This window comes from Ascaphus truei, unplaced genomic scaffold, assembly GCF_040206685.1.
Source record: "Ascaphus truei isolate aAscTru1 unplaced genomic scaffold, aAscTru1.hap1 HAP1_SCAFFOLD_612, whole genome shotgun sequence".
Classification (NCBI taxonomy): Eukaryota; Metazoa; Chordata; class Amphibia; order Anura; family Ascaphidae; genus Ascaphus; species Ascaphus truei.
Window position 1 is genome coordinate 81,985 of NW_027456945.1, and position 70,516 is coordinate 152,500.

Genomic DNA, 70,516 nt, shown 5'->3' on the forward strand with positions numbered 1-70,516 from the left:
ATATTAAAGAAAGACAAAGACCAGTTTCAGTTACAGTATTCTCCAGAGACCCACCCGCCATGAGTGTTCAAGTGCAGCCCGCTTTCCAAAAACCCGACAGAAGTTACGCGTATTTGATATGGGCCGCGATTAATGCAACAGATGATAAGATGGCAACAGTTGCTCAAATTTATCAGTATTTTATCGAAAACTATGACTTAACACATTTTCGCCAACTCCTCATACGTGGAAGCGTGCAGTAAGGAAAAGGTTATGTAGCGATCCCTGTTTTCACCGTATTGAGCCCCAATTTATTGGAGGGTATTGGTGTGTGTTACCGGATTTTTCCCGTATCTATGATCATGGAGGCGGCAAAAGGTGAAGGGTCGTGTTAAAACCAACTAAGAAGCGACAGTCGCTGCCAAGCAATGCACCAGCACCAGCACCGGCTTCCAATGACGGTCCCACCATCAGTGACAACCCTGAGCCTGAGTCGGATTTCGCGTGCAGTTTTGATGAAGCTTGCATGTACCTAAGAGATTTCCAGCCTCACCAGCTGACTACAGGTGGACTAGTCCCACTGCAAACTATCGACATGGATGATCAAGAACGCTGGACTGGCAGTGGACCGGCGCCGGCGCCAGCTGAATGGGAAATTCTATGGTGAGTACTGTATTGTTGCCGTATTATTTTGGTGGGGCTGGCTGGGTACTTCTTTAGGGGGCTGACCATTACTGTACATTAAAACTTTTCTTTTTGTTTTTCCTCAGAAAAGAAAACGGCTAATGGGGGGATTTCGATGGATAATATTGTACTGTATGCTGATGTTTTCCGGCCGTTCAGTATACTGTGTAATAAACCTGAATAAATAAAACTATGCATTTATTCTACATGTTCAGTATCGTTTCATTATGTGTCTTCTACAGTATACTGTACAGTGGTATACAGTGCCTAACATCTATGGGCAAAAATAATTTTATTTCTAGGTGCCCTAGAACAGAAGTTCCCACGCCAATTGGCCGTGAACTTGACCGAGGCCCTAAGTAGTTCCCACGCCAATTGCGCGAATATAATTTAAAATAACCCGTTCTGTGGGTCTGAGCGGGTTGAAATTCGCCTGGTCCTCATGCGGAAGGACCCTTGCCATAGTGGCAAAATATCAGCCTTGCACGACCCCCGGAACCGGAGATACCAAAAGACAGTTTAAAAGCACATTACCAAAGTGGCTTTTTTTTCTGCCATGCAAGTCAATGGCAGAAACCTGAACTTTAACATTACCCTGACTCCGTTCTGTTGCCACGAGAGGGTCGCAATTTGCCATGCAATCCTGCCGCAACTAGGACTACATGGTGACCGAACCTGAGCCCTCTAGGATGAACAGAACGGAGTTGTGGGTTCCAGGTTTCTGCTCATTCTGACTTAGCCATTTCAAAGCTTTCTCCGCCATTACACTCAATGGTAGGACCCTCCTCGCCGGCGTGACCCTTTCCCGTCACCATTACTGTTCGGACCCTGTTGGGGTGAAGTGACGGAGATCCTAACATCTGGGGGCAAAATGAATTTTATTTCTAGGTGCCCTAGAATAGAAGTTCCCACGCCAAATGACCTAGTTCCCATGCCAATTGCGCGCTCATTGCTCTTTTTTTATAATGTTGCCGATCTTGCGGCTTTGCGGTCAAGCAGTAAAAAAACAGTGCAGTAAGCCTCGACATTTGTTACACTGTCAAAGGAGCAAATGGAAACAATGTGAGGCAATTCAACATGTCCTTTTATTGGTGGAGTCAGTACAAAAACATTTATTTACAAATACTGTACAATGTTGAAACATTTAAAGTGCACAGCAATTCTAACCATCAACACACAATAATACATACTGCAGCCTTTATTAAATTCTTCTGGCAGATTGAAATCGGAGAAACATTTACAAAACATTTGTAAAACATGGAGATACATGAAAAATGGACGTTTATACTGTATGAATATTAATTTATAATACAGTATATATGCAGTATATATATATACTGTATATAAAATTACTGTTTGTTTTTGGTGCATGGGGCACAGGGAGTAAAAGTGACTTGCTTTTTATGTACTGTATTTGGGGGTTGTCTTTGGGGGTTTATTCATCAAATTATTATGATGAACTGCCTTTTGAAATTACAGTGCTGTTAACTATTTCAGCCACACCCCTCCAGAGTTTTTAATCCCTCCCTAGCCAAGCGTCAATCGGCAGAGTCACCCTATCCTACCAACCCCCTCTCTCCACTGGGTCGTTAATCTTCTGCATATTGCCATTGTGTTCTTAATCCGCCCATAGCCGAGCTACAAAGACTCAGTACGCCTGCGTCTAATCACACCATCCCCCTCCCCCAACCCTTAGAGGCCTGTTTTGTTAACGGTAATGCTTTGGAAAATCCCCTCTCGAATTTGAAATGTAAATCTGATGTGCACAGCACTGTGAGAATTGAGAGTAAACTTATACTGTATTTCATCAGGGTGTGAAAACATTTGTCAGTCAGTATGGTTTACAGTCACATGTTTTAAATACAATACAGTACATTCTTTAATATCTTTAAAATAAAAATATATAAATATATAAATATAATTTAAAATAATCCGTTCTGTGGGTCTGAACGGGTTCAAATTCGCCTGTTCCTCATGCGGAAGAACCCTTGCCATAGTGGCAAAATATTAGCCTTGCACGACCCCCGGAGCCGGAGATACCAAAAGACAGTTTAAAAGCACATTACCAAAGTGGCTTTTTTTCTGCCATGCAAGTCAATGGCAGAAACCTGAACTTTTACATTACCCTGACTCCGTTCTGTTGCCACGAGCGGGTCGCAATTTGCCATGCAATCCTGCCGCAACTAGGACTACATGGTGACCGAATCTCAGCCCTCTAGGTTGAACAGAACCGGAGTTGTGGGTTCCAGGTTTCTGCTCATTCTGACTTAGCCGGTTCAAAGCTTTCTCCGCCATTACGCTCAATGGTAGGACCCTCCTCGCCGGCGTGACCCTTTCTCGTCGCCATTACTGCTCGAACCCTGTTGGGGTCAAGTGAGGGGGTTCCTAACATCTGGGGGCAAAATGAATTTTATTTCTAGGTGCCCTAGAACAGAAGTTCCCACGCCAATTGACCTAGTTCCCACACCAATTGCGCGCTCATTGCTCTTTTTTTACAATGTTGCCGATCTTGCGGCTTTGCGGTCAGGCAGTAGAAAAACAGTGCAGCAAGCCTCGACATTTGTTACACTGTCAAAGGAGCAAATGGAAACAATGTGAATTGCCTCACATTGTTTCCATTTGCTCCTTTGACAGTGTAACAAATGTCGAGGCTTGCTGCACTGTTTTTTACTGCCTGACCGCAAAGCCGCAAGATCTGCAACATTGTAAAGGCGAGGAGGGTCCTACCATTGAGCGTAATGGCGGAGAAAGCTTTGAACCGGCTAAGTCAGAATGAGCAGAATCCTGGAACCCACAACTCCGGTTCTGTTCAACCAAGAGGGCTCAGATTCGGTCACCAAGTAGTTCTAGTTGCGGCAGGATTGCATGGCAAATTGCGACCCTCTCGTGGCAACAGAACGGAGTCAGGGTAATGTTAAAGTTCAGGTTTCTGCCATTGACTTGCATGGCAGAAAAAAAGCCACTTTGGTAATGTGCTTTTAAACTGTCTTTTGGTATCTCCGGTTCCGGGGGTCGTGCAAGGCTGATATTTTGCCACTATGGCAAGGGTCCTTCTGCATGAGGATCAGGCAAATTTCAACCCACTCAGACCCAAAGAACGGGTTATTTTAAATTATATTCGCGCAATTGGCGTGGGAACTACTTAGGGCCTCGGTCAAGTTCACCGCCAATTGGCGTGGGAACTTCTGTTCTAGGGCACCTAGAAATAAATTTCATTTTGCCCCCAGATGTTAGGAACCCCCTCACTTCACCCCAACAGGGCCCGAGCATGTACAGTACTGTACTTTAAAATAAATTAAATATGCAATTTTACTAGTACTGCACGCGCACGCACAGACTGTGTAGGTTGAACCGCAAAGGTATTAGACTTCAAAGACAACAGCTCGCAGACAGCGGGAATAAAATGCTTAAATCACGGCGCGAAAATAACGCAATACACTCCAGGCGAAAACGACACAAAACCGCACATAACCAGGATAATCTTAAATTCGCGGAGCTAGCCGAGTTAGAATAAAGTTGGTCGCCACTGTACCATGAGGCAAAATTATTACATTTGGTTATGAGTGACTCACAAGCCATTCTGTTTATCAAACCCACTCTGCTATATTGGGGTCCTTGAAGATTTATGCTTTATGGATTAAGTCTGTTGTAGTGGAGCACCCCTTGACCTCCTATTCCTTGGCTGTAAAGATACCCTTATGTGCCCTTATGTGCCCTCAGTGGCAGTACAGAGTGTGAGTACGCCCTCAGGTGGCTTTTTTATGTGCTATTTATTAAAGGTGTTTTATATTACTACACCATCAGCCCCTTCTTTGTCTCCTTCCCCCCCCTTCCCGTTTTTCTTCCCCACCAGCTCTAGCTTGGCTACCAGGCAGTTAATCATCTGAAGCTGCTGCAGAACACCATTGGTCAAATCTAGGACACACTCCCTCATCTCTTACATTTTCTGTTCTCTAGAGGATTGTGGCTTTTCCCTCTTAAGGTTGAGTGGTCCTTTGATTTTATATTTTATTGTCGTTACCTTTATATTGCATATTTTCCCTTTCTTGCATTTGCTTGTTATATTTTTTCACCACTGGGTGGTGCTGTGGCACTGTATTAAGGAACCGCCGGCCAGTTTATTTCTGTTTCCTGATCTCTAATGGCGCCCGTCACTATAATGTACCTCCCATCTTTGTCTCTAAACATCCCGTCCATTACTAGTGGGATTTTGTTGTGTAATAGAATAGCCACTCCCCTTTTCTTGATCGATGCTGAGGCTAGAAAGCTCAGTCTTAAATTTTTATCAAAATTTTTTGGGTAGCTATCCCTGGAAAAATGCGTCTCCTGCAGGAATAAAATCTCTGCGCCTTTACGCCTATAATCTTTAAACGCCAGTTTCTTTTTTGTTGGACTGGTAAACCCCTTTACATTTTGTGAAATTAATACTATTTCGTTACTCATCTGTGGTCCTGGGCGCTTCTATCCGTGCTGTTTTAAAGGTGACTTGGCTGCCTTCCGATTTGTTGGGTGTGGCAAAAATGGGGGTAATCAGCGCATTAATAAAGGCAGTGGGCTCGGCTGGTTACCCCTATTTCGTATTGGGGATGAAGGGGTTAATATTATATGCTGTTCCCCTTGTAAGACTGCTAATTTAGGAACGGAGTGAGTCAGCACCCTGATTTTTGGTGTGCAGCCTCAGTGTAACACCCCAAGAACACACATATTAAAAATATAACTTTGTCATAAGTGAAAAATATATTTTTGATAAAGTGCCTTTCTGTTGCAGTTTTAAAATGTACAGGCAGGATGCTATTGTTTCTGCCTGCCTTTGTAATGCATTAAGGAACAAATGTTTTGCATACCAGAACCAAATGTTTTGACACCTATGAGCTGGGTCACTTGCCTATGCAAGCTTCAAAGCTAGCCTGCTAGGCCCACAGCTGTAAGTCTCTCTGGAAGTTGCATATCAAAAGACCCAGAGTAAGGGGGGTATGAATTGGCCAGATGGATGCTAAATAGGACATCCTGGTGACCATTTGTGCTAGCTCACACCCTGAGTTTCCCCCTTCCAGCCTGAGAGGGGCGGTGCAGAGAGGGGAGTGCACCTATGCTAAGTAGCCAAGGTGGCGTTGTCACACATGCTCTGTGTGAACAGGAAATCCCTAGTGCCCACTCTCCAAACTGTGGGCAAGTAGGTGATTGGGGAATGATTACTTTCCCACGAGGGGGATTGGGTGGATATGTTAGCAATAGGCATCCAAATCCGATATACATCCCCCCCAGGCTATCCCCATTGGTTTTCATCTTTCGTTTTTTTCATTCTACCATGTGAGCAGAGAAGAGCAGCAGCACATTCCTGGAAAACAAAAAGTCTTATTACATTGTTACCAAGGACAAAACTCTGCGTTAGGACATTGTGATTGCTGGGGGTTATTTGATTAACCCCAACGGACCAGAAAAGACTTTGCACATTCACAGAAGGATTGGGGGCTGGCAATTTGTGCCCTTGCAAAAGGACTACATTTTAAAAGACAATCTTCTGGTGCTTTGCACCTTTCTGGACATTATCCTCTGTTTCTCTACCCGCAAGTGTAATTATTAAGTTTATTCTGCAATTGTCGCATGTTTGCCTATCCAGGGAATAAATCTCAGTTTATTTTGCTCAACCTGTTCTGCTCAATCAGGATCCACGAAATATAAATGTGTTATTAAATGCGTCTCCTGTCACAGGCGTTTAAAACTGGTGGCAGGGGTGGGATACTGATTGAGCCTATATTCCAGTTTCCATCAAGCTCCTCAGACAAGTGGCAACTTACACACACTTTCAAAGAAGCACGAGATAATTCACTGGTCTCTGGACCCATAACCCGGTGGCACCATGATTCTGCGCTCAGGGAGGTTCCGTTCCTGGGACAGAGAGCAAGTCGTGGAGAGATGTGCGGGATATGGCTTAACGACAGATGGTCGTTCCAAGAGTCAGCTGGAGGAGGATTTAGAAGAATATGAGGCCAGAGCGGCCCAATTAGCTGCAGTTGCAGCAGATGGTACCCAGCCCGGAGTTGAGGCGGTCCCTCCAACTCTGGAGCTGCAAGGACAGGGGGAGGGTGATGCTGACCACCCGGTCATGGGTGGCTTGGTGCCAGGGAGTGCGGAGGGGTTCGCGGCTGCAGACGACGGACTGCTGGCAACTGGACTCAGCGCCCTGCTCTCCACCTGGGGAGAGGGAATCAGCTACGAGCAGCGGTTAAAGCTCCTCACGGTAGCACTTGGAAAAGGTTCCCCATCCCACCTTGTAAACGGGGAACAAGAGCTTTCCTGGCCAGATCACCACAGTTTTAGCAAGTTCATTGATGGCACGAATGACCTGGACTCATTTCTAAATGATTTTGAGAATCAGTGTGGCCGGTTCCGAATACCAAGGAGGGACTGGGTGGTCAAACTACGAGCACTATTATCCGGCAAAGCCAAAAGAACTGTGCAGGAGCTTCCCGGTGCGGATGCTGATGACTATGGGTATGTGAAGCGCAAGCTGCTGGTCCAGTATGATATAAAACACGGGGAATCATTTGCGGACTATGCCAACAGAATGGTCAGGCATGGAACCCAGTGGGTCACAGGGTATGGGGCTACCAAATACCACACCTTACTGGACCTTGTGTTCAAGGAGCAGCTGATGCAGCGGTTTCCCCCCACTGTGCGGGCTTGGATCTATGACCGCAAACCTAAGACATGTGAGGACGCTGCCCGGATGGCCGACGAGTATGTGGCCAGCAGGATTGCTTTGGATGAGCCAGCAGTTCCTCAAGGAGGGGCCCGAGCTGCCCAGGGAACTAGAGCTACCCCTCAATGGACACTGAAAGCTGCAGCAGCAAGCAAAGCGCCAAAGGCTGCAGAATTCAAACATGAGAGGCGGTGTTTTACCTGCAACAAGGTCGGGCACCTTAGACCAGATTGTCCGGACCGGGACCGGTCCACAGGACCCCATCAGGGGCACCGCTGCCAAGCAGCAAAACCAGTTGCCCGTGTGACTGGCACCATCGGAGGGGACAAGCGCAGCCGTGACGCCAGCCGACAGAGGGATGACCACGGAGGCACCAACCCTTGCCAACCCAGGACCTGCAGTGGAGTGCGGAGGGCATCAGGTTGCACCAATCGGGTTGCAACGCAACGATGCCAGGCAGAAGCATCTGCAGAGGGTGACCGGCAAGCAGACGGGTTGGAGACCGGCAAGCAGACGGGTTGCTGGACTCCGATGCCACCGTGACTCTGGTGCGCCCTGATATGGTGCGGCCAGAGGATTTGCTCCCAGGCACCGGGATGCAAGTGACCATGCCAGACGGAGGACCTCGGTCACTCCAAGTTGCCCGGGTCTTTTTGGACTGGGGGGCGGGTCGTGGCATGAGGGAGGTGGGGGTATTGCTCGGATTGGCTGCTGAGGTGCTCCTTGGCAATGATCTGGGGCACGTTACCTGTGTTTTTACTGCGGAGCTGACACCTGCTGCACTGGTTGCAGCGATTACTACACTGGCGACACATTTAATTGCACTGCGGCCAGATCCGCAAGCCGGGAGATTTCCCGGCTTGCTAGTGGCCGCCCCTCGGCGTGCCGCGCGTCATAGACGCGCGGTCACGCGTCTTCGGGAGCGTGCGCCCCCTGCACGCACGTCCAGGGGCTCCCCGAGGGAGCCCTGGTGTCCCGCGATCGCGGGACAGCGGCAGGGGGTTCCGGGGGACCCGGCAGACCCGGCAGCGGGAGGGAGAGCGCCCCGATCGGAGGGCGCCCTTCCGCTGCTTCGGCGCGCGCCCGTCACACTCGGGCGCGCGCCAGGCTACTGCTGCGGCACAGAACGGGCAAATGCTCGAATAAACTGTGCCGCAGCAGTAGGAGCCAGGCAGCAAAGATCACAGCAGCAGCCCCTGTCCCCCTGCATTTGGGACCTACAGTTCCAGCAGTCTCTGAGGAGACCAGACAGGTAAGCCAGACTCTGTCCGCTTCTGACACTGACTTACTGTACCCTGTCCCTGTTCCCTGTCCCCCTGACTCAGGTATGACCGGGGGGTGGCCAGAATTAGGCACTCAGTTCAGGGAAGCGGTGCAATCTGATCCCACCTTAAAGGGCATGAGACTTCGGGCGTCTGTGTCTAAGCCAAGTGAGGGATCTGATTACTACTTGTGGCACCGCGGGCTTTTGTATAGAGAGCAGGGGGCTACAGGGTTAGATGAGGTTTGGACTGGCAAGCGACAGTTAGTGGTACCCACGGGGTATAGGCAACAATTATTATAGGTTGCCCACTCCATCCCGCTTGCGGGGCATCGGGGGGTCACACGCACAAGAGCCCAGCTCTTGCAGTGTTACTACTGGCCGGGGGCCTCCAGCGAGGTGGCAGATTTCTGCCGCTCCTGTGATGCCTGCCAGCGAGTAGGTAAGGCGGGTGATCGTGTGAAGGCACCCCTGAGACTGCTAACGGTGATAGGGGAACCCTTTCAGTGGGTAGCAATGGACCTGGTGGGGCCCCTTATGATTCCTAGCTGGACAGGGAAGCGCTACATCCTCACGGTGGTGGATTTTGCTACCCGGTACCCTGAGGCTGTAGCGCTGGCTACTATAGATGCTAAGGCAGTGGCTAATGCTTTGCTCACCATTTTCACTGGGGTAGGTTTCCCTAGCGAGGTCCTAACTGATCAAGGGTCGCAATTCATGAGTGAATTGCTACAGTGTCTCTGGGATGCGTGCGGGTTGAAGCACCAGCGCACGACCCCTTACCACCCCCAAACCAACGGACTATGCGAGAGGTTCAATGGTACCCTGAAGCAGATGCTTAGGACATTTATAGAGGCAGAGGGAAAAGACTGGGAGATTCACCTCCAGCATTTGCTGTTTGCGTACCGAGAGGTACCGCATGAATCGACCGGCTTTTCTCCCTTTGAGCTGCTATATGGTCGCAGGGTACGGGGACCTCTGGACCTATTCCGTGGGGGATGGGAAGGGGAAGCTACCAATACTGATGCGTCTGTGCTTCAGTATGTGGTAGATCTTAGAGACCGGTTAGAGATGCTCATGGGGTTGGCACAGGACTACTTTAAGGCTGCTCAGACCAAGCAGAAGACATGGTATGACCAGAATGCCCGTAGCAGAGAGTTCATCCCAGGACAGCAGGTGCTTGTTCTGAAACCCATTCGGGAGAACAAATTAATGGCTGTCTTGTCGGGACCGTATTCGGTACTGCGAAAGATGAACGAGTGCAACTATGTTGTACAGTTAGATGCTGAGACAGGGAGAACCAAAGTCTATCACATCAATATGCTCAAGGAGTACATAGCACCGAGTGTGGCATCGGTGCTGGCCATTTGCAGCCCACCGATGGGGGATCCAGCGAGCAATGCTCTGCCTGATCTCCTGGGGGAGGCTAGGCAGGGAGGTACCCTAGAGCAGGTGGAGATCGAGGCTCAGCTGAGTGTCAGGCAGAGAGCAGATGCCAGGGCTATGCTAGAGCAGTATAGGGCTCTGTTCACGGACAAGCCACAGAGGACACACATCACTGAGCACCCAGTGCTTACAGGGGATCTGAGACCTCTGCATAAGCACACTTATAGAGTGTCAGCAGAGGTGAAGGGCAGTATAGAGAGGGAGGTGGAGGAGATGCTAGCCCTTTGGGTAATTGTACCATCCCAGAACCCTTGGGCTTGTCCGGTAGTCCTAGTACCTAAGAAGGATGGGACCACCCGGTTCTGTGTGGACTACCGGCAGCTCAATGCAGGGACGGTTTCAGATGCCTACCCCATGCCCCGCATGGATGAGTTGCTGGATGAACTCGCGGGGGCAAGGTATCTGACCACCATGGATCTCAGTAAAGGGTACTGGCAGATCCCTTTGACCCAGGAGGCTAGGGAGAAGTCGGCAATCATCACCCCAAGTGGCCTCTATGAGTTCTTTGTGATGCCATTTGGGATGAAGAATGCACTGGCTACCTTCCAACGCCTGGTCAATCGTTTGCTAGAGGGCATGCAAGGGTTTTCAAGGGCCTATCTGGATGATATTGCTGTGTTCAGTAACTCCTGGGAATCACACTTAATTCATGTAGCTGCTAGCCAGGATTAGGGAGGCAGGTCTCACCTTAAAACCCACCAAGTGCTTAGTAGGGATGGCTGAAGTCTTATACCTAGGGTATAGAGTGGGTGGAGGGCACCTCAAGCCAGAACCAGCTAAGGTAGAGGCAGTAGTGCAGTGGCCCACTCCCAAAACCAAAAAGCAGGTCATGGCGTTTCTAGGCACTGCAGGCTACTATAGGAAGTTTGTTCCCCAGTATAGTGCCATTGCAAAACCCCTGACTGACTTGACCCAGAAGCGACAGTCTGTGCTGGTAGTCTGGTCTCCTGCCTGTGAAGCTGCATTTCAGGCTTTGAAGACTGCACTAGCCAGCGCTCCTACTGCACCGACACACTTTATTCGAGCAAATACCCAGTATGTACCTGGCAGATACCTGGAATGCGCCGCTCCTCACCTCTGACAAGCCCCGTTGTGTTTGCCTTCCCAGCCTGGGTTCATGCCTGGCTGACGGGCGGCTGATCTGTTAAATGATAATGATTAGGATTTAATAGGCTGCAAAGCTTCGCGTGTCTACCAGATGGCATAAATTCATGAATTGTAATGCAGTATATATATATATACTGTGCAGTATTGCAGCCAGCGGGAATAAAATGCTTCAATCCCTGCATGGAAAATACCTCAATGCACTCGGACAGAAAACAGTCACAAACCTCAATACACCCGGGTATACCCGAATTCGTGGGACTAGCCGAGCTCGAATAAAGTGTGTCGCCAGTGTATACTGGCCGCTCCAGATTATTCCAAAAAGTTTCTGGTGCAGACTTTTGCCTCAGACTTTGGTATTGGTGCTGTGCTCAGCCAGGTGGGGGACGGGGGTAGTGAGCATCCCGTGGTTTACCTGAGCCGCAAGCTGCTGCCCAGAGAAGTAGCCTATGCCACTATTGAGAAGGAGTGTCTGGCCATAGTATGGGCTCTCAAGAAGTTACAGCTTTATCTTTATGGCAGACACTTCACTGTTATAGACAGGGAAAGAAAAAAAGAAAAAAGCGCAAGGCCCATAGGGTAATATTGTCAGATTTATGGTAAATTAAAACGGTTATAAAAACTCACAGAATAAGAAATGGTATAAGCATCTCGGTGTAAATAAAAACCGCAGGAACAGTGGTGTGTGGACGTTTTCCGCTTCTTGCGATGCGTTGATGCACAGCCCTCCTCGTTGTCCCGATCTGTAGCCGTTCAGCTTCCGCGTCAGCTGACTGGCGACGTCGGCGCGTGACGTCGATCGGGGGGTTGGATTATGGGTGGTCACCTGCTTCTTCTCCGAAGACGGAACTCCAAGATCCCTGCTCACTGTGTTCTCTTAGTGCCGAGTGCCAGCCACAGCAGCAACCTTTGCAATGTCCGCCCTACGCGTTTCAAGGACGCTTGTCCTCTTCCTCTTCCTCAGGGGCACAAAGAGATTGATAGGTAAGAGCGCTGGTGGACACATTTGGAGGCAGAGGGGCCCATACCCACCTGCTTCCAATTGTGTTATACTTATTTCACATCACTTCACTGTTATCACTGACCATAACCTCCTAAGTTGGTTGCAGAGGGTGTCGGGAGAGAAAGCCAAGCTCTTGCGCTGGAGCCTGGCCTTGCAAGAATGTGACTTCACCATTCAGCACAAGAAAGGCAGTGAGCATGGGAATGCTGATGGCCTCTCCCGGCAGGACAATCCCAAAGACCTAATGACTTCAAAAACCCTCCGGTCAGCCCAACCACCAGAGGAGATGGCCAGGGCAAACCTTGGGCTTTGAGTGTGGGAGGTGTGGCGAAAATGGGGGTAATCAGCGCATTAATAAAGGCAGTGGGCTCGGCTGGTTACCCCTATTTCATATTGGGGATGAAGGGGTTAATATTATATGCTGTTCCCCTTTTAAGACTGCTACTTTAGGAACGGAGTGAGCTAGCACCCTGATTTTTGGTGTGCAGCCTCAGTGTAACACCCCAAGAACACACATATTAAAAATATAACTTTGTCATAAGGGAAACATATATTTTTGATAAAGTGCCTTTCTGTTGCAGTTTTAAAATGTACAGGCAGGATGCTATTGTTTCTGCCTGCCTTTGTAATGCATTAAGGAACAAATGTTTTGCATACCAGAACCAAATGTTTTGACACCTATGAGCTGGGTCACTTGCCTATGCAAGCTTCAAAGCTAGCCTGCTAGGCCCACAGCTGTAAGTCTCTCTGGAAGTTGCATATCAAAAGACCCAGAGTAAGGGGGGTGTGAATTGGCCAGATGGATGCTAAATAGGACATCCTGGTGACCATTTGTGCTAGCTCACACCCTGAGTTTCCCCCTTCCAGCCTGAGAGGGGCGGTGTAGAGAGGGGAGTGCACCTATTCTAAGTAGCCAATGTGGCGTTGTCGCACATGCTCTGTGTGAACAGGAAATCCCTAGTGCCCACTCTCCAAACTGTGGGCAAGTAGGTGATTGGGGAATGATTACTTTCCCACGAGGGGGATTGGGTGGGTATGTTGGCAATAGGCTTCCAAATCCTATATACATCCCCCCCAGGCTATCCCCATTGGTTTTCATTCTACCATGTGAGCAGAGAAGAGCAGCAGCACATTCCCGGAACGCAAAGAGTCTTATTACATTGGAACCAAGGTCAAATCTCTGCGTTAGGACACTGTGATTGCTGGGGGTTATTTGATTAACCCCAACGGACCAGAAAAGACTTTGCACATTCACAGAAGGATTGGGGGCTGGAAATTTGTGCCCTTGCAAAAGGACTACATTTTAAAAGACAATCTTCTGGTGCTTTGCACCTTTCTGGAAATTATCCTCTGTTTCTCTACCTGCAAGTGTAATTATAAAGTTTATTCTGCAGTTGTCGTGTGTTTGCCTATCAAGGGAATAAGTCTCAGTTGATTTTGCTCAACCTGTTCTGCTCAATCAGGATCCACGAAATATAAATGTGTTATTAAATGCGTCTCCCGTCACATTGGGATCCCGATGAAGCCGGCTTTTCATCTCCGCTGGCCCGGTGGTAGGTGGCTGGAAGGGGGATGGTTAAAACAGAGGGTAGGAAACAAAGGGAAAAATAAACACAGAACAACACTTAACACATAACATCTGAGCTCGACGCCAGGTCATATCCCCCCTGGCCTCAAGTCCATTGCCTCGGTGCTCTCCCCGCTCGTGGCGATCTTCTGAGTTGATGCCCCGAGGACTTCACCGGAAATCAGAGAGACCCCTCTCTCCAAACCCAGCCTGCGGTCCATACGAACTGACAAGTAGGGTCGCACCCCTCCTCTCCTGCCCCGCTCCTAATTACCTTGTATTTAAAACCTTCTCTTAACTTCTATGAACCTATAGTTAACCTTTTACTTACCTCTGAACTGCTTCTACAAGCCTTCTTGTCCTAAGCCCTGACTAATTCCTCGAATGTCTACTTTCTCTACTAGAAGGTGCCCCTGTCCTTATTTATATTACTTCCTCAACCTCCCCTTTCTATCTTCACCTGTCTCCCCCTATGATCTCTCTGCCACCGTCTTGCTCACCTTCACTTCATCAATCCTCTACCCCTCTTTTTGTCCCCCCGTCTTTCTACCTGTCCACCATCTTCTGACTGTCTTCACTTCCTTAACCCCTTCTCTCAACGTTCTCCCCTGCTTCATATCCTCTACCTGCCCTTCCATAGATCCCTCTCTCTCTCCCATTACTACCTTCAACCTCCCATTACTACCTTCCACCTCCCTTTCCCTGTCTCCTAATCCCTCCCTGCTCCTCCTCTCCCTTCCAGCCCATCCTCTCCCTACCTGCCCTACCTCTCTTGCTCCTGCTCCACCATTGTTGGCCTTGTGCCTCCCCCGCTCTGCCTGAACACTCCCCTGCAACTCTCTCATGCCACTCCTCCTTCCGGTACTATTGCGTAACCACCTCCTGCCTCTGCATCCCCACTCGATCCCCTTTCGGATCCTACTTTGCCCCTCCTTGGCCCCATTCCCTCATCTTCCTCCATCCCCCCTTCCATCTTAATGACACTTGCGCCATCATCCAGCGCCGTCTCCGCCTCTTTAGGCTGCTTCCGGCATCCACTTCCGTTTTTCGTGTCACCTCCAAGATGGCGCCCGTCAACTTGACACTCGGCGATGACATAATTCCGCCCCGTCGTCATCTTGGATTCCTCTGTGCAACCTGATGGACGTTCGTGCTCTTTTCCCCAGCTTCCCGCCAGCCTGCATCTGCGTTTCAGCATGGAGCCCTGGATACTAGATAGTTGCCGCCATCTTCTTGCACCCTCGTGGCCCGCAATCCCAGGTAAAGTTATTTTTGCAGGTTTTTCCCTTTTATCTTCAGCCTGCAATTTCCAGGGGCCCCTTCTTTAGTAGAAAGCTTCAGCTCAGGGATGCCAGCGTTGTCATCTGTGTGCACCCCCCCGTCAGCAACACCAGGTAAACTTATATATTGCCATAACTTGTGGGTGCAAAAACTTGTGAAACAAAACTTGTAACTTTTGCCTACTGAGGCTTATGTCCAGGTTTAATTTTTCCCTCCTTTGTCCTTAGCAGCTTTTGCACTGCTTGTCCACGTGGGGTCCAGGGGAGCCTCTTCTGGTCCCTCGGCTGTGATAGCTTCCCCTAGTCCTAATTTGTTGAGAAAGGCAGGCCCTTCCTCTAGTTCCCTCATGGTAAAGGACCGGCCATTCCGGATCACCATGATGCCGAAAGGGAAGGTCCAGCGATACCTTATTGCCTTGTCCCTTAGTTGCTTTGTTATGGGAAGCAGACTCCTCCGCCTTGCTAGCGTGGTTGGTGCCAGGTCTTGAAAAATCATAAGCCGGGTACCCTCAAATTCCACCGCTGGTAGGGGACGTGTTTTTTGTAAGACAGCCTCCCTGGATCTAAAGTGGTGCATCCGCACAATGATGTCCCTAGGCTGTTCCGTTTGCAGTGGCTTCGCCCACAGGGCTCTGTGGCATCTGTCTAGAGCCAAGTACTCTTTCGGTGTATCCGGGAGTATACTCTCTAGCCACCGGCTCATGAACTCCTCGCAGTTCTGCACTGACTCTGGTACCCCCCGGATCCACAGATTGTTTCTATGGTCGCGGTTTTCTGCGTCCTCTTGTCTGTCTTTAATCTCGTTGATTTGACTCTGCAGGTCCGCTGTCTTTTTATCATTTTTTTTTATAGACTTTATTATCTGATCCACTTTAGTTTCTAATGCTCCGGCTCTCTCCCCAAGCCCTGTAACTTCTCTTTTCAAATCTTTTATCTCTGCTTGCAGCATAGATTTCAAGTACTTGTAAAGCTTATTAAAGTCACATTGCCTCACTGGCCTCTGTGCAGCGTTATCCATTTCTTCTTAATCTCCCTCCAGCTCTGTTTCAGAGTCTGTGTTTGAAATGGGTGCCATTTCTGCATCAGCACAGGCTGCCCGGGCTTTCCCAAAATACTCAGGCATCCCCCTCTGACTTGGTGTTTTCACTCCTCTCTTTGACATCCTGAGACCTTTATGTATCTTTTATGATATTTGGCGACGAAATCCGTATATTTTTATAGGTTTTGAGTGCTTATATTGTTCAGCGGGGCTCAGAGCAGCTAGGTTATGCTATTATGCTCTTTGCCGTCGTAGCTCCGCCTCTCCAACTTGGATGATTTGAATCAAATGATAACAAATGATTTTTGGAGTCTGGTAAATAAAGTCTGCTTTTAGACATAATTTAACTAAAGTGGAAAGAGAAGCAATAAAGGAAATCATAGTAGATCAGAAGCTAGTAATTAAACTGGTTAAGGGAGGGGCTGTAGTCGTTATGGATAGAGAGAACTATCTGAAGGAATCATATCGATTACTTAATGATGAGACAACATATTTGAAACTAAGAAAGGGCCCCTCCATAGAATATACAGCTGACTTAAAAGTTTTACTAGAGAAAGGGAAGGACGTTGGTATCCTTAACTCAGATACTCAGATACCCATCTTCTACTTTCTACCGAAAGTTCATAAAAGCTTAGACAACCCCCCAAGAAGGCCAATAATATCGGGGATTGACTCATTAACATCTAATTTGTCAGCGTATATTGACTAATTTCTGCAGGTGTATGTGAAGGGACACAGATCGTATGTTATTGACACTACAGCCATTATTAATATGCCTAGTTAAATAGCATGGAGAGAAGTACAGTATATACATTGGCAGAAGTGGATGTGTAAGGAATCCGCTCCTGGCTTTCATTCTACCCTTGCAGACCTCTGCAGTTACAAAGGCTTCCTCTGGCAATCAATGGCACATGTGCTTCCTCTCATTGCAGCTTCTGCCCTGTGCCCCATCATTGGAGGAATACTCACACACCCTCCTGCTGTGATTGGATCTCCGCCCTTTATATGTTGGGCTTTGGCTCTGAATCAGAGCCGAGCATAATTTCCTTCCCTGGACGTTACGTGTTCTGCCACAAGCCCTAGGTTTGTCTCCTTGTGTATTAACTTCTCTGTTTTTTGTTAGTAGTTCCTGAGTATCCTGAGGCCTGCTGCTATGCTTCTACGCAGAGGCCTGACTTCTGGAGTATCCTGAGGCCTGCTGCTACGCTTCTATGCAGAGGCCTGACTTCCTGAGTATCCTGAGGCCTGCTGCTATGCTTCTACGCAGAGGCCTGACTTCCTGAGTATCCTGAGGCCTGCTGCGTTTCTCCACGCACAGGCCTTTCCTTGGTCATCGGTGTTGAAGCGTTGATTTTCCACGACGCTGCCCTGCGGTGTACTTCGGCCAGCCTGCTGTCTCCCCCTGCTGAGACCGGAGTCATGGGCCGAGGCCGCTCCTCACACAGAGGCCACTCCCGCACTCACGCTCCTTAGCTGAAGCGGGGATCTCCTGTCTACCTGTTGCCGAACTCCTGCTTGAATCACGACGATGCTGCCTTCTCCAATCCTGACCCTGCTACGTACGACGACGAACTGCGCATTCTGGATCAGTCTGCGCGGACTAAGGTCGGTGATTATACAACCCCACCTCAGCCCCGCGGTCCGGTCCTGGTTTGTGGCGAGCACAAGCGTGACAGTATTCTCAGCCCCACAAACTCGGACCGCCCTGTGGTGAGGGTTGGTATGTTTCTATCTGAAATCCTGTCCCGGCCTGCGGACCAGTCCCAGTTTGAAAACCAGTATCTGTGCGAAATAATACTACCCCTTCTTGAAGATCAGTTTATGTTTGAAGCATTAACCCCTTTGCAAAGACAATGTCGTAATGATCTCATTATTAAGGCTTACTGTCTGAAGGAGTTAAAACAGTCTTTGGCCGCTTGTGTTTGCTCCCCTGGTTCCCCTTTAACCTGGGATAATGTGAACCCTATGGAACTGGCCGACGCCCAAGATGCACTCTATGCCCTGGCCTTATCATTGGACATTCACATAGTACAACATGACCGCCTCTTCATGTTGTTTCAGGCTCAGGCTCAAGACACGCTCAGTGTACTTTCCTTAACATTGGACATTTACATAAAAGAACAGGACCCCCGCCTTGCCAGCTATGCTGCTGCTTGGCAGTTCCCCTGTACTGCCAGTCCTGTTGCTAAACCTGTGGGGGTACCTCCCTCTCCAGGAAATGACCAAACTGTCCCACTATCACAGCCCCCTAAGGTAGAAGCTGCCACGGTCCCTAGTCCTGACTTAACCTCCCTGGGTTCTGTCCCAGAGGTTATTCCTGTCTTAACCCTTGCTAGTCAGGCCTATGAGTCCCCCACTGTAAATCCCTGCAGTCCCCAGGTCAATGTGTCTTCCCTAGCACCAAGGAAAGAACCCTGTTTACCCTCTCTTTCTAACCCAGAATTTCTAAGCTCTGTCCCGAGGTTATTTCTGTTTTAACCCCTGCTAGTCTGCTTTGTAAGGTCCCCATTGTTCACCCTTGTATTCCGCAGACTAATGTTAGGTTCCTAGGGCAAGAGGCTGAACCCCCTATGACCCCACTTTCGGAAGTTAGCTTCTCTTTTCCTGATTCTCAGACACAGCCAGACAAAACCCTTGATTTTTTTCTGTATTCCCTGCGGGTCAGCCCTATGAACCCCCCTTGGTAAATCCCTGTAGTCCGCCAGTCAAGGACACCTCCTTAGCTTTAGAGGATGAACCCTGTATGTCCCCTGGCTCAGCTAAAATTCTCGGGGCTACGCCCCCTGAACATTCGGCAATAATACTGGCTCCAGTTAAAAGTATTCTGGAACTACTTGTTTCCCTAAACCTGTTCGCAAAATTCCCACTCCTAGGTATTTTGCTGACCCCGCCTGTAACTCTGAGAGCTGAAATCCCTGCTTCTGAGCATAGACCTCTTTTCATGGAATCTATAGTCGTTTCTGATGTCCCAGACACTCCTTCCCAAATACCCACTTCAGAGACCAGCACAGTTGTGGTTGCCCCCCTTGTACTGCCTGTGTTCTCCTCTTCTCAAATCCTAGGGTTAAATGCAAACAATGCACATTATGCCCCTTCCCAAGTGACCCCTTCTGAGATCAGTGTATCTGTTGTTGCTCCCTTAGTACAATTACAGTCAGGCCCCTCCTTTTTGGAGGATCAGGTTTTCAAATCTAAAACTCCCTTTACCCCTGATTTTGTAAACCTGCAGTCCCCTCTCACTGTAGTTAAAAGTTCTCCAGCAGCTGCTGAGTTAAGCTCTGCCGCTACTAAATCTTCTGTTGTCGAAGCAGCCTTCCTTAGCTCACTTCCGTTTGTCCTATCTGTTATGCCTGTTCCCAATGCTTTCTCTCCTCTGTCTCTGAGTGTTGCTAAGATTCCTGTTTTGCAAGGTATTTCTCCTATTAAGTCTGTGATACCTGCAATTCCTTTATTTGATTTCCAAGACCCCTGTCACTGAGTCTCCCATGCAGTCTGATGCCCTCACTTGGGATTCTCAGGGACCCAATTCAGAAACAAGCACAATGTTCTCTGATCTTATTACAGTAGCTAGTTCAGTTTCTGCTGCATCTCAATCACCCACTTCAGTGACAGTCATATTCCGCATTGCTTCTCCCACAGTATCATGCAAGACCCTCTTACCTGGGACCTCCACGGCTAACTCAAGTTCATGTTCTCCATTTGCTGTCTCTCTGTTGGAGGTACCCAGCTTTAACCCCAAGACTTCTATTCCTAAGGCTGTTGCACCGTTTACCCGGCTTCCTGCTTTATCGGATAAGATCTGTTTTCTTACCTTTCAAACAGAGTCTTTACTCGCAGGTTTCTGTGCGGTGTCTAAAGTGCCCTTTCTGGATTGCCTTTGATCTTTCCCTAAGACGAAGACACCCATACTGGACCTCGTTGCCTTACCTGAGGCGTCCGTCCCTGTTCTTGATAGCCCCACTATGGGTATGGACATGTTCTCCCCTACTATCTCCCTGCTGCTTACTATGCCCTTCGCTAAGGCCATAACCTCGGATTTGATTCTCCCCAAATATCAGAGGCCAAAGGAGGCGGATTCTTCCTCAACTGCCTGTACTACAACCAAGAAGTATGTAATCACTGCGACCGGCTCTCTCGAATTGCTTGGGATTACAAGGCTGGTTCTTATCATGAATATTGCTTCAATATCTTGCAGTGAACCCTCCCGCCCTAATACCCTCACTAACCACCACCCAGAATTCATTGGGAGCTAAAGACTCTCGCAAGTTCTTACGTGCTGATTTCGCCAAAGCCATTGTCTGCCCTGCAGTCCCTAATGTCTTTCATGTCCGACAATCAGTGTCCTATGTCCCGTACTCTTGGACTATTACTATGCACCTGACACCTGGCTGCTGCCCTTCTGATTTCCTTATTCTGGAGTCCCCTGTCCTTTCTCTGCTTTGGATTTCCAAGTTCCCTGGTCCCATTGCCCATGTACCGAGAACCGCAGTGCCACCGCTCTCCTTTGTGGTACTCGCCAATGTACACCTGGATTTTGGACCTAATTCTCGCCTGAGACACTTTAGGAACAACTCAATGTCTCCCAGACCTATGAATGGTCCTGTCCACCCAGGCTTCTCACCCAGAGGTGGGGGTACTGTAAGGAATCCCAGCAAACCGTGGGCTTTCAATGCCACCTCTCGCCTAAGGAAGTTTAGGAACAACTCCATGTCCCCCAGATCTGTGAATTTTCCTGTTCATCCGGAGGTCTCACCTGAAAAGGTGAGGGGGGTACTGTAAGGAATCCGCTCCTGGCTTTCATTCTAGCCTTGCAGACCTCTGCAGTTACAAAGGCTTCCTCTGGCAATCAATGTCACATGTACAGTACTGCCTCTCATTGCAGCTTCTGCCCTGTGCCCCATCATTGGAGGAATACTCACATATCCTCCTCCTGTGATTGGATCTCTGCCCTTTATATGTTGGGCTTTGGCTCTGAATCAGAGCCGAGCATAATTTCCTTCCCTGGTGTGAGGATTCGGGGATTGCATCCCTTGCAGCGCGGTTCCTCCTCTTTACATAAAAGTACTGCAGCGGCTGCTGCCTCCGATCTTCCCCCCGCTGGTGCGCGCACCCCCGCTCTGTTTACAGAGCGCGTGCGCACCCGCTCCTCTTCTACCAGGTCACAGACCTTAGCTCCGCCTCCTCAGTCACACTGCACCTCCGCTGCGCGCGGCGTGCACGCGTGACGTCGCGCAATGAGCCCCAGCTGCGAGTCAAGATTGCTGTGAGCCCTTGTCTCCTGCAGCCTATCCTTTGCATCTGCAGAGGCTCCGCCTCCACTCCGCCCCCTCTCCTACTGGTTCCTGTCTCCTATAAGAAACTTCCTCTTCCTGTCATACCTTGCTGAACATAACCTTGTGTAGCCTTTGCGTGTGCCTGTCTTGTCCAGCCCAGTCTTGTCTTGTTCTCTGCAGTTAACCTCTCGTGTACCGACCTGGCTTTGCATTTGGATTCTCTCTGGCTCTGGACCCCTGGCTTACGGATAACGACGACGAATGCCTCTCCAACCCCAGACCACAGGCTTACGGACTCCAACTACGTGTACCTCTCCAACCCACGGACCCCGGCAAGTATTGGATTAACCCTTTCTACATACCCAGACCCAGCAACGCTACAAAACACCTTCTGGGCTCGCCCCCGCTACTGTGGGTGTGTGGCACAGTCCTTCCCACCTCAGTGCCGGGGTCAGGTCTTGTTTGTGGGCTCGCGCAAACGTTACAGTATGTTCAGCCCAATAAAATTGACCCCCCTGAGGTGGGCCAAACCACAACTGTTGCTACTCTAGTGGGAAACATACCCCAGGAACCAAGTCTTCCGTCACCCAATCAGTATGCGGGTGAACCCCTAGGATGCCGAGGCTTTCTAAACCAATGTGATGTCCACTTTGAATTAACCCCTTCTCGCTTCTCTACTGATAGGTTTAAAGTGGCTTATATCTATTCATTGTTAACCGGAGATGCACTGGCCTGGGCAAATCCTATCTGGGAGTTAATGCCTGAACTCACGCAGAACTTTATTTCTTTCAAAAAAAGGTTTCAGCAGGTTTTTGACAACCCTGGCCGCAAGGCGACTGGGGCCTCTTCTCTTTTTCATATCACCCAGGGCCACTGGACCGTCGCGAAGTACGCTCTTGAATTTCGAATTATTGCAGCGGAAACCGGTTGGAACAACGAGGCTTTAACTGCAGCCTTCTGGCATGGCCTCTCTGACTCCGTGAAAGATCAATTGGCTGCATGTGAAAGACCCACTGCCCTGGAGGATCTGATCTCTACATGTATACGGGTGGATCAACGCCTCCAAGAGAGACGAAGTGAACGCCGGATTACACGTATGCCGGTACCTATACCTATCTCTCCTACTCTCTCTCCTTCTTTTGTTCCAGTTCCTGAAGCACCAGACCCCATGCTGCTGGGTACTCACCATTTGTCCTTTACAGAAAAACAGCGCCGGAGAAGCGAGGGGCTATGTCTTTATTGTGGCCTAGCTGGTCATTTGGCGTACCGCTGTCCTACGCGTCCAGGGGAACGACAGCGGCCTATAAGGTATGATGGAGTTGCTTTGGATACCATATCTTCTTGTTCCTCTTCCAAGGAAAGTATGCCAAAATGGATCCTTCTACCTATCATAATGGAGGGTACGGACTTTCATATTTCTGCACTTGCCTTCATCGACTCTGGGTCTGGAGGAAATTTCGTGGACCAGAATTTTGCAATAAAACACCGGATCCCACTGCTTAGGAAGTCCACTCCCATAGGACTCGAAGCGATAGACGGTCGTCCACTCCAGCCTGCCTTTATCACCCTGGAGACCGTGATCTTCACCCTTTCCACCAAGGACGGACACAAGGAACAAATCTCGTTGGACGTCATTCATTCACCATCTGTACAGGTAATCTTGGGTCTCCCCTGGTTACAACTGCACAATCCCGTGATTGACTGGACTGATAAACAACCCATACGATGGTCTACCCCATGTGCCATTCCTTGTGCTCTCACTTCACTCTCTCTTGCCGACTTAGAGACTGCGGATCCTTCCAAGGGGTCCCTTCCAGAAGTCTACCATGAATTTATTGATGTTTTCGACAAGGTCCGTTCAGAGACTCTTCCTCCACATCGTCCCTTCGATTGTCCCATTGATCTGATTCCTGGTGCCGTTCTGCCTAAAGGCAAGTCCTACCCCCTGTCCCTTCCTGAGTCCCGAGCAATGTCCGAGTATATCCAGGAGAACTTAAAAAAAGGTTTTATTAAGAACTCCACCTCTCCTGCTGGGGCAGGGTTCTTCTTTGTAAAGAAAAAGGACGGATCTCTTCGCCCCTGCATAGATTATAGAGGCTTGAATAAGATAACACAGAAGAACCGTTGCCCATTACCACTCATATCTGAATTGTTTGACCGTCTACAAGGTGCCTCCATTTTCTCCAAACTTGATCTCCGTGGTGCCTACAACCTGATACGCATAAGGGAGGGAGACAAATGGAAAACGGCTTTTAAAACCCGCGACGGCCATTATGAGTACCTAGTAATGCCATTTGGACTCTGTAACGCCCCTGCTGTTTTTCAGGAGTTTGTTAATGAGGTTTTCCGTGATGTTCTCAATTTATTCGTCATTGTATACCTTGATGATATACTAATTTTTTCTAAATCCTTGCCTGAACATATCCAGCATACCAAGCTAGTACTCTCTCGGCTTCGTCAGAATCGTCTGTATGCTAAGATGGAGAAGTGTATGTTTCACCAAAATTCTACTTCCTTCCTGGGTTATATAATCTCCGAGAAGGGATTTTCCATGGATCCTGAGAAACTAAAGGCGGTATTAGATTGGCCCCAGCCCACGTCGCTTAAAGCCATCCAGCGATTCCTTGGATTTGCCAATTATTATCATAGGTTCATCCACAAATTCTCCACACTGGTTGCTCCTATTACCGCTTTGACCAAGAAAGATGCTGATCCTTCCTCCTGGCCACCGGAGGCTGATCTTGCTTTCGAGTCTTTAAAGAAGGCCTTCACCACCGCTCCCATTTTGCATCACCCCGACCCCTCCCTTCCCTTCACGTTGGAGGTCGATGCTTCGGATATTGGAGCCGGGGCAGTGCTCTCCCAAAGACGTTCTCCTCAAGATCACCTGCATCCATGCGGCTACTTTTCCAAGAAATTCTCCCCCGCGGAGATCAACTATGATGTAGGTAATAGAGAACTTTTGGCTATCAAACTTGCACTCCAAGAGTGGAGACACCTTCTTGAAGGTACCGAGAAACCGATCCTTATTCTTACTGACCACAAGAATTTATTGTATATTGAAGGTGCTCGACGCCTTGGTTCCCGTCAAGCTCGCTGGGCTCTTTTTTTCTCAAGATTCAACTATGTAATCTCTTACATTCCTGGTACAAAGAATTTGAAGGCCGATGCTTTATCCCGTCAATTCATTTCCGGAGACCGATCCGACGACCTTCCTGAGACTATTCTTCCTTCAAGATTGATCATTGCAGCAAATTCCTTCGATATTTTGGACAAGATTCTGGACTCTCAAACCCGGATTCCAGAGGGCCTGGAGGTACCTGAGGGCTGCCTATATGCGGCAACCAAATTCCGTCAAAAAATTCTGGAGTGGGGTCATGCTTCCAGGTCGGCAGGTCACCCTGGGATCAGAAGAACCACCGATTTAATCAGACGTACTTTCTGGTGGCCAGAGATGTTGAACGACATTAAGGAATTTGTTTCATCTTGTTCCATCTGTGCTCGTAATAAGTCCGTCCGAAAAAAGCCTTCTGGTCTGCTACGCCCGCTCCCCATTCCTGAACGTCCCTGGTCCCATTTATCAATGGATTTTATTGTGGAGCTGCCCATTTCCAATGGCATGAATACCATCTTGGTCATCGTGGATAGGTTCTCCAAGCAGGCCCATTTCATACCCCTCAAGGGCCTCCCTAACTTTGCAACTCTAGCTGATATCTACGTCAAAGAAGTCTTTCGTATACATGGGGTTCCTGTTTCAATTGTGTCCGACCGTGGATCCCAATTTGTATCCAAGTTTTGGCGAGCTTTTTCTCAAAGACTCAATATCTCGCTCCTTTTTTCTTCCGGGTATCACCTGCAAACCAATGGACAGACTGAAAGGGTAAATCAATCATTAGAACAATATCTAAGATGTTTTGTTTCGGATACACAAGATAATTGGGCTGATCTCTTACCGTGGGCTGAGTTCGCACATAACTCCCTTAGAAACGAATCCACCCAAGAGTCGCCCTTCTTCGTCAATTACGGCTACCACCCTAACTCTCTTCCCATTTCTTCTAATACCTCTGGAGTCCCTTCTGCTGATGCCAGAATCAATGCTCTTCAAGAGTCATGGAATAAGATTCGGAGAAATCTCCAGGAATCCGTTCGGAGACAAAAGACCCAGGCAGATCGATTTCTTCTAGAGGCGCCCAGGTTTAAGACAGGAGACAAGGTATGGCTCTCATCAAGGAACATCATATTAAAGACACCTACCTTAAAATTGGCTCCCAGATTCTTGGGACCATTCAAGATCATGGAACAGGTTAATCCTGTGGCGTACCGCCTGGACTTACCTCCCTCTATGAAGATACCATCGGTATTCCATGTCTCTTTTCTGAAACCTGTCAAACAGAGTTCCAGGTATCCTGATGTTGTTTCCCCTCCTCCTCCTGTGTTGGTGCATGGTCAACAGGAATTTGAAATCCGCTCTGTCATTGACTCAAGAATCTCCAGAGGGAAGGTGCAGTTCCTTGTACACTGGAAGGGTTTCGGTCCTGAAGAACGTTCTTGGGTCTCCTGTGACCAGATTCACACTCCCGGCTTGCTCAGACGCTTTCACGCCAGGTACCCAGACAAGCCATTTATGGATTGTCCGGAGTTCGATCCTCAAGGGGGGGGTACTGTGAGGATTCGGGGATTGCGTCCCTTGCGGCGCGGTTCCTCCTCTTTACATAAAAGTACTGCAGCGGCTGCTGCCTCCAATCTGCCCCCAGCTGGTGCGCGCACCCCCACTCTGTTTACAGAGCGCGTGCATACCCTCTCCTCTTCTACCAGGTCACAGACCTTAGCTCCGCCTCCTCAGTCACACCGCACCTCCGCTGCGCTCGGCGTGCACGCGTGACGTCGCGCAACGAGCCCCAGCTGCGAGTCAAGATTGCTGTGAGCCCGTCTCCTGCAGCCTATCCTTTGCATCTGCAGAGGCTCCGCCTCCACTCCACCCCCTCTCCTACTTGTTCCTGTTTCCTATAAGAAACTTCCTCTTCCTGTCATACCTTGCTGAACATAACCTTGTGTAGCCTTTGCGTGTGCATGTCTTGTCCAGCCCAGTCTTGTTCTCTGCAGTTAACCTCTCGTGTACCGACCTGGCTTTGCATTTAGATTCTCTCTGGCTCTGGACCCCTGGCTTACGGATAACGACGACGAATACCTCTCCAACCCCAGACCACAGGCTTACGGACTCCAACTACGAGTACCTCTCCAACCCACGGACCCCGGCAAGTATTGGATTAACCCTTTCTACATACCCAGACCCAGCAACGCTACAAAACACCTTCTGGGCTCGCCCCCGCTACTGTGGGTGTGTGGCACAGTCCTTCCCACCTCAGTGCCGGGGTCAGGTCTTGTTTGTGGGCTCGCGCAAACGTTACACCTGGACATTACGTGTTCTGCCACAAGCCCTAGGCTTGTCTCCTTGTGTACTAACTTCTCTGGTTTTGTTAGTAGTTCCTGAGTATCCTGCTTCTATGCTTCTACGCAGAAGCCTGACTTCCTGAGTATCCTGAGGCCTGCTGCTACACTTCTACGCAGAGGCCTGACTTCCTGAGTATCCTGAGGCCTGCTGCGTTTCTCCATGCACAAGCCTGCTTTTGTCATCGGTGCTGAAGCATTGGTTTCACCCGACGCTGCCCTGCGGTGTACTTCGGCCAGCCTGCTGTCTCCCCCTGCTGAGACCGGCGTCATGGGCCGAGGCTGCTCCTCGCACAGAGGCCACTCCCACACTCAAGCTCCTAAGCTGAAGCGGGGAACTACTGTCTACCTGTTGCTGAACACCTGCTTGAAAAACGACGATGCTGCCTTCTCCAATCCTGACCCTGCTACGTACGACGATGAACTACGCATTCTGGATCAGTCTGCGCGGACTAAGGTCGGTGATTATACAACCCCACCTCAGCCCCGCGGTCCGGTCCTGGTATGTGGCGAGCACAACCGTGACAGGATGTGACTTCATTATACATTTTTATCACAAGGGTGTGACTCTGTGACATCCACTCTTCTGAAAGATGCAAAGTAGGATGGACTACAGATTGATTTTTTGATTGAATGTATGGAATTCATACTACATAAGAATTATTTCTGGTTTGAAAGTGACTTCTACCTGCAGAGATGTGGAACTGCCATGGGGCCCAGGTTTGCACCGAGCTATGCCAATCTCTTTATGGGAGATTGGGAAGACTGTTACATTTGGTCTGAGGTTGGGCCTGGTGCAGATCTGGTCCTTTGGCAGAGATATATTGATGACATTATCTTAGTGTGGAAAGGGGACCATGACAGTCTGGTTAAGTTTATAGAGGATTTGAATATCAATGATAGGAATCTGCAGCTCACATCTTCTATTAGTGTTAAGGAAGTAGACTATTTAGATCTGACCAGCTATGGATAAGGTGATCAACTAAAGGCCAGATCCATCTTTAAGGCAATGGACACGAACAATTATATTGTTCGAACAAGTTGTCACCATCCTAAATGGATGGATAATGTGCCATGCGGACAATTTCGCAGAATAAACAGGGATTGTACTGATGAGGGAGTCTTCACTAGCCAAGTAGAAGTCCTAAATGAGATTTCTTGAGAAGAATTACAGCGAGGTCCTTAATGACTCCCTTGAGAACAAGAAAATTAGCAAGGAAAGATCTAATTAAAGTAAAAGAAAATTCAAGGTATTATTAAACAAAATATTGATATTTGCTTTTGAATGACCCTCTATTGAAGAGTGAAATCCCTTTAGTACCGAATGTGATTTTTAGGAAAACTAACAACCTGAAAAACAAGTTGGCTCCTAGTGTTATAAGAAAAATGAAGACAGATAAAAATGAGGATAGAAATTTTTCTAATAATGCGGTTAGTTTCTTAAAGAATGCTAAAGGTTTTTTTGGTTGTACATCCAATAAAGCTTGTAAGTTTAAATCTAAAGAAAGATTATTTTTTTAAAGTCAAATTTGAGACAAGAGACTTTCAAAATAGATAGATTTATATGCTGCAGGTCAGAATATGTAATATACATTTTGGAATAACCTTGCGGGCTCCAACATATTGGTAAAACCACTAGACCTATTAGGACCCGCATATTGGAACATCTGAGCGCCATTCGCAGAGGGATTTTAACTCCCAGTGTGTCACAACTCTGATCCCACGGATTTGACTCTTATAGGAATAGAGTTGGTGCAACAGCATTGGAGAGGCAGAAACAGGGGATTTGATTAAAGTAAAGGAGAGATGTTTTGGATCCATAAACTCAAAACACTCATTCCACATGGTTTGAACGTAAAATTCGAGATACCATTTTTATAATAAATATTAGTTGTCACTTATTTATACATTTTATGGGTTTTTACATGAATTTAATTGGTATATTTCTCAGTACCTCTGCTCATATACATCTCCTGGTTTTTTTAACACCAACTCAGTACTCTGGTTTTAATATTGTGTTAACATGAATGTTTTTATATGTTTTATTGATCCATTGTTCTCTTGTTCATTTCTCCCCCTTTTGCCCCCTTTATGCTGTTATTGGGATATTTGAGATTGCATAGTTGTTATAGAGTGAGTCTGTTTCATCTGGATATTTTATCTGTTTATATTGATATATGAATTTTAGTGTACTTTACTAATATGGTTTGTTGTTTTTATCTTCATTTGTATAAGCTATGTCTTTTGTAGTGCATTTTGAACACTGCTGTGTTTTTAATATTAATTAATAAAGTGTACTAGACGTTATATTTATATGAAGCACCTTTTAGGCAATATATGCCCATCTGCACACAATTGCTTAATTAAGATAGCCTTTAAATAGACTGACGGTGTGGGAGGGGTTAACTCCTGACGAAGCGGCGTAAGCTGAGAAACGCGCTGAGTGACCAACATGGAGGGAAGACGTGCGGTAGCAGAGTCACAGGAACAGCCTTCACTTACCGTTACCCGACGATACCGGAGGCAGGAGTGCACTGGGTAAAGACGTCGCACGCTCAGGAGGTCAGGGAGATAAGCAAGTGAAGCGGGGGGTTCCTGGCAGGACCCAGAGAGCTGGAGGCTAACAGCAAAGCAGCATCTGAGTGCCCCAGATCGATACCGTGGACTCTTATACCTACAACGCCCTGTTTACCATTCCCTTTGTTCTTTACGCAAATTGTGAGTATTCTGTGTAATAGCCACTAAAACGTTGTGTTTTTTGGAATACACTACGTCTCTCTTTTTTTTGTCTTGACGATACATCCACATGCAGCACCTGGGGAATAGCTATACCTGATCATATACAGACCTGGGATCTTACAGACATATCAGCAGCAAGAAGACACATTACAACCTTTGATTTGATAAGCCTTATTTGATCTTTTCTCTAGTAAGAGGGCTGGCATATTGGCCAAGTTCAGTGTCATATCGTCATCATTTATATACACAGTGTACACTATATTATGTTTTTCTCTATTCTGGGGTGATTCTGCTACTCATGGCTTCTTTTAACAGGTCGTGTAAAATCGCTGGTAATTCACTCCTCCCGCTGGCCGAGCATGGGTTAACACTTTCCCATCCTCTGCGTAGCATTGAAAGCCTCCTTGGCAGTGACAGGGTTAAGCAGGGCTATAGCTGCACAAGCTAATGCCCAGCATGATATAATGTCGTGAATATACAGTCTGGGTGCCTGAGCAGGTTATCAATTCCCAGCTTCTGCTGAAATGCACCTTAAGGCCAAGTGCCTTTTCCCCTATGAAATATATGGGGTGCTGGTTCTAAGTTTCCCCGCTCCAAGATTGGAAGACAAAACAGCACCAGGATTATGATGGGAAATCCCCATGTATTTGCGTTGGATGCTTTCTGTTATCTATCAATGACTTGCAGCAGCATACAATGCATTGTTAAGCTTTATTACCGGAAACATTACACGTTTAGACAGACAGTAACATAAGCGATTTAAGAAGCATATAACTGTTAGTGTCCATGGCAGGTCTGTGCGCGCGACCGTGCTAGGGGCTTCACGCTTGGCTGGAGCGATGTGTGCCCTGTAGTTGGACCCGACGAGGGGGCATGGCGTGGCCGTGACGGACTTGATTCACTCTCATTGGGCGAACTGCTCACATGGCCCAGCCGTCATGCGAGGTAACAAATTTATTTGGTTCCTTGTGCATAGGGTGACCAGATGTCCCAGTTTTTAATGTCTGTCCCGGCTGCCCGACATAATTTAAAATGTCCTGTTTTTTGTGACTGTCCTGGTTTTGGCCATCAGAGCAGGGGGGCTGCAGAGAGCAGAGAATTCTGGCAGGGAGGATGAGAGCGGAGGCCGGGGCTGCAGAGGGTGGGGGCGGTGTTACCTTCTGCAGAACCCCAGCAGTGAGACCCAGAGTTGTCAGTGAGAACTTCTGGTGTCTGCTGCCAGGGCTCAAGATGGCTTCCCTCCCCACCCATGCAGGTAGGGTCCAGAATGGGGGATGACAACACACTCACTCTTTCTAAAGGGAGACAGACACAGAAAGGGGGGCGAGGGGGAGGGAGTCAGACACAGAATGGGGGGGGGGGGAGAGACAGACACAGAATGGGGAGAGAGGCACACACAGCATGGGGAGAGAGACATGCACACAGCATAGGGAGACACGCACACAGCATGGGGAGAGAGACACACAGCAGCATGGGGAGAGACACAGAATGGGGGGGTGGAGGGAGAGACACAGAATGGGGGGTGGAGGGAGAGACAGAGAATGGAGGGGGAGAGACACAGAATGGGTGGAGAGACACAGAGAATGGGGGGAAGATAGAGAGAATGGGGGGAGAGACACAGTGAATGGGGGGAGAGAGACACAGAATGACAGGCACTCTGACCATAGGTTTTGGCATCAGATTCCCATATGAACACCTTCCTCAGCCTTGCAATGTGTTTGTGGGGAGGTAACGCCAGCGCATGTGTAACAGGAATCTCTGCCACAGAGGTGTACAAGTGTCACCATCAATGGGAAAGGTCCTTGTGTGAGGTGGCACCTCTTGTTACATCATTACTGCATGTCATTAATAAAGGGACACTCAACCCCCTCAGGTGCATTTTCAGGTCTACGTGTAACCTGTGAAATAGATGGTCAGCCCTTGCTGCTCTCTAGAGATATTAAAGGAACATGACATACAGCATATAAAGGCGGCTGCATTAATGTCCCTCACTTGGGACGTTAGTCTGTGTGTCTGTCCTCCACCTCAGTATTCAAATGACGTTCTTGGACATTTGGTCGCGGCCGTTTCGCCGCGACTCACCCCACCGCCGGCCACTTTGCTGCTAAGGTTTGTGCCTAAACCCCTACCATAAAACCCATATATCATAAGTTCCCCTTACCCTAATACCCCCCACCCTAACTGCTAAAACCATTTAAATGAACCCCCTAAACAGTAATAATATTAACATTAGAAGCGGCTGGTGGCGGAGGGTCCGTCTGCAGCCTAAAGCCGGCGGCCAGCTGGTCGCGGCAAAACTATTCTGATACAAAGTTAAGTGTGACTACATACCGCTTCAGCTTAATGGGAAAGGTACATTTTATTAGAACCAACAGCATAGAAATATAAAACATTATTAAGAACAACATTTTTCTTTAAATAAAACTACAATAAGAATGATACAAATAACCTGCATTTAAAACATAACTTTTTATCCTTTTAAAATGCTTGTTTTATGCATCATAAACTAGTCGCTTCTCATTGTGATTTAGCGTAACACAGATACACGTGCGCACTTATATGTGAGCGTCTTAGTCGCTGGTTATCCCTAAACATGCCTGGCTTTAGAGATAGGTCTCTCACTTGTGTGTGTCCTCTTGTGTTTCCTCAGGCTGGATAAGTCACTAAATCCCTTCCCACATTCCCCACATACATGCGGTCTCTCCCCTGTGTGTGTCCTCTTGTGTTTCCTCAGGCTGGGTAAGTCACTAAAACCCTTCCCACAATCCCAACATACACACGGTCTCTTCCCTGTGTGTGTCTTCTTGTGTGTGTTCAGGTTGTATAAGACACTAAATCCCTTCCCACATTCCCCACATACATGCGGTCTCTCCCCTGTGTGTGTCCTCTTGTGTCTGATCAGAGGGGATAAGTCACTAAATCCCTTCCCACATTCCCCACATACATGCGGTCTCTCCCCTGTGTGTGTCCTCTTGTGTATGTCCAAGTGGGATAACTGTCTAAATCCCTTCCCACATTCCAAACATACATGCGGTCTCTCCCCTGTGTGTATGTTCCTGTGTATGTCTAGTTGGGATAACCGAATAAATCCCTTCCCACATTCCCCACATACATGCGGTCTCTCCCCTGTGTGTGTCCTCTTGTGTCTGTTCAGGCTGGATAAGTCACTAAATCCCTTCCCACATTCCCCACATACACACGGTCTCTCCCCTGTGTGTGTCTTCTTGTGTGTGTTCAGGTTGTATAAGACACTAAATCCCTTCCCACATTCCCCACATACATACGGTCTCTCTCCTGTGTGTGTCCTCTTGTGTGTGTTCAGGTTGTATAAGACACTAAATCCCTTCCCACATTCCCCACATACACACGGTCTCTCCCCTGTGTGCTTCTTCTTGTGTGTATTCAGGTTGTATAAGACACTAAATCCCTTCCCACATTCCCCACATACATACGGTCTCTCTCCTGTGTGTGTCCTCATGTGTCTGATCAGAGGGGATAAGTCACTAAATCCCTTCCCACATTCCCCACATACATGCGGTCTCTCCCCTGTGTGTGTCCTCTTGTGTATGTCCAAGTGGGATAACTGTCTAAATCCCTTCCCACATTCCCCACATACATGCGGTCTCTCCCCTGTGTGTGTCCTCTTGTGTATATTCAGGTGGGATAATTCACTAAATCCCTTCCCACATTCCCCACATACATGCGGTTTCTCCCCTGTGTGTGTCCTCGTGTGTGTGTTCAGGGTGGATAACAAACTGAATCCCTTCCCACACTCCCCACATACATGAGATCTCTCCCCAGTGTATGTCCTCTTGTGTCTCCTCAGGCTGGATAAATGACTAAATCCCTTCCCACATAAATGTGGTCTCTCCCCTGTGTGTGTACTCTTGTGTATGTTCAGGCTGGATAAGTCACTAAATCCCTTCCCACATTCCTCACAAATATGCGGTTTCTCCCCTGTGTGTGTCCTCTTGTGTTTCCTCAGGCTGGATAAGTCACTAAATCCCTTCCCACATTCATAAGGTCTCTCCCCTGTGTGTGTCCTCTTGTGTGTGTTCAGGTTGTATAAGAAACTAAATCCCTTCCCACATTCCCCACATACATGCGGTCTCTCCCCTGTGTGTGTCCTCTTGTGTTTCCTCAGGCTAGATAAATGACTAAATCTCTTCCCACATTCCCCACATACATGCGGTCTCTCTCTGGTCTCTGTTCTCTTCTGTGCGTTCTGGTCTGATAACCATGTCAGACTCTTCCTACTTTCTCCAAGATCTTTTCCTGAGGCAGCTGCTAATATATATATTTTGGAATGAGAAGAAGTTACATTGTTTATTAATTGACTTGACTGGTTGAAAGATGCATTTTCTGCCATATTTATTGGAATGTTGCAAGATTGTTCTGTCCTCATCTTTTCCATATACTCATTTGGGTGTTTGAACTTCAGATGTTTGAGGAGGTAATCCTGAGTGCTAAAAGCAACCTTCCAGTGTTGGCATGGGTGGATTATTGGAGCGTGTCTTTGTACTAGACGAGACAAAAAAAATACATCATTTGAAAATTGGGTGAAATTAGGCATTAGTTATCAAAAAAATTGTGTGCGCGCGCCAAGCACACACATTTTAAGTGAAACTTCGGTGTCCTTTTTACAGAAATTGTATTTGTGATGGGGATGTTTTTATTTAAAATCCATACACAATTTCAGTGAGAAAATGCATTATTTTTGGCGCAGAAAAGCTGATTCATTGCATGGTAATAAGGTACTTCTTTTATGGGCGGTAATATGGCATTTTTGGTTACTGTATTAGAATACAGGAAGTAAAGATATTTTGAAGGAACTCAAAGATGTTAGAATAGAATGAAATCTGTTACTTACCTCCCAGGCTGAAAAGTCATTAAGTTGGTCAAAGAGGACATTTTATGAGAAAGCAAACAAGCCAGATACCTTATCAGCAAATAAATTGAGGAACAAACGGTCAAATTATGGTATACAGGCTATCAAATTGAAGTCACGCACAGTGACTTCGAACCCCAAATTAACTGTGGAGGAATTCAAACAATATTATGAGGGTCTATATTAGCGGTGCGCAAACTGTAAGGCGCGCCCCCTTGGGGGGTGCAAGATTATGTAGGGGGGGCGCGGGCTGCTTGCAGGGAAACCTGGGGGCAGGCAGAGCTGTGCATGGGCGGCCAGAAGCTCTGTGCTGCTGCTTCTATGTGTCTGTGTCTTGCAGAGGGGGTGGGGCTTCTCTCTGCACACAGACAGCCCCTCCTTCTCTTCCTGTCTGCTTCCCGCACCAGTTTTCAGCAGCATGGGGGGTTGGGGGATCGGAGCATGTCGCCCCCCCCAGGTGAAAGGAAAGTGTGTGTTGGGGGGGGGGGGATTGTGTGTGTGTGTGTGTGTGTATGTGGGGGGGGAATTTTGTGTTTGTGTGGGGGGATTGTGTGTATGTGTGAGGGGGGGGTTGTGTGTGTGTGTGTGGGGGGGGGGGATTGTGTGTGTGTGGGGGGGATTGTGTGTGTGTGTGGGGGGGTGGGGGGGATTGAGTGTGTGTGGGGGAGGTGGGGGGGATTGAGTGTGTGTGGGGGGTGGGGGGGATTGAGTGTGTGTGTGGGGGGGATTGAGTGTGTGTGTGGAGGGGGGATTGAATGTATGTGTGTGGGGGGGATTGAGTGTGTGTGGGGGTGGGGAGGGGATTGTGTGTGTGTGTGTGGGGGGATTGTGTGTGTGTGTGGGGGGGGGTTGAGTGTTTGTGTGTGTGGGGGGGATTGAGTGTGGGGGGGGGATTGAGTGTGTGTGTGGGGGATTGAGTGTGTGTGTGGGGGGGATTGAGTGTGTGTGTGGGGATTGAGTGTGTGGGGGGATTGTGTGTGTGTGTGGGGGGGGATTGAGTGTGTGTGTGTGGGAATTGAGTGTGTGTGTGTGTGTGTGTGGGGTATGAGTGTATGTGTGTGGTGGGGGGAATTGAGTGTATGTGGTGAGTGTGAGTGTGTGGGGGGATTGTGTGTGTGTGTGGATTGAGTGTGTGTGGATTGAGTGTGTGTGTGTGTGGGGGGATTGAGTGTGTGTGGGGATTGTGTGTGTGGGGGGGGATTGAGTGTGTGTGGGGGGGGGGGACCGAGTGTGTGTGTGTGTGGGATTGAGTGTGTGTGTGTGGGGGGGGATTGAGTGTGTGTGTGTGTGTGTGTGTGGGGGGGGGGTGTTGCATGTGTGTGGGGGGGTTGAGTGTGTGTGTGTGGGGATTGAGTGTGTGTGTGGGGGGGGGGGTTTGAGTGTGTGTGTGTGGTGGGGGGGATTGAGTGTGTGTGGTGAGTGTGAGTGTGTGTGGGGGGGAGTGTGTGTGTGTGTGGCTTGAGTGTGTGTGTGTGTGGGGATTGTGTGTGGGGATTGTGTGTGTGGGGGGATTGAGTGTGTGTGTGTGTGGGGGGGAATTGAGTGTGTGTGTGTGGGGGGGATTGAGTGTGTGTGTGTGTGTGTGTGTGGGGGGGGGGGGGGATTGTGTGTGTGTGGGGGGGGGATTGAGTGTTTGTGTGTGTGTGGGGGATTGAGTGTGGGGGGGGGATTGAGTGTGTGTGTGTGGGGGATTGAGTGTGTGTGTGTGGCGGCCACGTGATGGTGTGTGCGCGCACGCGCAGGGGCTTCAGAGATACTGGGAGGAGCACGCCCGAGCACGGTGAAGTCAAACGCCACTCCATCCGGTGTCTGCCCTGCAATAGTGCTGTGGTCCTGCTCTCCTCTGCTTGCAACCTGCTTCACTGAGATCCTCTGCAAATGATAGGGTCGGCTGCCACTATATCACTCATACTATGAATGTACAGAAATAATAAAAAATAAGTGAAAACACAACATTGAAAACGGAAAAAAATAAATAATACTGTAGGTAGGAGTGTGGATGACAATGGGGATAGCAAGACAAAGAGCAGGGAGGGGAAGGAAAACAAAAAAGTGGGGGGTAGAGGGAAGGGAGGTAGCAAAGAGGTGGATGAATGCCCCCCAAAAGTATTGCCTTTGTGCACGTACGCTCTCCCAAGCTTGGCGCTTGGGGAGACAAACAAAATTGACTTTGAAGTGTGCTCAGCAGCAGTCAATGCGCACACACACACAGCCACACATAAACACACACAAAAATAGCCCCGATCCACGCTTGCAAAATGATGCAGGACACCCTGTGCTCATGCTTGGAGAGTTGGTGATGTCACCGCTCTCAGCGGCAGCGTGGACGCAGCCTAATTTTGCAAGTGCGAGCTGTTGAAATATGTAAATATTTAGACATATTTGGATTTATATTGTATACCGTTTAATAAAGGTTTTTTTTTTTTTTTTCAATGTGATTTTGATTACATCAGGCAGGGGGGGGCCCCGAGAAATTGTATGGATGAAAAGGGGGGCTCGGCATAAAAAGTTTGCTCACCCCTGGTCTATATAATGGGGAAAAGGTGAGCCGTAATAACAGCAAAAGTCAAGCTCTGAAAGAGTTTCTAGCAGACTAACATTTAGTAAACTAGGAAAGAAAGGATCCCTTTGTGTGGCACTAGAGAGACACCTTAAATTAAAATATTACATCTTTATTAGGATTAACTAAAAATATAACTGTTTGGACACCACAAATATTGAACAAAACACAGATAAAAACAATTAAAAATAAACCGAAGAGGTGTGGGTAAGTGTAGCTAATCTAACTAGTTGTGCAATGGTTTATAATATAACAGACAACTAGATAATCTGTACACTTAATATCAAGATGGTATTTGACAATGTAACCATCCACTATCCTTAAGTAAATGACTCGCAGGATATTGCAGCAATACCTGATAGCTAGTAGGTAAATGAAGCTCGTTAATTGATGTCTAGGGTGTAGCCCGTGATGTAAGGAGGAACCCTGTAGAGCAGGCCTGCACAATTTGTAAAGCGAGAAGGGCCGAACTACTCCAAGGAAAACAGATTTGGGCCGCACGGGTAAAATCATCATCATCATCATCATCATTTATTATATCTCCCCCAGCACCTCTCATCATCATCATCCTCATATCTCCTCCAGCACCCCTCATCAACCTCCCCCAGCACCCCTCATCATCCTCATATATCTGCCCCAGCACCCCTCATCTTCATATATCTTCCCCAGCACCCGTCATCATCCTCATATATATCCCCCAGCACCCCTCATCCTCATATTTCCCCCTGCACCCCTCATCATCAACCTTTGTGAGACTCACCCTCTCTCACACCACATCTCTCTCCCCCTCACCCATACACAATACTCCCCCTCCACATGACACAATACCCCCCTGCAGACCACAAACATCCCACCCCCCTGCAGACCACACAGATCCCACCCCCTGCACATCAACCCCCCTGCACCTCACCTTCCCCCCATCCACTGCACCTCACCTTCCCCCCCACCTCACCTTCCCTCCCCCTCCACTGCACCTCACTCCCTCTCCCCTGCATCTCATTTTTGCAACCATTTTTGGTTACTGTATTAGAATACAGGAAGTAAAGATATTTTGAAGGAACTCAAAGATGTTAGAATAGAATGAAATCTGTTTCTTACCTCCCAGGCTGAAAAGTCATTAAGTTGGTCAAAAAGGACATTTTATGAGAAAGCAAACAAGCCAGATACCTTATCAGCAAATAAATTGAGGAACAAACGGTCGAATTATGGTATACAGGCTATCAAATTGAAGTCACGCACAGTGACTTCGAACCCCAAATTAACTGTGGAGGAATTCAAACAATATTATGAGGGTCTATATTAGCGGTGCGCAAACTGTAAGGCGTGCCCCCTTGGGGGGGTGCAAGATTATGTAGGGGGGGCGCGGGCTGCTTGCAGGGAAACCTGGGGGCAGGCAGAGCTGTGCATGGGCGGGCAGAGCTTTGCATGGGCGGCCAGAAGCTCTGTGCTGCTGCTTCTATGTGTCTGTGTCTTGCAGAGGGGGTGGGGTTTCTCTCTGCACACAGACAGCCCCTCCTTCTCTTCCTGTCTGCTTCCCGCACCAGTTTTCAGCAGCATGGGGGGTTGGGGGATCGAAGCATGTCGCCCCCCCCCAGGTGAAAGGAAAGTGTGTGTGTGTGTTGGGGGGGGGGGGGGGATTGTGTGTGTGTGTGTTGGGGGGGGGGGGGGGGGGATTGTGTGTGTGTGTGTTGGGGGGGGGGGGATTGTGTGTGTGTGTGTGGGGGGGGGGGGGGAATTTTGTGTTTGTGTGGGGGGATTGTGTGTATGTGTGAGGGGGGGGGGTTGTGTGTGTGTGTGTGGGGGGGTGGGGGGGATTGAGTGTGTGTGTGGGGTGGGGTGGGGAGGGGGGATTGAGTGTGTGTGGGGGAGGTGGGGGGGATTGAGTGTGTGTGGGGGGTGGGGGGGATTGAGTGTGTGTGTGTGGGGGATTGAGTGTGTGTGTGGAGGGGGGATTGAATGTATGTGTGTGGGGGGGGATTGAGTGTGTGTGGGGGTGGGGAGGGGATTGTGTGTGTGTGTGGGGGGGGATTGAGTGTGGGGGGGGGATTGAGTGTGTGTGTGGGGGATTGAGTGTGTGTGGGGGGGGGATTGAGTGTGTGTGTGGGGATTGAGTGTGTGGGGGGATTGTGTGTGTGTGTGGGGGGGGATTGAGTGTGTGTGTGTGTGGGGATTGAGTGTGTGTGTGTGGGGGGGTTTGAGTGTATGTGTGTGGTGGGGGGGATTGAGTGTATATGGTGATTGTGAGTGTGTGGGGGGATTGTGTGTGTGTGTGTGTGGATTGAGTGTGTGTGGATTGAGTGTGTGTGTGTGGGGGGGGATTGAGTGTGTGTGTGGGGATTGTGTGTGGGGATTGTGTGTGTGTGGGGGGATTGAGTGTGTGTGTGTGGGGGGATTGAGTGTGTGTGTGGGGGGGGATCGAGTGTGTGTGTGGGGGGGGATCAAGTGTGTGTGTGTGTGGGATTGAGTGTGTGTGTGGGGGGGGGATTGAGTGTGTGTGTGTGTGTGGGGGGGTTGCGTGTGTGTGGGGGGAGGGGTTGAGTGTGTGTGTGTGGGGATTGAGTGTGTGTGTGTGGGGGGGGGGGTTTGAGTGTGTGTGTGTGGTGGGGGGGATTGAGTTTATGTGGTGAGTGTGAGTGTGTGTGGGGGGGAGTGTGTGTGTGTGTGGCTTGAGTGTGTGTGTGTGTGGGGATTGAGTGTGTGTGTGGGGATTGTGTGTGTGGGGGGATTGAGTGTGTGTGTGTGTGTGGGGGGGAATTGAGTGTGTGTGTGGGGGGGATTGAGTGTGTGTGGGGGTGGGGAGGGGATTGTGTGTGTGTGTGTGTGTGGGGGGGGGGGATTGTGTGTGTGTGTGGGGGGGGATTGAGTGTTTGTGTGTGTGTTGGGGATTGAGTGTGGGGGGGGGGGGGATTGAGTGTGTGTGTGTGGGGGATTGAGTGTGTGTGTGTGGCGGCCACGTGATGGTGTGTGCGCGCACGCGCAGGGGCTTCAGAGATACTGGGAGGAGCACGCCCGAGCACGGTGAAGTCAAACGCCACTCCATCCGGTGTCTGCCCTGCAATAGTGCTGTGGTCCTGCTCTCCTCTGCTTGCAACCTGCTTCACTGAGATCCTCTGCAAATGATAGGGTCGGCTGCCACTATATCACTCATACTATGAATGTACAGAAATAATAAAAAAATAAGTGAAAACACAACATTGAAAACGGAAAAAAATAAATAATACTGTAGGTAGGAGTGTGGATGACAATGGGGATAGCAAGACAAAGAGCAGGGAGGGGAAGGAAAACAAAAAAGTGGGGGGTAGAGGGAAGGGAGGTAGCAAAGAGGTGGATGAATGCCCCCCAAAAGTATTGCCTTTGTGCACGTACGCTCTCCCAAGCTTGGCGCTTGGGGAGACAAACAAAATTGACTTTGAAGTGTGCTCAGCAGCAGTCAATGCGCACACACACACAGCCACACATAAACACACACAAAAATAGCCCCGATCCACGCTTGCAAAATGATGCAGGACACCCTGTGCTCATGCTTGGAGAGTTGGTGATGTCACCGCTCTCAGCGGCAGCGTGGATGCAGCCTAATTTTGCAAGTGCGAGCTGTTGAAATATGTAAATATTTAGACATATTTGGATTTATATTGTATACCGTTTAATAAAGGTTTTTTTTTTTTTTTTCAATGTGATTTTGATTACATCAGGCAGGGGGGGGCCCCGAGAAATTGTATGGATGAAAAGGGGGGCTCGGCATAAAAAGTTTGCTCACCCCTGGTCTATATAATGGGGAAAAGGTGAGCCGTAATAACAGCAAAAGTCAAGCTCTGAAAGAGTTTCTAGCAGACTAACATTTAGTAAACTAGGAAAGAAAGGATCCCTTTGTGTGGCACTAGAGAGACACCTTAAATTAAAATATTACATCTTTATTAGGATTAACTAAAAATATAACTGTTTGGACACCACAAATATTGAACAAAACACAGATAAAAACAATTAAAAATAAACCGAAGAGGTGTGGGTAAGTGTAGCTAATCTAACTAGTTGTGCAATGGTTTATAATATAACAGACAACTAGATAATCTGTACACTTAATATCAAGATGGTATTTGACAATGTAACCATCCACTATCCTTAAGTAAATGACTCGCAGGATATTGCAGCAATACCTGATAGCTAGTAGGTAAATGAAGCTCGTTAATTGATGTCTAGGGTGTAGCCCGTGATGTAAGGAGGAACCCTGTAGAGCAGGCCTGCACAATTTGTAAAGCGAGAAGGGCCGAACTACTCCAAGGAAAACAGATTTGGGCCGCACGGGTAAAATCATCATCATCATCATCATCATTTATTATATCTCCCCCAGCACCTCTCATCATCATCATCCTCATATCTCCTCCAGCACCCCTCATCAACCTCCCCCAGCACCCCTCATCATCCTCATATATCTGCCCCAGCACCCCTCATCTTCATATATCTTCCCCAGCACCCGTCATCATCCTCATATATATCCCCCAGCACCCCTCATCCTCATATTTCCCCCTGCACCCCTCATCATCAACCTTTGTGAGACTCACCCTCTCTCACACCACATCTCTCTCCCCCTCACCCATACACAATACTCCCCCTCCACATGACACAATACCCCCCTGCAGACCACAAACATCCCACCCCCCTGCAGACCACACAGATCCCACCCCCTGCACATCAACCCCCCTGCACCTCACCTTCCCCCCATCCACTGCACCTCACCTTCCCCCCCACCTCACCTTCCCTCCCCCTCCCCTGCACCTCACTCCCTCTCCCCTGCATCTCATTTTTGCAACCATTTTTGGTTACTGTATTAGAATACAGGAAGTAAAGATATTTTGAAGGAACTCAAAGATGTTAGAATAGAATGAAATCTGTTTCTTACCTCCCAGGCTGAAAAGTCATTAAGTTGGTCAAAAAGGACATTTTATGAGAAAGCAAACAAGCCAGATACCTTATCAGCAAATAAATTGAGGAACAAACGGTCGAATTATGGTATACAGGCTATCAAATTGAAGTCACGCACAGTGACTTCGAACCCCAAATTAACTGTGGAGGAATTCAAACAATATTATGAGGGTCTATATTAGCGGTGCGCAAACTGTAAGGCGTGCCCCCTTGGGGGGGTGCAAGATTATGTAGGGGGGGCGCGGGCTGCTTGCAGGGAAACCTGGGGCAGGCAGAGCTGTGCATGGGCGGGCAGAGCTTTGCATGGGCGGCCAGAAGCTCTGTGCTGCTGCTTCTATGTGTCTGTGTCTTGCAGAGGGGGTGGGGCTTCTCTCTGCACACAGACAGCCCCTCCTTCTCTTCCTGTCTGCTTCCCGCACCAGTTTTCAGCAGCATGGGGGGTTGGGGGATCGAAGCATGTCGCCCCCCCCCAGGTGAAAGGAAAGTGTGTGTGTGTGTTGGGGGGGGGGGGATTGTGTGTGTGTGTGTGTGGGGGGGGGGGGGAATTTTGTGTTTGTGTGGGGGGATTGTGTGTATGTGTGAGGGGGGGGGGTTGTGTGTGTGTGTGTGGGGGGGGGGGATTGTGTGTGTGTGGGGGGGATTGTGTGTATGTGTGGGGGGTGTGGGGGGGATTGAGTGTGTGTGTGGGGTGGGGTGGGGAGGGGGGATTGAGTGTGTGTGGGGGAGGTGGGGGGGATTGAGTGTGTGTGGGGGGTGGGGGGGATTGAGTGTTTGTGTGTGGGGGATTGAGTGTGTGTGTGGAAGGGGGATTGAATGTATGTGTGTGGGGGGGGATTGAGTGTGTGTGGGGGTGGGGAGGGGATTGTGTGTGGGGGTGGGGGGGGATTGTGTGTGTGTGTGGGGGGGATTGAGTGTGGGGGGGGGGATTGAGTGTGTGTGGGGGGGATTGAGTGTGTGTGGGGGGGGATTGAGTGTGTGTGTGGGGATTGAGTGTGTGGGGGGATTGTGTGTGTGTGTGGGGGGGGATTGAGTGTGTGTGTGTGTGGGGATTGAGTGTGTGTGTGTGGGGGGGTTTGAGTGTATGTGTGTGGTGGGGGGGATTGAGTGTATATGGTGATTGTGAGTGTGTGGGGGGATTGTGTGTGTGTGTGTGTGTGTGGATTGAGTGTGTGTGGATTGAGTGTGTGTGTGTGGGGGGGGATTGAGTGTGTGTGTGGGGATTGTGTGTGGGGATTGTGTGTGTGTGGGGGGATTGAGTGTGTGTGTGTGGGGGGATTGAGTGTGTGTGTGGGGGGGGATCGAGTGTGTGTGTGGGGGGGGATCAAGTGTGTGTGTGTGTGTGGGATTGAGTGTGTGTGTGTGGGGGGGGATTGAGTGTGTGTGTGTGTGTGGGGGGGGTTGCGTGTGTGTGGGGGGAGGGGTTGAGTGTGTGTGTGTGGGGATTGAGTGTGTGTGTGTGGGGGGGGGGTTTGAGTGTGTGTGTGTGGTGGGGGGGATTGAGTGTATGTGGTGAGTGTGAGTGTGTGTGGGGGGGAGTGTGTGTGTGTGTGGCTTGAGTGTGTGTGTGTGTGGGGATTGAGTGTGTGTGTGGGGATTGTGTGTGTGGGGGGATTGAGTGTGTGTGTGTGTGTGGGGGGGAATTGAGTGTGTGTGTGGGGGGGATTGAGTGTGTGTGGGGGTGGGGAGGGGATTGTGTGTGTGTGTGTGTGTGGGGGGGGGGGGGATTGTGTGTGTGTGTGTGTGGGGGATTGAGTGTGGGGGGGGGATTGAGTGTGTGTGTGTGGGGGATTGAGTGTGTGTGTGTGGCGGCCACGTGATGGTGTGTGCGCGCACGCGCAGGGGCTTCAGAGATACTGGGAGGAGCACGCCCGAGCACGGTGAAGTCAAACGCCACTCCATCCGGTGTCTGCCCTGCAATAGCGCTGTGGTCCTGCTCTCCTCTGCTTGCAACCTGCTTCACTGAGATCCTCTGCAAGTGAAAGGTTAGGCTGCCACTATATCACTCATACTATGAATGTACAGAAATAATAAAAAAAATAAGTGAAAACACAACATTGAAAACGGAAAAAAATAAATAATACTGTAGGTAGGAGTGTGGATGACAATGGGGATAGCAAGACAAAGAGCAGGGAGGGGAAGGAAAACAAAAAAGTGGGGGGTAGAGGGAAGGGAGGTAGCAAAGAGGTGGATGAATGCCCCCCAAAAGTATTGCCTTTGTGCACGTACGCTCTCCCAAGCTTGGCGCTTGGGGAGACAAACAAAATTGACTTTGAAGTGTGCTCAGCAGCAGTCAATGCGCACACACACACAGCCACACATAAACACACACAAAAATAGCCCCGATCCACGCTTGCAAAATGATGCAGGACACCCTGTGCTCATGCTTGGAGAGTTGGTGATGTCACCGCTCTCAGCGGCAGCGTGGACGCAGCCTAATTTTGCAAGCGCGAGCTGTTGAAATATGTAAATATTTAGACATATTTGGATTTATATTGTATACCGTTTAATAAAGGTTTTTTTTTTTTTTTTTCAATGTGATTTTGATTACATCAGGCAGGGGGGGCCCCGAGAAATTGTATGGATGAAAAGGGGGGCTCGGCATAAAAAGTTTGCTCACCCCTGGTCTATATAATGGGGAAAAGGTGAGCCGTAATAACAGCAAAAGTCAAGCTCTGAAAGAGTTTCTAGCAGACTAACATTTAGTAAACTAGGAAAGAAAGGATCCCTTTGTGTGGTACTAGAGAGACACCTTAAATTAAAATATTACATCTTTATTAGGATTAACTAAAAATATAACTGTTTGGACACCACAAATATTGAACAAAACACAGATAAAAACAATTAAAAATAAACCGAAGAGGTGTGGGTAAGTGTAGCTAATCTAACTAGTTGTGCAATGGTTTATAATATAACAGACAACTAGATAATCTGTACACTTAATATCAAGATGGTATTTGACAATGTAACCATCCACTATCCTTAAGTAAATGACTCGCAGGATATTGCAGCAATACCTGATAGCTAGTAGGTAAATGAAGCTCGTTAATTGATGTCTAGGGTGTAGCCCGTGATGTAAGGAGGAACCCTGTAGAGCAGGCCTGCACAATTTGTAAAGCGAGAAGGGCCGAACTACTCCAAGGAAAACAGATTTGGGCCACACGGGTAAAATCATCATCATCATCATCATCATCATCATTTATTATATCTCCCCCAGCACCTCTCATCATCATCATCCTCATATCTCCTCCAGCACCCCTCATCAACCTCCCCCAGCACCCCTCATCATCCTCATATATCTGCCCCAGCACCCCTCATCTTCATATATCTTCCCCAGCACCCGTCATCATCCTCATATATATCCCCCAGCACCCCTCATCATCAACCTTTGTGAGACTCACCCTCTCTCACACCACATCTCTCTCCCCCTCACCCATACACAATACTCCCCCTCCACATGACACAATACCCCCCTGCAGACCACAAACATCCCACCCCCCTGAAGACCACACAGATCCCACCCCCTGCACATCAACACCCCTGCACCTCACCTTCCCCCCATCCACTGCACCTCACCTTCCCCCCCACCTCACCTTCCCTCCCCCTCCCCTGCACCTCACCCCCTCCCCTGCATCTCACCTTACTCTCCCCCTCCCCTGCATCTCACCTTACTCTCCCGCCTCACGTGCATCTCACCTTCCCCCTCTCCTGCATCCCACCCCCCCCTCCCCTGCATCTCACCTTACTCTCCCTCCCCTGCATCTCAACTTCCCCCCTCCCCTGCATCTCACCTTCCCCCCCTCCCCTGCATCTCACCTTTCCCCCCTCACCTGCATCACACCTTCCCCCTCCCCTTCATCACAGCTTTCCCCCCTCCCCTTCATCACAGCTTCCCCCCCTCCCTGCATCACAGCTTCCCCCTCTCCCCTGCATCTCACTTTACTCTCCCCTCTCACCTGCATCTCACCTTCCCCCAATCCCATGCATCTCACCTTACTCTCCCCCCTCACCTCACGGCGGCAGAGCAGGCAGGACAAGCATGCTCGCAAGCAGCGGGCACAGGAAGTGCCACACGCATAAAGCGTGCAGTCCTGAGAGCAGGCTCGAGGAGGAGGTGGAGAGTGGGCTCGCGGGCGGGGTGAAAGCGGGCTCACGGGGGGGTGAAAGCGGGGGAGGGGGAATGTGTGCTCGTGGGGGGGAGATCAGGCTTGTGAGGGAGGACGGGAAAAGCCACCGCGGGCCGCACAATGAGTGCAGGCAGGCCGCATGCGGCCCGCGTGTTGTGCAGGCCTGCTGTAGAGGGACCCCTTACCACCAAACTGCTTGTATTTACAGCTGTTTGGTCAGACTAAGTACACAGTGTGCTGCCCTGCAAAAAGCAACAGAGCAGCCACATAGGTACTACTGAGGTACTACGCTAGAATGAGATGACATTGAGAGCTAAACTAATCAGGTATAGCATAACCTGGGGTCAGAGTGCTGTTGCTGCCCACGGAGCCAGTCTACGAAGCACTTGGACCAGGAGCGAGCCCACACCTCTCCGATGAGCCGACGTCACGAAGGAGGTGACGTCAGACGTTCCCTACGTACGTTTCACCGTTCGTGGCTTCATCGGGGACGGGTTCCAAGGGCCCGCTCCAGTATGACGCGCTAACGCGCTCCCCTCCCTTGAGGTGCTGACGCTCTCCCCCTCTCACTCCCCCCCCCCCGAGCCCGCTCCTGAGACGCAAACGTGCTTCCCTCTCCGAGCCCACTCAACCACCAGTAGTTACAGCACTAAGGCACTAATGCGCTCCCCCCCATCATCAAAGCTGAGGCCTGCCGCCGTCGCTTCTTCCCCCGACGCCGCTTCTTTCGCCGCCGCAGCCGCCACAAGGGAGCTGGGGGACATGAAGGGAGCTGGGGGACATGAAGGGTGCTGGGGGACATGAAGGGTGCTGGGGGATATGAAGGGTGCTGGGGGACATGAAGGGTGCTGGGGGAGATGAAGGGAGCTGGGGGACATGAAGGCAGATGAGGGGAGATGAAGGCAGATGAAGGGTGCTGGGCGAGATGAAGGATGCTGGGCGAGATGAAGGGTGCTGGGTGAGATGAAGGTTGCTGGGGGAGATGAAGGGTGCTGGGGGAGATCACAGTGTATCACTACTGACAGCCCTACCTATATTTTTAACGTTTGAATGATCACATGATGAGGTCACATGAACATTCACAGAAGTACATTTACGGTGCTCCAACATCGCTCTCAACACGTGATGTTGGAGCTGTGTTGTTTGGAAGCAAGCAACGTTCATATGAGTTTAGAAACAGGGAATCCCCCATTCACTCGGCAATTCAGCCCATATCACTGATTATAGGGATATTGATTCTCTGTTCCACTGTTATCTCATTACTACTGTCACTAGTCACAGGGACTCCCAGTACTTGTTGAGAGCGATGTTGGAGCTCTGCTACTTGCAAGCAAGTGGCGTTTATATGATAGCCTTATATTAAGGGAATCCCACAATGAAATGGCAATTCAATGTTAAACGCTTCTGCTTGCTCTCATGGTCTGCAGTAACATACAGTGCCTTACACAATTTGTGTGTGTTGTCATTCCTCCTTGGTGCTATATATATGAACTACAATTTGCTAACTGTTTGAACCTGTCATCACTATAATTAGGCAGGAGGTACATCTAGCGATTAACGCTCACAGTTCAGGCAGCTAGTGATTTTGTGCACTATAAGATTAGTCTTGCTTGGGTCTAAACCATCTGCTCAACGTGTTTTAATATTTTACTCACTTTTTATTTTTCACTTTTCACCTTGGTTTTCACTATAGCATGTTAGAAAATTAAAAATGTTTATTGTGATGTGCACCGTAAATGTACTTCTGTGAATGTTCATGTGACCTCATCATGTGATCATTCAAACGTTAAAAATATTGACTTCAGTACATAGGTAGCACTCACTTAGTGTTATTTAACACTAGTTATTTGTACTCAATTGTGGAATTGATAGTGAGCAGTGTGCAATACCTTGTGTTGCAGCCCTACCTATATACTAAACAAATCGGAACATTAGATGAGACAAATCGGAACATTATATAGAAATAACTATAAATATAAAAATAAATATTTATAGTTATTTCTATATAATGTTCCGATTTGTTTTAGCTAATGTTCCGATTTGTTTAGTATATAAGTAGGACTGTCAGTAGTGATACACTGAGCCCGTTAGACTCATTTTCGTGCCGTGACGTTATTGATCCCCTCCCCTTTTAGGGACTATTTAAGTTAGAGTCACTGCCATGTATCCCAACACCCCTGAAGAAGTCCATACCTTGGATGAAACGCGTAGGGTTATCTACTTGCGCTTAGACCTTGTGTAGCAGTCAGTGCCTCTTACGGACTCTCTGCTGTGACACCAGCTGCTTTGCTATAACGCTCTCCTGCTTGGATATCTTCCGCTGTGCTGATCTTCACGGAGCCAGATGATCCTCCCCTTACTGTTGGAGATTGAGGGAGCCGGTTTGTGACGTCAGACGCCGATCGAATGCGGAAGTGGAGAGCGTGGAACAGCTGGCTGGAGTCTTTCACACAGCGTTTGAACCCAGAGTGGTTAAATTGCTTTTGTTTGTCCTGGAGGATGTGAGTGTGTTGGAGCCTCCTTGCTCGAATATATTTTATAATTAAACTGTGTTGCACTATATTCTTTCTTTTTTTCTTTACATATGCTGCCCATTTGAGATTCCTTGTGATTTTTCCACCTTAGAGAGGAAGTCTTGTGCTTTGTGTCCTCCCCCAGACGTTACTTTGAGTGATTGTGAAATCTCTCACACCAGCTGCATCTCCTCTTGGTGATATTTATTTGTTTTGTTTTATTTTATGTATTTTTAAGGTTTGCGCTTACTTTCCTTGCACCATAGATCTATCACTATTTGCAATTTAACACCAGAAATAAGACAATAGAGATTTAAAAACTACGTAACACACATATTCCTGATTACCTTGTGCTGGCGCGTTACTTTTCCATAGCGCACCCCCTTGATACCAAGCTGTTTCCCATATTCATCACCAAACCAGGAGCTCTATGTGTAGGGGGAGGTCTGTGCAGGTTCTGTAGTAGATTTTCCTGTGGTACTGCAACGCCACAAGGTTCTGTTCTTTCTCGTTTCTCACACAATTTACAAACCTAAAATTGGGAAAGTTAGTGAGGTCTCAAAGTAATGTATATTTTATAAAGGAAGAGCTGAAAAAAGATACAAGTTGTTAATAATGTGACTTGTCTTTTCTTTCTTCTCTACAGTTTTGAGAACAGAAGTTAATGGAGAGCAATGTATATACGATGGCTCACATGTATGTACCCACAGTTTGATTGGAATGGGAGCCACAGGACACACCAGTGACTACACTGGCGACACACTTTATTCGAGCTTGGCTAGTCCCACGAATTCGGGTATACCCGGGTGTATTGAGGTTTGTGACTGTTTTCTGCCCGAGTGCATTGAGGTATTTTCCAGCCAGGGATTGAAGCATTTTATTCCCGCTGGCTGCAATACTGCACAGTATATATATATATACTGCATTACAATTCATGAATTTATGCCATCTGGTAGACACGCGAAGCATTGCAGCCTATTAAATCCTAATCATTATCATTTAACAGATCAGCCGCCCGTCAGCCAGGCATGAACCCAGGCTGGGAAGGCAAACGCAACGGGGCTTGTCAGAGGTGAGGAGCGGCGCATTCCAGGTATCTGCCAGGTACATACTGGGTATTTGCTCGAATAAAGTGTGTCGGTGCAGTACTTTCTTATTACTTAAAAAATAAATAAAAACACAGTTTTAATTAAAAAGTCCCCGACAAGATGAAACAAGTGACACAAAGGTGAGTTTTCTTCCGGTGCAACTAAACAGAAAGTGGGGTTGATGTAACAAGGTGTTGTAGCAGGAATATGTTCCATTAGCAACCTGAGCGTATAACATGCCCTGGACTGATTTGGAAACTGGACTATAGAAAAAGCCTTGAGCCTCAGTCTAATGCGGTAACAATGTCGGTTTGGGTTTGAACCCCCCCCCCCCCCCCCATGCACATCCCATCGCTCCACATAAACCACAGATCGCGGACCCATGCATGCGCCCCCAGGCAGTCAGACAAGCCTGCAGCAGTGACCACTGGGGCCGTAGCCTAAGGCTGAGCTCACACTGCCTGCTACGGCCGCGCTCTCCCATGCGCGCCTCTGCCGCGGGTTCCTGCAGCCCAGAAATCTGTGCTCAAGCTGCAGGAGTAGAGTCATGGCAGATAGTTGCGGGTGCCGTGCCCCGTTCCCCCCCATTTTTATTATTATACTCTGTTGACCTGTGTGCGGAGAGCGGGGACCGGAGGGGGGGGGGGGGGAGGGGGTGTAAACAAACATAAAAGAAAAGCATAATTGTGTGTGTGTGTGTGTGTGTGTGTGTGGCTGGAGCAGGGAGCTGCCGAGTCTCTGTTCACTTTCAGCAGCCAATGCATTGATTGGCTGCTGAAACTGACGTCACGCTGCTGCAGCCAGAGATCAGTTTCAAAAGACTCCTGCGACTGCAGCAGCGTTGATGCCGTACTTTGCAGCCAATGGTAGTTTCAATACTGAACATTACCATTGGCCTCCAGGAGTCTGTGACGAACGCGCAAGCGTGCGCACGTCGTGTAGTGTGCTGTGTGAGCGGGGCCTAAGGCTACATACGGGAAGCAATGGTGCTGAACAAGGCTGTGAGCAGAAGACAGGAGTGAGGGGAGAGGTGCAAAGAGCTGCTGTGATCACATGCTCATTCCCATTTACTTGAGTGGTTGTTAAAGTGCAATTGAGGCTATTGCACTTTAGTGAATCTAGTGTTTGGGAAACAGAGGAGGCAAAGTGGATAAGGAAAAATAACCCCCTGCAGATCAGTACCTGGGAGGCAAATAAAGGGTGTGGGAGGAAGGGGGATACAGAACACAAACAGCAATAGATACACAGTAAGAGAAACCATGTGAGACGGGTAACTCTTCTCTTGAGGGGTATTGAGGAAATAATTTGACAAGCTGTTTGGGGGATAAATAAAATGAATATTTCTCTTCAGTAGTTTCGGGAGGTTTTGCAAGGGTTTGGAAAGACAATAAGTGATGGTAATGGTCACAGAGTAATAGTCTGGAGAATATAGATGTGACATTAGCTGCCCAGTAAACTAGGTAAAGTAGTGTAGGTGACAGCAACCAAAGTTATCCATAATGTCAACAGCTGCCTCTGGTTAAATAAGGCTTTGAAAAGTGTGGCTCTGCATTCCTAAGGCCCAGGCCATGGTTAGTGCTTGCTTAAGCGTGCTCTCGCTTGCTGATGCTTGCCACTGAGCCCCTACAGCCGCAATTAAAGCGGCTTTAGTAGGGGCTCGCGCATGCTTTCCGTTGCTTGCTGAGGCGCGCTTGAACAGAGCTAACAGTGAAATTTTAAATTCACGCGCTGACTCCACTCACGTGACACCTCAGCATCTAATGAAAGGACGAGCAGGGAAATGTGAACGGGGTACTTATTGTCTGGCGCCAGCGGAGTGAGTGAGTGTGTGTGTGTGTGGATGTGCGGTGATGTGCCCCCTTCTGCCCGATCCCTGTGGCTGTCATCCTGCGGGAGATGAAAGGGCTTGCGCCGCTGGGGGGAGGGGGGAGTGGGTGATGTGTCCCCCTTCTGCCCCAATCACCGTAGCTGCCTCCCTGCCCGCACGGGAGATGGAGGGGGGTTGCGCGGCCACCAGGGGGGGGGGGGGGTGAGGAAGGGGTTGTGTCCCGGAGCAGTGGTGGCAGCAAGGTGGTGTGTGTGTGTGCATGTGTGTGCATTTGTGTATGTGTGCATGTGTGTGTGTGTGTGTGTGTGTGTGTGCGTGTGCATGTGTGTGTGTATGTGTGCGTGTGTGTGTGTATGTGTCTGTGTGGTGTGTGCATGTGTGCATGTATGTGTGTGTGTGTGTGTATGTGTACCAGTGTGTATGTGTCTGTGTGGTGTGTGCGTGTGTGTGCATGTGTGCATGTATGTGTGTGTGTACCAGTGTGTATGTGTCTGTGGGTGTGTGATGTGTGTGCATGTATGTGTGTGTACCAGTGTGTATGTGTCTGTGTGGTGTGTGATGTTTGTACGTGTGCGTGTGTGCGCGAATATATTTATCAAAGTTGCACAATGTTAATAAATAATTTATTCTCACATGTCTTTTTTTTAATTTTTAAAATATTATTTAATACACACACACACACACACACACACGCACGCACGCACGCACGCACACACACACACACACGTTCCCCAGTGACACAAAAAACAGACCACTTCAAAGTGACACACAAACACACTGACGGCTACCAAGTGACACACACACAGTGATACCCACCTCCCGAGCGCGCTTGCTGTCTCCTCTGCCAGGACAGCAAAAAGCTCCTGGTAGAGCGAGTGGCAGCAAGCAAGAGCGAGCAGCAGCACCTAAGCGCTTACTATGTCCGAGGCCTAAGACGGGGAAAGACTTGTGTGGGGTGGGAGGAAAAGGAGCGCTTAGGATAGCTAGCAAGGAGAAAAGGCTGATTGTACAATCTCTTATGGGTTTGTAATCTCAGGATTTATTTAGACTGAAGCAGAGTAGGAAAATGGTATTTAAAGGGGCAGTCCCTCCTAGGAATAACGTGACCCAACAACAATGGCATATTTAATAGGTTAAATGTAGAGATTTCTTGTCCAGGGTAGGAAGGGAGCGACGATATCAGGGATACACCGAAAAAATAAAAAATATATAATAGTGCAGTATATCAAAACAGCTTGGATAGCAGGAAAACTTGGCTCTTTAGAAATGACTACTTACAGCAGGTCAGATAAAAAACAGCATTGTCTACACCACTGGTAGAGATGGGTCGTAATCTTCTAAACCAGGACAGGTTTTCAGCAGGGCGTATATTCAGATCAGCTCTCAGACAGGAGATGGTGTATGATGAATGTCATGCAAAACAAGGGCAGACCATGGTACAGATCGATATAAAATTTATATTGGGAAAAACAATAAAAGGCATAGGAATCGTACTCACAATAAGTACATTAGACATGTACACATAACATTTTCTTTGAGGCAGGGAGGTGCCGGACCCGTGTGGTACAACTCAGCTGCTCTTCTCCACTACTCGCATCAGACCGTGTGGAAGCTGGCGTCTGACGTCACATCTGGTACGGGGGTGACGACGTCCGGTCCGGTCGAGGAGCTCTGGAGGCGGGCAGTGAGGGAACTCGGCACTTCAGGAGCCTTCAGTTCAAAGGCAGCTGCAACTGTGACTGGCTCTACGCGTTTCGCTGTCAATGACAGCTTCCTCAGGAGCACAAATGAATACCCCTAGTGGGTTCTTGGACAATATATATAGGGTGTACCCTTAATTAGTTCAATCAATCAATTAATTAAATACATACCGGTTCTCCGAATTTTAACGGACATAACTCAGTGGTCAAAAAAACGACGCAACATGATATTTATTTATTACATTAGTAAAAAAACTTAATATTCAAAAGTAAAAATGTATAAGAAAATATATAAAATGAGACAAAACTTTTAAGATCATGTAGCTCATGATAAAACGGGAGAGAGAAAAAAAGAAGAATAAAAATGTGCATTAGTATTAGCACGTTTAAAATAATAAATACAAACACAATCTGCTAATACAATAAATTAAAAGACTTAAATATACAAATATCTCAGTATATAAAAGAAATCAACAAGAACCTTATCCTATTGGAGTGGCATAGTAAGGAGACCAATCTGAGCAAGGATAGTTATGAAAGAAAAGGTGCCAACTCAAAGTCAGCATTGAGACCATTGGGTATTAAGGTGTTAAGTCTGTGTATCCAATACATCTCACGCTTACTCAGATCTATATCCCTACTACGGCCTCTCCAATGTTGCAACACATTTTCTATAACAGTAAATTTTAAACCTTTGATGTTTGAATTATGACACTTGGCAAAATGTTTAGAAACACTTTGTGTCAGTATGCCTCTTCTAATATTACTTAAGTGTTCTAAAATACGTGTTCGGATTGCTCTTTTTGTTTTTCCCACGTATTGTAGTCCACACGGGCACTCTAATAGGTATATAACATATTCTGTATAGCAGTTAGTATATTGTTTAATTTGAAAATTTTCTTTACTCTTATTACACACAAAATTCTTTTTATCTGTTTGTTTGTGTTCACATGCCTTGCATGTTGAACAACCAAAAAAAACCACAATGTTTTGAAGCCATCCTTTATTTTTTATATTTACTTTTTTCAAAGCACTGGGAGCAACAATGTTTTTTAAATTTGGGGCTTTTTTAAAGATTATTTTAGGATGTTCTGGAAGAGAGCTATGTAGAATTGGGTCTCTTTTTAAAACATGCCAGTGCTTTCGAATGATTTTTGTAATATTATTAGATTCTTTATTAAAAGTAGTCAAAAAAGCTGGATCAAATTAATTTTTGCTGTTTTTTATTAGTGTTGCATCCTTAGGTTCCAAGAGATCTTCTCTATTTAGTATTTTAGCTTTATTAAATGCTAAGTCTAGGATTTCTTTCTTGTAATTTTTTTGAATAAAACGTGACTCAAGTGTTTTACACTGTTCCTTAAAGACTGTTTCTTCTGTACAGTTTCTCCGCATTCTTCTATATTGGCTATAGGGCACATTATCCATCCACTGATGGTGATGGCAACTAGAACGTAGGATATAATTATTGCTATCCACATTTTTAAAATAAGATTTTGTTTTAAGATGCCCCTCTTCAACATATATCACTAGATCTAAGTAATTTATAGATGTTTTACTTGTATTTGAAGTGAATTTCAGGTTCATCATATTATTGTTTAGATCCGCAATATATTGTTCACCTTGCCAAATCATAATGATATCATCAATGTAGCGCCGCCATAGGACAACAACCCCCCCCCCCCCCCAGCATGCCATTGGGCCAGATGTTCTTTTCCTCCCAAAAACCCATAAAAAGGTTTGCATAACTGGGGGCGAATCTCGTTCCCATGGCGGTGCCACATTTCTGAATATAAAAGGTGTCCTCAAATAGGAAATAATTTTTGTCCAAAATAAATGCTATGCTATCCAGGATAAATTCTGCCTGTGAAACATGTAAATCTGTATCATTATCTAAGTAATATTTTATAGCTTCACATCCTAATTTGTGTACAATGGATGTATACAGAGAAGATACATCTATAGTGGTTAGAATATAGTCTTCTTTCCATATAATTTTATCCAGTATTTGGAGTACTTCAGTAGTATCTTTTAGATAAGATTTGAGGGTCTTAACATAGCCTTGTAGAAAGGAGTCGATGTAAGCAGATAGGTTTGAAGTGAGGGAGTTGATACCGGAGATGATTGGTCTTCCGGGAGGGTTTTCTAAACACTTATGGATTTTTGGTAATATATAAAAAATAGGAATTTGTGATGTTTTGTTACATAAAAATTTATACTCTTGTTCTGTTAATATACCTAAATTTTTTCCTTTATCCAATAGTATTTCTAATTCTTCTGTAAATAATTTTGTAGGGTTTTTCTTCAAAATACCATAGGTTATTGGGTCTCCTAACAGACGATTAGCTTCTTTTAAATAATCTTCTCTATTCATGATAACAACTCCCGCTCCCTTATCTGCTTGTTTTATGATGATGTTAGTATTCTCTGTTATCTCATCTAATGCTAATTTCTCTTCTTTGGTTATGTTGTTTCTAATTTTAGATTTGTTCTTTTTAGTTAAGTCCTCAAAATCTTTTACAATTAAATTATAAAATACTTCTAAATAATTTCCTTTAGAGTACGTAGGGTAGAAAGTAGACTTATTTCTAAGGGTAGTGTGCTTGAATTTTTCTGGTTCTTTAGGAACAGGTGGATTAATTAGTCTTGAGTCAGCATCTTTACTTAAAAAGAACCGTTTAACGGTTAGTTTTCTGAGATATTTGTTGGCATCTAAAAAGAGCTCAAAATTATTTGGCCCTGTTGTCGGCGCAAAGGATAAGCCTTTGGAGATCACATTTAATTGTGATGCAGAAAGTGTAGTTGAACTTAGATTAAAAATACTTTTATTCTCTTTTAGAATTGGCTGTTTTATTCTTTCTTTTTTCGTTCCTCTCCCCCGTTTCCCTCTTTGCTTCTTTCCCCTTTGGGCTGAGAGATTCGCTCTTCTATCTCTTGGAGTGGGGTAAATGAGTTTGGGGTCTCCCAAGTTTTGAGAGAGTCTTCTAACTCTAAAAAATCACTTGGACCAGTGGCTCCAATAGGGGAGCGTGATCTACTAGTTGTCTACTGGAGTGATTTCTTTCTCTTTCTTTTTTCCTTTCCTCTCTTTCTCTTCTTAGTTCACTTTCTCTTTTTTGTTATTTCTCTTTAAGATATTCTCTTTCTCTTATTTCTTTATATCTTTGTTCTCTCTCTTTACGAGAAAGAGAACAAAGAGAAAAGGCTAATAGAGAAAGAGACACTATGAGAGAAAGGGAATATCAAAGATCTACTGTAAAGAGGTTAATAAAGACCGTAAAGAGAGAGAACAAAGAGATAAAGAAATATGAGAAAGAGAATATCTTAAAGAGAAAGAACAAAAAAGAGAAAGAGAACTAAGAAGAGAAAGAGAGGAAAGGAAAAAAGAACGAGAAAGAAATCACTCCAGTAGACAACTAGTAGATCACGCTCCCCTATTGGAGCCACTAGTCCAAGTGATTTTTTAGAGTTAGAAGACTCTCTCAAAACTTGGGAGACCCCAAACTCATTTACCCCACTCCAAGAGATAGAAGAGCGAATCTCTCAGCCCAAAGGGGAAAGAAGCAAAGAGGGAAACGGGGGAGAGGAACGAAAAAAGAAAGAGTAAAACAGCCAATTCTAAAAGAGAATAAAAGTATTTTTAATCTAAGTTCAACTACACTTTCTGCATCACAATTAAATGTGATCTCCAAAGGCTTATCCTTTGCGCCGACAACAGGGCCAAATAATTTTGAGCTCTTTTTAGATGCCAACAAATATCTCAGAAAACTAACCGTTAAACGGTTCTTTTTAAGTAAAGATGCTCACTCAAGACTAATTAATCTTAATCCACCTGTTCCTAAAGAACCAGAAAAATTCAAGCACACTACCCTTAGAAATAAGTCTACTTTCTACCCTACGTACTCTAAAGGAAATTATTTAGAAGTATTTTATAATTTAATTGTAAAAGATTTTGAGGACTTAACTAAAAAGAACAAATCTAAAATTAGAAACAACATAACCAAAGAAGAGAAATTAGCATTAGATGAGATAACAGAGAATACTAACATCATCATAAAACAAGCAGATAAGGGAGCGGGAGTTGTTATCATGAATAGAGAAGATTATTTAAAAGAAGCTAATCGTCTGTTAGGAGACCCAATAACCTATGGTATTTTGAAGAAAAACCCTACAAAATTATTTACAGAAGAATTAGAAATACTATTGGATAAAGGAAAAAATGTAGGTATATTAACAGAACAAGAGTATAAATTTTTATGTAACAAAACATCACAAATTCCTATTTTTTATATATTACCAAAAATCCATAAGTGTTTAGAAAACCCTCCCGGAAGACCAATCATCTCCGGTATCAACTCCCTCACTTCAAACCTATCTGCTTACATCGACTCCTTTCTACAAGGCTATGTTAAGACCCTCAAATCTTATCTAAAAGATACTACTGAAGTACTCCAAATACTGGATAAAATTATATGGAAAGAAGACTATATTCTAACCACTATAGATGTATCTTCTCTGTATACATCCATTGTACACAAATTAGGATGTGAAGCTATAAAATATTACTTAGATAATGATACAGATTTACATGTTTCACAGGCAGAATTTATCCTGGATAGCATAGCATTTATTTTGGACAAAAATTATTTCCTATTTGAGGACACCTTTTATATTCAGAAATGTGGCACCGCCATGGGAACGAGATTCGCCCCCAGTTATGCAAACCTTTTTATGGGTTTTTGGGAGGAAAAGAACATCTGGCCCAATGGCATGCTGGGGGGGGGGGGGGGTTGTTGTCCTATGGCGGCGCTACATTGATGATATCATTATGATTTGGCAAGGTGAACAATATATTGCAGATCTAAACAATAATATGATGAACCTGAAATTCACTTCAAATACAAGTAAAACATCTATACATTACTTAGATCTAGTGATATATGTTGAAGAGGGGCATCTTAAAACAAAATCTTATTTTAAAAATGTGGATAGCAATAATTATATCCAGTTTCTAGTTGCCATCACCATCAGTGGATGGATAATGTGCCCTATAGCCAATATAGAAGAATGCGGAGAAACTGTACAGAAGAAACAGTCTTTAAGGAACAGTGTAAAACACTTGAGTCACGTTTTATTCAAAAAAATTACAAGAAAGAAATCCTAGACTTAGCATTTAATAAAGCTAAAATACTAAATAGAGAAGATCTCTTGGAACCTAAGGATGCAACACTAATAAAAAACAGCAAAAATTAATTTGATACAGCTTTTTTGACAACTTTTAATAAAGAATCTAATAATATTACAAAAATCATTCGAAAGCACTGGCATGTTTTAAAAAGAGACCCAATTCTACATAGCTCTCTTCCAGAACATCCTAAAATAATCTTTAAAAAAGCCCCAAATTTAAAAAACATTGTTGCTCCCAGTGCTTTGAAAAAAGTAAATATAAAAAATAAAGGATGGCTTCAAAACATTGTGGGTTTTTTTGGTTGTTCAACATGCAAGGCATGTGAACACAAACAAACAGATAAAAAGAATTTTGTGTGTAATAAGAGTAAAGAAAATTTTCAAATTAAACAATATACTAACTGCTATACAGAATATGTTATATACCTATTAGAGTGCCCGTGTGGACTACAATACGTGGGAAAAACAAAAAGAGCAATCCGAACACGTATTTTAGAACACTTAAGTAATATTAGAAGAGGCATACTGACACATAGTGTTTCTAAACATTTTGCCAAGTGTCATAATTCAAACATCAAAGGTTTAAAATTTACTGTTATAGAAAATGTGTTGCAACATTGGAGAGGCCGTAGTAGGGATATAGATCTGAGTAAGCGTGAGATGTATTGGATACACAGACTTAACACCTTAATACCCAATGGTCTCAATGCTGACTTTGAGTTGGCACCTTTTCTTACATAACTATCCTTGCTCAGATTGGTCTCCTTACTATGACCACTCCAATAGGATAAGGTTCTTGTTGATTTCTTTTATATACTGAGATATTTGTATATTTAAGTCTTTTAATTTATTTTATTAGCAGATTGTGTTTGTATTTATTATTTTAAACGTGCTAATACTAATGCACATTTTTATTCTTCTTATTTTCTCTCTCCCGTTTTATCATGAGCTACATGATCTTAAAAGTTTTGTCTCATTTTATATATTTTCTTATACATTTTTACTTTTGAACATTAAGTTTTTTACTAATGTAAATATCATGTTGCGTCGTTTTTTTGACCACTGAGTTATGTCCGTTAAAATTCGGAGAACCGGTGTGTATTTAATTGATTGATTGAACTAATTAAGGGTACACCCTATATATATTGTCCAAGAACCCACTAGGGGTATTCATTTGTGCTCCTGAGGAAGCTGTCATTGACAGCGAAACGTGTAGAGCCAGTCACAGTTGCAGCTGCCTTTGAACTGAAGGCTCCTGAAGTGCCGAGTTCCCTCACTGCCCGCCTCCAGAGCTCCTCGACCGGACCGTACGTCGTCACCGCCGTACCGGATGTGACGTCAGACGCCAGCTTCCACACGGTCTGATGCGAGTAGTGGAGAAGAGCAGCTGAGTTGTACCACACGGGTCCGGCACCTCCCTGCCTCAAAGAAAACGTTATGTGTACATGTCTAATGTACTTATTGTGAGTACGATTTCTATGCCTTTTATTGTTTTTTCCAATATAAATTTTATATCGATCTGTACCATGGTCTGCCCTTGTTTTGCATGACATTCATCATACACCATCTCCTGTCTGAGAGCTGATCTGAATATACTCCCTGCTGAAAACCTGTCCTGGTTTAGAAGATTACGACCCATCTCTACCAGTGGTGTAGACAATGCTGTTTTTTATCTGACCTGCTGTAAGTAGGCATTTCTAAAGAGCCAAGTTTTCCTGCTATCCAAGCTGTTTTGATATACTGCACTATTATATGTTTTTTATTTTTTCGGTGTATCCCTGATATCGTCGCTCTCTTCATACCCTGGACAAGCTATCTCGTAAAGGAATCTATACATATTCCTGGAAGGTTGAGAAATTTATTAGAGATCACCTTTTTCACCTATTTAAAGTATATTGCACTTTTATTCACGTATTTGGTGTGTTAGCGCCGTTCACAAATCACATTAAGTTAAATGTAGAGAATTGTCAAGTTAAAAAACTTGTTTAGCAAATAAAGAAAATAACACTTCCATAGAAAACAAAGTAATTATAATGCCCTCATTAGTCAAACACATACACGTTCCTGGAGAAATACAGAACAGGATTTATTTCACAATACACAAATAAGAAACAGTTATTTTAACCCTTTGAGTGACGGAGGGGTCATGTGATCGCTCCCTCACTGATGACAGAACGGACGGGGAGACCCCCTCCCTTCTATCCCACGTAGTGATAGATCTGTCCTGCCCTGCACAGGAGCACAGAATGTCATCTCCCCTAGGAAAACCAGCAGGATTACTATGACGTAGCTATTACATCATGGGGCCAGACGCGGTGACATTGCAGCTACATCAAAAGGGCACCCAAAGGGTTAAATGGTGATTTCATCCTTTTCAAGGAAGTCATGTACTCCAAGTGATTTCATGTTTGCCCTCCACTAGGTTGGATTTAAAGCAGCAGTTCAAGCTGCCTTTAATTTTTTTTTTATCTATCTATATATATATATACTTAATACTATGCAACCCAGGGGAATGAATGACTCTCTTGGCTTTGCTATGTTTTTATAGCGTTACTCTGTTATCTATAGTATTTATTTTTTGACTATTTTGTTCAGTGTAGCTGTGGGACTTGGCAACCTATACTTTTGTTGCTACTATGAGTATATCCCACTAAACTCTCTCTGCCTTTGCCTTTATATTTTCCCTCTTCCTGTTTTACTATTTATTCTTTTAACAATTGGTTATTTTTTAGATGTCCATATGTTATTCTGTTTGTATCTGCCACTCATTAACACATGCCTTATATCATGTTAGGCATAACTCCCAAAGTGTAGTCTAACATTTTTGTGTCTTTATCTTTGAATCTTACGATACAGATAAGAACCTAATGAATCCTGTCTCTGTCTGTTCTTAATGTCCGGATGACGTCACCATAACTCCTGCATTCAGATGCTTCAGTCTGTAGCATATGCGCATGTGCAGTTGAGTTACTAAGTGATCAGCTGGGATTGCAGTAACCAAGGATGCCTCAGCTCTGAATGCCTTAGGCTAAGGTCCCGTTGCACGCGTCCGCACGGCTGGCTTGCTTGCCGGCGGCGCGTGCAACTCGCTGTACCGCGATCTGCGGTCTACAGGAAACTTCAGTAGTAGCGGGGGGGCGTGGCCAAACGGGTCGGGGGGGGTGCGGCCATGACGTCTGGGGGCGCGGCCATGACGTAGGGGGCCGGAGCGGGAGGTGGGCGGGAGTGGGAGGATTGACAGGGAGGGGGGGGCGTGGCTTGAGCGGAGGGACCCGCTACTCTTCCCCCCCCTCCCTCCACGGGCTGCCACGGGCTGCAGGTAAGTAAAAAAACCACACACACGCAGGCACTCATACATACATACATACACACACACACACACACAGACACACAGACAGGCACTCACGCACTCATACACACACACACATAGACATAGACAGAGACAGACACACACACACACAGACAGAGACAGGCACTCACGCACTCAGGCACACACATACACACACAGACAGGCACTCACGCTGCTTTCACTCCACACTCCTCCCCGCTCCCCGAAGCCTCTCCTCCTCCCACAGCCTCCCCTCCCCATTGGCTCACAGCCACACCACGTGACGCGTCGAAGCTAGGAAACACCATTCTCTTGTGTCTCCTAGCGGCTGACGCGCCACAGCGTGTAGTCAGCTGTGCCGCCAGGGGGGACCGGGACCGGCTCGCGAGGATTCCCCTGCTGGTGGGGAACTCGCTACATTGCCGCCCGCGCCAACGAGCGCAGCGGGTCCCAGGCCTTACTCTATGGCAACTATGCAGATGACGCCGCCCTCCAGTGATGTCATTGTTACTGATTATGGACAGGAAAAGGCGTTGCCGACACTCTTTGAACACACTATATAGCTCTGTAAGCCTCCACTACTCTTTTACCACTCCGGGAAGAAGCCCCCCATGGGCGAAACGCGTAGTGTCCACTCTAGGCAGCTATTTATTATCTTGCTGGCGTGACTCTTAGTGCTTCTCCTGTGGACTGCATGATTCATTTTTTATACATCCTGGAGTTATACTCCGCGGGACTGACTCCACTATCATTATATGGCAGCTGAGTATCATTTTCTCTGCTATTTGGAGCCATTATTTCCTACGGAACCTATACTCTAGGTTGTCTCATTTGTGCAAAGGGCACTGGCTTTTTGTGATTCTACAGCCATGTGTCCTATTTGCCTCTGTGCAGTTACCACAGGCTTAAAATGCATCATTTTTTGATTTATTGATATTATCTGTTGCTGTTCAGGGTTTGAGTTTTTTTTTCATCTTTGTCTCCCCTGTGCCTCCCCCTTGGTTTAAGTTATTATTTTTCTTATGTACATTATTTTGTATATAAGTTTATTTATGTCATACCTTTCTTTATGCCCTTAGCTCAGTCATATGCTTTGTAGCTAGGGCTCTTTCCAGGGGAATTTTGAATTATTTAGCTTTTTTTGTGTCGCTTTATATAGTTAATAGATTTATTGTTTAGACACATTTTTTGCTTTTGATTTATTTTTCAGCATTATTTATTTTTGTAATCTTTAGTCAGTCACAGTCTTTTTTGTATTTTTGCTGCTTTCAGTGTGTGTATGTTTTTAAATGTTAGTGTTCTTTTTGCTCGCTATTAAAATCTATTCATTTTCTATTCTAACTTTAGTTTCCTAGTCTTTTGGTATTACATCACTAGTTATTTTGTGGTATATTTAGAGTGCTGCTTTAGGGGATTGTCTTAGTTTTTTGTGTGTTTAATATTATTGTTATCCCCTAGCAGCTACAGTTTCCCATTTACTTTGGACTCTCTTGGTTTATTTTTTTATTCCAGGATAGTCAATATTATTCATTGAGTCTGGCACACACACACACACACACACACACACACACACACACACACACACACACACACACACACACACACACACACACACACACACACACACACACACACACACACACACACACACTGTGAGAAACATTCTTTTTGTGTGTTTGTCATATATATATATATATATATATATATATATATATATATATATATATATTGTGACAAACGGCTTACTCCGGGGCTCCGTCGTTTGTCCGGGACTGTTTAGAACACGGTCTTTTAGGGTAGGTTAAATGATGAGGCGTCACGTACTGTTCCTTTAAACAGGCTATGCCTGGTTTATTCAGTCCCAGGCACTGAGACTGCCACAGTGCATACAACAGAAAACAGATCAAAACAAAAGCTGCTCACCTGAGCGATAACTTAACTTAGATATCCCTGACTCAGGGTTGGAAGTGGCTTTTCCACTTCCAACATCAAAACACGGTACTTTTGCAGTCTTACACAAATGAACAGAAAGATTGAACCTGTTTGGGGAAGAGGCTTCTCCCCTCTGTAGTTCAGCAGCCTTCCTCTTGTGGGGAGACCAGAGCAAACAGGAAATCAGTCTTTCATACCTGATTCCTAATTAGCATGACAGGTGACAGAAATCAGGCAGCAGACAAACTCTGGTCTGGATCTCTCATCCCTCAGTTCCAGCGCTTGCCAAACTGTGGGATGGAGTGTATGTATTATAAGGCTGCACTCCCAGGCCAAACAGGATAGAAACTGTCTAGTATCCTGGGAGCCCTATATACGGAATTTATTACCATCCCCTGGTTTCTGTCACATATCCTCCCCCCCAGCTCAGACCTCGAGGGATGAGCGACCATGGATATTAGGGAGTGCATCCTTGACAACCCGTCAGCATTGCCATGTTTGTGCCCTGACCTGTGTTCCACAGAAAATTTAAAGGGTTGTAGGCTTAGGAACCACCTGGTCACTCTAGCATTCTTTTCCCTGTTTTGACACATCCAGGTAAGGGGTGCATGATCTGTGACCAACCGGAATTTTCTCCCCAACAGGTAGTATTTGAGCGTCTCTACAGCCCACTTTATTGCGAGACACTCTTTCTCTACTATGGAGTAATTTTTCTCCTGGGGATTTAGTTTCCTACTTAAATAAAGGATGGGGTGCTCCTCACCTTGAGACTCCTGGGAGAGTACCGCCCCCAGCCCTACCTCAGATGCGTCGGTTTGGACTACGAACTCTTTGGAGAAGTCAGGTGTGACCAACACTGGTTGGGCACAGAGAGCTTCTTTCAGGCTTCTAAAGGCCTGTTCGGTTTCGGGGGACCACTTTACCATTAGCGGTCCTCTTGCTTTTGTGAGGTCAGTTAGTGGGGTTGCCTTAGTTGCAAAATTGGGAATAAACCTTCTATAGTACCCAATTAACCCCAAAAAGGTCCTTACTTGTTTTTTTGTAACTGGCCTTGGCCAATTTTGTATCGCCTCCACTTTGAGTGTTTGGGGTTTGAGTAAACCTCTGCCAATAGAATATCCCAGATACTTGGCCTCCTCCAGACCAATAGTGCATTTAGCGGGGTTAGCAGTTAGTCCAGCAGACCGGACTGCGTCAAGCACAGCTTGGACCTTTGGAAGGTGGGATTGCCAATCTTCACTATGGATTACCACATCATCCAGGTAGGCGGCAGCATACCGAGCATGTGGTTTTAAAATTTTATCCATCATTCTTTGGAATGTGGCGGGAGCTCCATGTAAGCCAAAAGGCAACACCTTATACTGAAAGAGGCCGTCTGGGGTTGAGAAGGCTGTCTTTTCTTTTGCCCTTTCTGTGAGGGGAACCTGCCAGTACCCTTTTGTTAGGTCTAGGGTTGTGAGATATCGGGCTTTGCCCAGTCTCTCTACAAGTTCATCTACCCTGGGCATAGGATAAGTATCAAATTTTGACACCGCGTTTAGTTTCCGGTAGTCATTACAAAACCTTGTTGTACCATCTGGCTTTGGGACTAAGACTATAGGGCTGTTCCACCCACTTTGGGATTCCTCAATTACACCTAGTTTTAGCATTTTTTTAACCTCTAAACTTATAGCCTTTCTTTTGGCCTCTGGGATTCGGTACGGTTTAAGGTTAACTCGGACCCCTGGTTCAGAGACTAGGTCATGTTCAATTACGCTAGTTCTACCTGGCCGTATAGAGAAGATTTCTTTGTTTCTTTTCACTAAATTCTGAACCTCTCGTTTCTGATGAACAGACAGGGTTTCAGCTATGCTAACCTCTGGGTCAGTTTCTTGATTCTCTGACGGACCTGGGGGTACTAGGGTTAACAAGACTTCTCTATCTTTCCAGGGCTTGAGTAGGTTTATATGGTAAATTTGCTCAGGTTTCCTCCTACCTGGCTGTCTTACCTTATAATTTACTTCTCCCACTCTTTCCAAGACCTCATATGGCCCATGCCATTTAGCAAGGAATTTACTCTCCACGGTGGGAACCAGAACTAGTACCCTATCACCTGGAGAAAAAATTCTGACCCTAGCACCCTTATTATATGTATTCCTCTGTGCTTCTTGAGCTTTCTCCATGTGTTCCCTCACTATCGGTAGGACTGCAGCAATGCGGTCCTGCATCTGGGCAACATGCTCTATTACACTTCTGTAAGGGGTAACCTCGTGTTCCCAAGTCTCTTTGGCTATATCCAGTAAGCCCCTTGGGTGTCGGCCATACAATAGTTCAAACGGGGAGAAGCCAGTGGATGATTGGGGAACTTCCCTAATGGCAAATAACAGGTACGGTAACAAACAATCCCAGTTTTTCCCATCTTTATCAACCGCCCGCCGTAACATGCTCTTTAAGGTTTTATTGAACCTTTCCACTAAACCATCTGTTTGTGGATGATAGACTGAGGTTCTGAGATGCTTGATTTTTAGGAGTTTACATAGCTCTTTCGTTACTTGGGACATAAATGGTGTTCCCTGGTCAGATAAAATCTCTTTAGGAATCCCGACCCGGGAAAACAGAACTACTAACTCTTTTGCTATGTTTTTAGCTGAGGTGCTACGTAGGGGAACTGCCTCCGGATATCGGGTGGCATAATCTAATATTACCAATATATGCTGATGTCCCCTAGCAGACTTTATTAGGGGTCCTACTAGATCCATAGCAATCCGGTCAAATGGTACCTCTATTATGGGAAGGGGTACCAATGGGCTGCGGTACGCCTTGAACGGGGCGGTGATCTGACATTCTGGGCATGAGGAACAATAATTCGTAATTTCTGCCAGAACCCCAGGCCAATAGAAGCTTCGGAGAACCTTTTCTTTTGTCTTTTCCACCCCTAGGTGTCCCCCCAATGGATGACTATGTGCGAGGTGTAATACTACGTTACGGAATGTCCGTGGTACCAACAATTGTTTAGTTGTAACTGATTTCCTTTTATCAACCCGATATACTAGGTCGTTCTCTACCTCGAAGTAGGGGTAAGCAAGTGACCTATCTGGTTGGCCAGGAGTACTATTCTGGTCCCGTATATTTCCCCTTGCTACCGCTAATGTGGGGTCCTCCCACTGGGCCTTCTTAAAACTCCCAGGACTGACCTCTATGTCAGCGAGGGTCTTATCCGGTTCTGGGGTGGTAAGTGTCTGCTCAACATCTTGATTTGGGGTATTCCCTACCAAAGTAGTGATGGGGAAGGGAATTTTACAGCACTCCTCCTTTTCCCCCTTCTTATTTGGGCCCTCGTCAACCTCCATTTCTGAAAAAGGGAAAGGATTTGTTTCTTCTAATACTTCATTATGGTCCGCTATTGAACTCTGGGCGCTATTCTGAGCGGGGGACCACATTTTTAGAAAATGGGGAAAGTCGGTCCCTATTAACACATCATGTGCCAGTTTGGGTACAATACCCACCTTGAAATCTAAAGAACCAAACTCTGTTTCAAAAAAAACATCAACAGTGGAATATTCATGATTATCCCCATGTATACAACAAATTGCCACTCTTTGTGAACTGTTTCCCTGTTTCTTCTTAATGGGCAAGAGGTATTCGGACACTAGTGTGACCATGCTCCCAGAGTCAAGAAGTGCCCGAACCCTCTTACCATTAACCTTTACAAATGCCCACAGATGGTTATTCAAGGGGTCCTCTGGGCTAGGGCCCATACATTGGGACAACAGCGAATAAGGTTCCACGCTGTTGCATTGCATGGGCTCATCATTTAGTGGGCAGATTTTTGCTGTGTGGCCCCTCTCATGACAATTTACACATTTAGGTACATAGTCTGTGTCCCACTTAGAGCCTTTTCCCGGCTCCCCATGTTGGCTATTGCCCTTAGTGTGCGAACCACTGTTGCTGGTGCTGCGTGAAGGTGGTCGCCGCTCTTCAGCGCCCCTTAACCCCGGTACCCTTTTACCATCTCTGGAAGAGTCCTGGAACCTCGGGTAGTGGGGTTGCTCCACGACTGTGGGTTGCGGGTGCTCTTCTGCTGCATTGTACCTTTCTACGAGGGCCACAAGCTCATCCGCATTGTGGGGGTCACTCCGACTGACCCAACGGCGTAAGGCAGAGGGAAGTTTCCTCAAGAACTGGTCCATGACCAACCGTTCCACGATGTGGCTGGCTGAGTTGATCTCGGGTTGTAGCCACTTCCGGGCGAGGTGGATGAGGTCATACATCTGGCTTCGGGTGGCTTTATCCATCGTGAAGGACCATGCGTGAAACCTTTGGGCGCGAACAGCCGTGGTTACGCCGAGGCGGGCGAGGATCTCGAACTTCAATTTTGCATAGACGTTAGCTTCGGCTGGCTCTAGATCAAAGTAAGCCTTCTGGGGTTCGCCGCTTAGGAAGGGTGCGATTAGACCAGCCCACTCAGCTTCTGGCCATCCCTCTCTCTGTGCCGTGCGTTCAAACGTGAGAAGATAGGCTTCCACATCATCCGAGGGTCCCATCTTCTGAAGGTAGTGGCTTGCCCTGGTCATTTTCGGTACTGGGGCTGCCGCTGCCAGTGGAAGGTTACTGATAGTCCCCCTCAGGATCTCGAGTTCCTGCTGTAAGCCCTGAGCGAACCGCTGTTGCTCCTCTCTCAGCAAGCGGTTTGTCTCTTGCTGGTTTGCATTCGCGTTTTGCAGGGCTTCATTCGTCTGTTGCTGGTTTGCATTCGCCTGTTGCTGGTTGGCATTCGCCTGTTGCTGGTTGGCATTAATCTCTTGCTGGGCTATTAGCAGCTGTTGCTGGGCTGCATTCGTCTGCTGCTGGTTTGCATTAGTTTCTTGCTGGGCTATTAACAGCTGTTGCTGGGTTTCATTCGCGTCTTTCTGGGCAGCGACATTGCGTACCAGCGCACCCACCACGTCTTCCATCTTGTTTGCAGAGGATGAAAAAACTTTTTTTTTTTTCAAAGTTCTTCAACCCGCAGACCCCCTAGTGTTCTGCCCGCATTCTCCACCATATGTGACAAACGGCTTACTCCGGGGCTCCGTCGTTTGTCCGGGACTGTTTAGAACACGGTCTTTTAGGGTAGGTTAAATGATGAGGCGTCACGTACTGTTCCTTTAAACAGGCTATGCCTGGTTTATTCAGTCCCAGGCACTGAGACTGCCACAGTGCATACAACAGAAAACAGATCAAAACAAAAGCTGCTCACCTGAGCGATAACTTAACTTAGATATCCCTGACTCAGGGTTGGAAGTGGCTTTTCCACTTCCAACATCAAAACACGGTACTTTTGCAGTCTTACACAAATGAACAGAAAGATTGAACCTGTTTGGGGAAGAGGCTTCTCCCCTCTGTAGTTCAGCAGCCTTCCAGCCTCCTGGCTCTTGTGGGGAGACCAGAGCAAACAGGAAATCAGTCTTTCATACCTGATTCCTAATTAGCATGACAGGTGACAGAAATCAGGCAGCAGACAAACTCTGGTCTGGATCTCTCATCCCTCAGTTCCAGCGCTTGCCAAACTGTGGGATGGAGTGTATGTATTATAAGGCTGCACTCCCAGGCCAAACAGGATAGAAACTGTCTAGTATCCTGGGAGCCCTATATACGGAATTTATTACCATCCCCTGGTTTCTGTCACAATATGTATATATATATACATTAAAACACACAAAAAGACTGCGCCTCTCAGGTATCTGTCTCAACCACCGTGATATATTAGTAAGTGATTATAAACTCCTATGATTAGGTACCGGCTGTGGATATTCACAGTTGAGTGCAAATTAATTGGAAAAAAATTAGTGTAAGCTCTATGCCCAGTGTCTTTCCGTGATGTCTTCATTCGAACCTGTATTGCTGAATGAATTGCCAAGACTGTACCTGATTGCTTCATTGTCCAACTCTTAAGTGTCCATTTCTTGTCGGTTATTTGTATCATCTTGTGTGTTCTCCTTCTTTAAGGAATAAACTATATTTATTATATCTAAGTCTTGTTCAATTCAACCCAGATATTTTGGTGTATATTATACCCTGTCACAAGCTACCATGACACTTTTCCCCTATGAAATATATGGGATGCTGGTTCTAAGTTTCCCCGCTCCAAGATTGCAGGACAAAACAGCACCAGGATTATGATGGGAAAACCCAATGTATTTGCGTTGGATGATTTTTATTATCTATCAATGACTTGCAGCAGCATACAATGCATTGTTAGGCTTTATTACCAGAAACATTACACGTTTAGATATACAGTAACATAAGCGATTTAAGAAGCATATAACTGTTAGTGTCTATGGCAAGTCCGTGCACACGACCGTGCTAGGGGCTTCACGCTTGGCTGGAGCGATGTGTGCCCTGTGGTTACTCGCGTCATACTATTCATTATTTCTACATGGAATTAATCGTTGTTTTCCACAACAGTATATTTACAGTCTCCTTTTCAGAGCTGTGAATGTTTTTTCTATTACTCCGAGGTAACAAATTTATTTGGTTCCTTGTGCATAGGGTGACCAGATGTCCCGGTTTTTAATGTCTGTCCTGACTGCCCGACATAATTTAAAATGTTCCGTTTTTTTGTGACTGTCCTGGTTTTGGCCATCAGAGCAGGCAGGGGGGCAGCAGAGAGCAGAGAATGCTGGCAGGGAGGAGGAGAGCGGAGGCCGGGGCTGCAGCTGCAGAGGGTGGGGGCGGGGTTACCTTCTGCAGAGCCCCAGCAGTGAGATCCGGAATTGTCAGTGAGAACTTCCGGTGTCTGCTGTCAGGGCTCAAGATGGCTTCCCTCCCCACCCATGCAGGTAGGGTCCAGAATGGGGGGACACACACTCACTCTTTCTAAAGGGAGACAGACACAGAATTGGGGGGAGAGAGACAGACACAGAATGGGGAGAGAGAGACACACACAGCATGGGAAGAGACACAG

At 46.9% G+C, this 70,516-nt stretch overlaps 1 protein-coding gene across 1 annotated transcript; it reads right to left on the reverse strand.

Annotated features, from left to right (window-relative positions):
• Positions 1-31,739: 31,739 nt before the first annotated feature.
• On the reverse strand, positions 31,740-60,585 carry LOC142485594 (uncharacterized). Its single transcript, XM_075584472.1, has 3 exons — positions 60,457-60,585; positions 48,879-49,063; positions 31,740-34,047 (listed from the first exon to the last, which is right to left on the reverse strand). Exon 3 carries the CDS (start codon positions 33,938-33,940, stop codon positions 32,114-32,116), a length of 1,827 nt encoding a protein of 608 aa, XP_075440587.1. The 5' UTR covers positions 33,941-34,047; positions 48,879-49,063; positions 60,457-60,585; the 3' UTR covers positions 31,740-32,113.
• Positions 60,586-70,516: the final 9,931 nt, after the last annotated feature.

Coding starts and splice junctions, on each gene's coding strand:
- LOC142485594 (XM_075584472.1), bottom strand. CDS start 33,940: ATGGAAAAGATGAGGACAGAACAATCTTGCAACATTCCAATAAATATG.